Below are 72,089 nucleotides of genomic sequence, written 5' to 3' on the forward strand. Positions count from 1 at the left end.
TACATTCACTACGTTTACGTGCGATACGTCTTCCGAAATACGAAACCCGAATTTCGGTAACCGGTTTTCCGTTCTGTGTTTACATATTAAGGTCTCAAGCCGATTTGCAAGCCCAGTTAAATAAGGCGTCTCGAAAATAGCTGTTCCGGTTTCTGATTTAGTCATCACAATCGCTCCTTCTCTTTACTTAAATATTAGAAGTAGACAGCTTTATGCTCGGTCTAGTATTTCTGCTTCTTCTTCACTGCACACTAAGTCACTCCGTCATCATCAACCGAATATTTTCAAAACAAGACGTAACCTGTCAAACCAAGCGCGTTTCAAAAAAGGTTTGCTTTTAGATGCGAGCCCAAATCGATTATGGAAGTGGAAAACCAGCAGCTGGAAACTGATTTCCAGTATTGATTTTGGATTGTATACTTGACCAATCAGAAACGGTACCGTCAAATCGGTTTACGAATTTCACTTTTGGGAGCCCCACGTAAGCACAGTGATTGTAATATTCTGGCTCCTCTAGTTCACACTTCAGAAATTACGAGTAACAGCACTATATTTAAAAATTTGGAAGTTAGCTTTATGATTCTTGGAAATGTTATCCCTGCAGCAAGTGGCTTCGTTTGTAACATAAAACAAAGCGTATCGAGTTCAAAATGCGACGGGCGCATCGAACTTTAAAGATATGCAACATGTTTATTGAAAGTTATTTAGTTTATCTTAAGCTGCTGAGCGGCATATTTTTTATACTTTATCAGAAACGCTCATTGTCAATAGCTATGTTCTCAATTTTCGACGCCCTTTTATGAGTTTAGAAACAAAGTAGATAAATTATTCTACATAAACAGTGAAATAAATCAGAAATTTTCCAGAGTCTTCCACGTCTTCTTCGATTATAAAGGTGAAACATTTTTGTCCCAAGAATCATTGCTAAAAAAGTAAACTATATGCATAAATTAGTTAAATATGCCTTAACAACTTATATAGGCATTTATATGCACTTCTTCTTCTTCTTCTGTAGTGGTCAATCCAAGGATTGGTTTGCAACAGCTACAATGGCAGCTTGTCTCCATTCTGTACGTCTTTCAGCTTTTCTCTTCATTTCTTTATAGGTGTTACATCCCACATCTTTCACGATTTCATCCATGTACCTCAGTCGTGGTCTTCCTCTTGGTCTTTTTCCCTCGACATATCCCTCTATGATTGTGTTCAGGAGTCCTGTATGTCTTAATAGATGGCCTGTAAATTGCACTCTTCTTTTAACAGTGAAACTCCAGAAGCTTCTCTTCTCACCTGCTCTTTCCAGAACCACTTCGTTTGTGACCTTGTCGATCCATTTTATTTTGAGCATGCGTCTATAGCACCACATTTCAAAAGAATTTAGCTTCTGCTGTTCTTCTGTCCCAAGAGTCCATGTTTCACACCCATAGCATGCCACACTCCACACATATGATTTCAAAAATCTTTTCCTGGTTTCAAGGCTGACGCTCATAGATGTTAATATGTTTTTCTTCTTGTTAAAAGCAGCCTTTGCTTGAGCTATTCTACTTCTCACTTCTGCCTTGCTCCTTCCATCCCTGGTAATATTACTGCCCAGATAAGTAAATTTATCAACTTGTTCAAGCAGTTCATTGCCTACATGAACTTGGACTATCACTTTATATGCACTATCATGCAAATATTCAAAAATCCCGTCTCTAGTGACGAGACTACTGTTAATTTCCCTGTACGTTAGGTGGCTCATATAGGGCACTTTTTAAAACGTCTCACGGCGTAAGTGATTAAAATGCCAGAAAACAACTCGGAAGACTTTAACTTTAATGTCAACGGGGAAGAAAGCCTGCAGACTCACATAAAACGCCACAAGTTTTTGACCAAGTACTCCCTGGCTATTGTCAAGGGGAGTTACTGCTGATGGACTGCAGGACCTTCCTTATATTCTCTAGCTGCCGGCTGTGACGTCACTGATGCCTGCAGTATTGTCATATCACTGGTTGCGTTGACACCGTGTACGATCCGTCTGCATCACTCTCACCATCACTGGATCCTAGGTCATGCAGGGCTGTAGGCCACTCTACAGCACTAAAGCAAGAGCTGAACAATCTTCCACTTTGAATCCCAATTCGAGGACAGAGTTGTGTGCTTCTCGTGGCATAGGGTGGTGAATCAGCGAATTTTGTTTAATTTTATTATTCCACAGCATCATATGGTTGGATGTCCAGCTCCAAACTGCTCAAATAATAATAGCGGACATGGTCGCTGTAAATTTTATCGATTTCCTTCAGGTATAGGTCGGCATAAAATGTGTCTCGTAAATACAAGGCACAAAGATTGGATACCAAAATCGAGCAAATACCTGTGTAAAGCTTTTTTACTGTGTTTTAGAAACAGATAAGCTCACGGAGCGGTGGTAATGAAATTATATATGTAAGAAATGTGTATTTTAGTCTTGCTCCACATTATGTTTACGTAATACGACGTAACATTGTAAGTTTAAAGTAAGCTACTTTTCTTGATTTTATTTACAACAACTGTATAAAAATGCAAGTCATTCTGAGGACCTGTTAATTTTATAGAAAGAGTAAATTGGTAGTACTTTATCGCAACTAGATGGTAATAACAAAATATTTCCAATTATTACTACATGTCCAGTTTGAAGAAAGGCAGGTTGAGCAAAACTTGGCAGACAACAAGTAGAAACTAAAAACCAAATGCAATCCCAACTCTTTTTCGTGTGCCAAATCCTTCTCTTCCAGCTGATAGCCCAAAATATAGTATCTATAAGAGATCGGTAGGTTGGTGAATAAAATAGTTTAATTCATCTGTTACAACAAGTTCAGAATGTTCCAGATTAGCTTTTCAGACTGTTATCAAGTACAAGTTTTCCATCTTAAAGGTCCCCTTATTTGGAACGTAAGTGAATGCATGAAACCTCGAAATACTTGTCAAATCGTCTGCTTTAATTTGCTTGCTCTTAAAGTCAAATGTAAGCCGTACACGTAGTACGCTTTAATATTATCTGCGTAAGGAATGTATATTTGATGGCGTTAAGAGCGTATTAAAAAGTGTAAGTGTTAAGTAGAGTTTAAACGAGCCCCTTCAACGTGAGATTTAAAATGGCGGATTGCTCAGCTTGTACTATACAGTGGTCTAGGCCACCCCACCTTCGCAATTAAGAGTGATGTCACTGATTCTTATTTCAATGGCTTCTTTAATTAAACTGTCCCAGAAGCTGTTAGTCTGAACCACGATAGGGGCTCATACAAAGCAGATAGGCTTACATATGAAAATACGACGCACTCTTCCCAGAGTAAGTTAAAATGAATGGTATGAGTGAAGTACACATGGAAACACACTAATCTAGATTCAGTTCATTCCATAGTAAGTTTGTGTCAACCTTTCAAAGTCCGACAGAACAGACACGACACACATATACACTCCTGGAAATGGAAAAAAGAACACATTGACACCGGCGTGTCAGACCCACCATACTTGCTCCGGACACTGCGAGAGGGCTGTACAAGCAATGATCACACGCACGGCACAGCGGACACACCAGGAACCGTGGTGTTGGCCGTCGAATGGCGCTAGCTGCGCAGCATTTGTGCACCGCCGCCGTCAGTGTGAGCCAGTTTGCCGTGGCATATGGAGCTCCATCGCAGTCTTTAACACTGGTAGCATGCCGCGACAGCATGGACGTGAACCGTATGTGCAGTTGACGGACTTTGAGCGGGGGCGTATAGTGGGCATGCGGGAGGCCGGGTGGACGTACCGCCGAATTGCTCAACACGTGGGGCGTGAGGCCTCCACAGTACATCGATGTTGTCGCCAGTGGTCGGCGGAAAGTGCACGTGCCCGTCGACCTGGGACCGGACCGCAGCGACGCACGGATGCACGCCAAGACCGTAGGATCCTACGCAGTGCCGTAGGGGACCGCACCGCCATTTCCCAGCAAATTAGGGACACCATTGCTCCTGGGGTATCGGCGAGGACCATTCGCAACCGTCTCCATGAAGCTGGGCTACGGTCCCGCACACCATTAGGCCGTCTTCCGCTCACGCCCCAACATCGTGCAGCCCGCCTCCAGTGGTGTCGCGACAGGCGTGAATGGAGGGACGAATGGAGACGTGTCGTCTTCAGCGATCAGAGTCGCTTCTGCCTTGGTGCCAATGATGGTCGTATGCGTGTTTGGCGCCGTGCAGGTGAGCGCCACAATCAGGACTGCATACGACCGAGGCACACAGGGCCAACACCCGGCATCATGGTGTGGGGAGCGATCTCCTACACTGGCCGTACACCACTGGTGATCGTCGAGGGGACACTGAATAGTGCACGGTACATCCAAACCGTCATCGAACCCATCGTTCTTCCATTCCTAGACCGGCAAGGGAACTTGCTGTTCCAACAGGACAATGCACGTCCGCATGTATCCCGTGCCACCCAACGTGCTCTAGAAGGTGTAAGTCAACTACCCTGGCCAGCAAGATCTCCGGATCTGTCCCCCATTGAGCATGTTTGGGACTGGATGAAGCGTCGTCTCACGCTGTCTGCACGTCCAGCACGAACGCTGGTCCAACTGAGGCGCCAGGTGGAAATGGCATGGCAAGCCGTTCCACAGGACTACATGCAGCATCTCTACGATCGTCTCCATGGGAGAATAGCAGCCTGCATTGCTGCGAAAGGTGGATATACACTGTACTAGTGCCGACATTGTGCATGCTCTGTTGCCTGTGTCTATGTGCCTGTGGTTCTCTCAGTGTGATCATGTGATGTATCTGACCCCAGGAATGTGTCAATAAAGTTTCCCCTTCCTGGGACAATGAATTCACGGTGTTCTTATTTCAATTTCCAGGAGTGTAGTATGTCTGTAACCTTCACTGCTATGATATCCTTTTTGAGTGCGGATGTACAATACGGTCCTATCCTCTTGTAGGAACACTGGAATCGCTACACGCAAATGAGGTAACTGGACAGAAACGCTGTTTAGTAGTGGAATTTAGATCTGATTCAAATGGTTCAAATGGCTCTGAGCACTATGGGACTTAACGTCTGTGGTCATCAGTCCCCTAGAACTTAGAACTACTTAAACCTAACTAACCTAAGGACATCAAACACATCCATGCCCGAGGCAGGATTCGAACCTGCGACCGTAGCAGTCGCGCGGTTCCGGACTGCGCGCCTAGAACCGCTAGACCACCGCGGCCGGCTTTAGATCTGACTGCAAGCGTGCTCGGATAGCATGTGGTCAAGGTGACCGTTGGCGTTAAACAAGTTATCTGGGTTCGAGTTCCAGTCCATCACAAATTTTCAGCTTTCACTATTTAATTATTTCAGTTTTTCAGTGCCAAAATACAGCTGATAGTGGTACCTCCTTCGAAATATTGATATTTACAGACACTGTATTAAAAAGAATTAATCTATTCTGTTGGACATGTTCGACGGAACAACCACCACACATATACAGTATTTCTTGAAGCTAATCTGCCATGATATCCTCCGTGTGGATGCAAACTAGTGTCCGAAATTATTGTGGGAAGACAAGAAACACTGCTATTTAGTAGTGTGAGATAAGTTGAGAATTTGCGTCGGACGGAAAGTGCGCTCGGAGAGCCGAAGCGATTAAGGCGACTGCTCATATAAAGCGGGAAATCTGGGTTCAAGTTACGGTGCGGCACAAATTTTCAACCTTCGCCGCTTAATTATTTCAGTGCCCACATGAAGCTGACTTCGGTATCTCCGTTGAAATATTGATGTTTACGGCTAGTGTATCAAACACACTGGTGTCTGTAAGCTTGACCGCTATGATACGCTCAGTCCGTGTGCGTCCAAACCTCTTGCGGGAATACAGGAAACGATGCGAGAAAATGAGGTAAATATACAGGATGCCTACAGGATGCAATTACTACTGTGCGATAAGGTGAGGATTTAGGTTGCATGCAAAGTATGCGGATGGCCGAAGCAGTTAAAGCAACAGTTCACATAAAATGAGAAATTCAGGATCTAGTCCCAGACTGGCACACATTTTCAGAATTCAGCTGGCGTCAGTTCCTCTCAAGAAATATTGGTATTTGAGACAACTGTATCAAAAACTGTGGTGTCGGTTCTGTCGGACATGCCCATTAGAACAGACACCACAAATAAATATCTCTACTAAATTTATTAGATTTGAGAATTTCATAGCAAGATTTCTCCGATTACTATCAGATAGTATGAGGAACTCACCTGTGACGGTGACACCAAATACATGAGGCGGTTCAACACGCTACACACTGGCAATTGAGTCCTACTCTTTCACCTCCAAAGCGTTTTTAGCTGGCCAGCGAACGATCCAGAAAAACTATGAGCAGACCTTGTAAGTAGGCTGTTTAGGCTTTTATGTTGATAACGCCACGTAGTGCTCTGTATGAAAATAGCTAACTGTGCTGTGTGCTATCTGTGGCTGGTTGGAATCATTGTTGGAATATTCGCTTGTGTAGTGTTGGGCAGTTGGATGTGAACAGCGCGTAGCTTTACGCAATTGGAGGTGATGGATGTGGAGACAGAAATGTCAGAGCTTTGAGAGGTCACTATAACCAGAAAATCTGGACGTGTGTCTGCCAGAAAAAGGAAATTTGTAAACATGGATGTCATGAACTGATAGATATATATGTGATGATTTTTTAACATTATTAAGGTAAATACATTGTTTGCTCTATATCAAAATCTTTCATTTGCTAACTATGCCTATCAGTAGTTGGTGCCTTCAGTAGTTAGAATCTTTTATTTAGCCAGCTGTATTGGCGCTCGCTGTATTGCAGTAGTTCGAGTAACGAAGATTTTTTTGAGGTAAGTGATTCATAAAAGGTATAGGTTATTGCTAGTCAGGGCCATTCTTTTGTAGGGATTATAGGAAGTCAGACTGCGTTGCGCTAAATTGTGTGTCAGTTTAGTGAATAAGTAAAGAGAAAACTGTTTAAGTACGTTGAGTTTTGCTCAGCTGTTTAAAAATCAAATAAGGTGGAAGTTGCCAGCACAGTCATTCATAATTTTCCAAAGGGGACGTTGCAACCTGCAGCATATAGTGAACCTTCGGAACTCCTATCATTTTTTACCATGTGTAAACAGTTGAAATGAATGCCCCCAGAGCCAGTCTTAATATATTCGTTCGATTTCCGTTTGCAAGTGCTGATATTCATTACGAGTGCTTTACGATCCACCCCTATTTGGTAAAACAAGAAGCTATTACAAAACACGTAAATGTGAAGACAGTCACTATTGTTAATCTGCATGGAGAAAGGAAGCTAGGCTTTGATGTAGTCCAATGAACTCACTTTACACCAAATAGAAAGCATTACCATACGCCCATATAAGATGATCCAGACTGACAGGCAAGTATGTGAAATAGCGTTGTTCTTAGGTAAATCAGGTGGAGCACGATGTCAGAGAGATGTTATGCTGCTGCACCTGTGCTCAAGAGAAATCGCTGTCAATGGATTTCTTATTTGTTTGGAAAATATACTCCTGGAAATTGAAATAAGAACACCGTGAATTCATTGTCCCAGGAAGGGGAAACTTTATTGATACATTCCTGGGGTCAGATACATCACATGATCACACTGACAGAACCACAGGCACATAGACACAGGCAACAGAGCATGCACAATGTCGGCACTAGTACAGTGTATATCCACCTTTCGCAGCAATGCAGGCTGCTATTCTCCCATGGAGACGATCGTAGAGATGCTGGATGTAGTCCTGTGGAACGGCTTGCCATGCCATTTCCACCTGGCGCCTCAGTTGGACCAGCGTTCGTGCTGGACGTGCAGACCGCGTGAGACGACGCTTCATCCAGTCCCAAACATGCTCAATGGGGGACAGATCCGGAGATCTTGCTGGCCAGAGTAGTTGACTTACACCTTCTAGAGCACGTTGGGTGGCACGGGATACATGCGGACGTGCACTGTCCTATTGGAACAGCAAGTTCCCTTGCCGGTCTAGGAATGGTAGAACGATGGGTTCGATGACGGTTTGGATGTACCGTGCACTATTCAGTGTCCCCTCGACGATCACCAGTGGTGTACGGCCAGTGTAGCAGATCGCTCCCCACACCATGATGCCGGGTGTTGGCCCTGTGTGCCTCGGTCGTATGCAGTCCTGATTGTGGCGCTCACCTGCACGGCGCCAAACACGCATACGACCATCATTGGCACCAAGGCAGAAGCGACTCTGATCGCTGAAGACGACACGTCTCCATTCGTCCCTCCATTCACGCCTGTCGCGACACCACTGGAGGCGGGCTGCACGATGTTGGGGCGTGAGCGGAAGACGGCCTAACGGTGTGCGGGACCGTAGCCCAGCTTCATGGAGACGGTTGCGAATGGTCCTCGCCGATACCCCAGGAGCAACAGTGTCCCTAATTTGCTGGGAAGTGGCGGTGCGGTCCCCTACGGCACTGCGTAGGATCCTACGGTCTTGGCGTGCATCCGGTCCGGTCCCAGGTCGACGGGCACGTGCACCTTCCGCCGACCACTGGCGACAACATCGATGTACTGTGGAGACCTCACGCCCCACGTGTTGAGCAATTCGGCGGTACGTCCACCCGGCCTCCCGCATGCCCACTATACGCCCTCGCTCAAAGTCCGTCAACTGCACATACGATTCACGTCCACGCTGTCGCGGGATGCTACCAGTGTTAAAGACTGCGATGGAGCTCCGTATGCCACGGCAAACTGGCTGACACTGACGGCGGCGGTGCACAAATGCTGCGCAGCTAGCGCCATTCGACGGCCAACACCGCGGTTCCTGGTGTGTCCGCTGTGCCGTGCGTGTGATCATTGCTTGTACAGCCCTCTCGCAGTGTCCGGAGCAAGTATGGTGGGTCTGACACACCGGTGTCAATGTGTTCTTTTTTCAATTTCCAGGAGTGTAGATACTGAAATGTTACGTACTAGATCGACGTAAGAGAAAGACTAGGATTGAATTGCAAAGTAGTGTGAAATTCGTTGTGGCGTAGGAATTATCGGGAATTCTAAATACTAGGGTTTGTGTAGGTGTAAGTTCTCAAAAAAAAAAGTAATTCAATTTATTGGCAAGTACAAACAATCTAGACTGCATGCAGAATAAACAACTACCAGCTCTCAGACTGAAAAATAACACTTTTGAACTAATACAGATAGTGCAGTTTAATGAACTTGTCCGAACAGAAACAACCAATGTTACAAAAATGTATGAAAATAACTAACTGTGCTGTGTGCAGTCTATGGCTGGTTGGACTCATTGTTGGAATATTCGCTTGTGTAGTGCTGGGCAGTTGGATGTGAACAGCGCGTAGCGTTACGCAATTGGAGGTGATGGATGTGGAGACAGAAATGTGTATACTATTTACCAACAGTTTAGTACCTAATACAATAGACAGATTGTCAATAAACCACACCCTCTGAGATCATTCAGTTTATACACAAGGGTATGAATTAAAATCCGCAAAAAATAATGCACAGTGAAAGTGTACTAGACACTTAATACTAGATCTCATCCCAGAACCAAATTCCAAGAACGCCCTACCAGAGAAGACACACTGCTTTAATCAGACAAGACAGGCATAATTCACAATGAAACCCAGTAGCCAGCCGGTGTGGCCGTGCGGTTCTAGGCGCTTCAGTTTGGACCCGCGTGACCGTTACGGTCGCAGGCTCGAATCCTGCCTAGGGAATGGATGTGTGTGATGTCCTTAGGTTACTTAGGTTTAAGTAGTTCTAAGTTCTAGGGGACTGATGACCTCAGATGTTGAGTCCCATAGTGCTCAGAGCCATTTGAAACCCAATATCTGCACGCACTGCTGCACACAGAATATCAGAATGCTGAAGCAATGAAATCACCGCTGACTGCGCTGCATTCCTTGAATCCACGAAGCCTGTCACCGTCCGCTGCCAAACACTTGTAAGGCTAGGAAGCGGCACAGATTCCAGAATGACCTTTTTATTAATTGCTCCATTCAGCAACCGGCTTGTAATCATTACCTTGTCCCTTAGAGTCCAAAAGAATGGATGAAGTGTAAGGTGATGTGCCCCTGCCCCCCCCCCCCTAAGGATGCGATTGACCTTTTGTTGCAATATCTTTATCTTCGTTGGTGCGGAGGGGGGAAGGGGGGGGGGGGGGGAAGAAATCATCAGCTACACGAATCTACTACCGGATTTTGACCGTTACCCACAACTAATTAGGACAATTCCCTAAGATGTTCAGTAGCCGCCTGGTCTCTACTTCCCCCAAATAACACGAGTTCAGTGAATTGACATTGATAAGAGTACGGAAAGAACAAAAGGTTATCTATTTTGAAGGGCAAAACTTAAAGAAGGACCGCTGAATAAAGTCACAACCGAGAAATAAGGTGACAATCAAATTCTTTTCAACAATGAACTTAATAGGCTAAGAAAGCTTACAAATAGTTTTTCGTCGGACCTCCTACCAGTGGGAACCCCTGCCCGTTCTCCGCCAAACACCTCCGATAAACACGGCACAATGGAGGCATGCTACATAAACCATCATATTCAAAGTCCAACATAGTCCAACAAGGAAATGGCAGTCCCAGAATCTAAAAGGCAGCAAACAGATTCTTGACAGAGCTGAGCTCGTATGTATGGAAGGGAAGAATTGTTAAGAGCGAGAACGCGAGTACAGTAACCAGAAGGCTTACCAGGAATGGACTTGCCTCTTGGATGTCGCTAGATGGGGCATTTGCTCACGAAATGATCCACTCCTCCACAACCGAAGCAACCATGGTGACCTGAAGAATTATGGGTCGGATCACGGGTTTTATTAATTCAGAAATGAGGTGTGGATTCTAGCCGTTCGCGTCAGCCACATTGTTCGTCGGCGAACCTAAAAGCCTCCATGGAGGAAACCCGTTCGCTCAACTTAAGAAGGGCGGTGAGCTACCGTGGAAAAGTAATACACGAACCATCTTCCGGTCTCAATCCTGCAAAATATCTAAAACACTATCATGTTCCTCGAATCCCTTCTGTAAAGCGGCGACAGCTGTAAGAACGTGCTCTATATTCTCGTCCAATGTCTCGATAGGTGCTTGTACCCTTCAATAACGTTCACGCTCCAATTTATTCCGAATGTGAGGCCATAACTTCAGCTGTATTATGCGAACCCTCAAATACTCAAGGTACTGTGTATGTGTATGCCCGGACACCCACCGGCGTCGTGACAGCACAGATATCGCTTCACCGCCCCCCCCCTCCCCCGCCACCCCTCCCCCCAGCAGCGGAGCGGATCTACAAGTTTGTGTATATATTGTGCCGGGGAGTTAAGAACGATTCCCTGCCCTGTGGGTGGGGTATAAAATATCTCTGAATCACGTTGTGAATCTAATTGTGTGAACTAGCAGTTGAAAATTGATCTCGTTTTCAATTTCCAGAGATATTTCATACACTTTCACCACGCCGGATCCAAAGAGAGTGATTTTATTAATTACTCGGGAATAACATAGCAGTCGGGTTCCAGTCTATTTCTTCTAATTTTTGTTTCCCAAATAATTTGATTTAGTTACCTTCGTAGTCGATATGCCTTCGTTAAATCCCATTATCTGTTTGTAACAGATTGATCAGCTTTTCTCAATATCCCCTGAATATTCGCAGATACAATTGCCTATGTACTAGCTAATTTTTGGGATTTAGAAAACACGGAGAAAGTCTCGTATATATTCTGTTTTATTGACACAATTCGCTATTTAAATTAACGGCAGATGGTACTGGGGAATCAATGAAGAAGGTGTTGATCCTACTGTGTATCGTTTCGGTATAATAACAGTCACTCTGTACCACATTCCTTTGCGTTCCTATCACCTAAGATATGATTTCCCATGGAACTGTCCCTTACCATTAATGTCTGATAAATCATAAATATGTCTCTGGCTTTACAGTGTACTATCTTCTTAATTCTCAGGACACGATATTAATTATAAGTTCGAGTTCTTTCAGTGTCTGTTCTGGACAAATTTAGTCTTTTCACGGGCACTATATCCCAAGTCTCGTTTGTTAGCAGAATCGCCTTGACAACGATCGGCAAAGATATTAGTATGATATGGTCCAAATATTTTCTGTCGCAATAACTGAAAATGATCTATTATCCACCACGCCATTGTCTAATCCAGTTACCAAAATGATATTTAATTAGGCTTATAATCCTTAACTTCCGTCTACAACGGAAGGCTGCGAACATGCACCATTGAAAACCAAGACTCAAGAGAGCTAACGATGCTGCGCATTAGTTTATATATTATATTCAAAACAAAACGCATGCTCTGTTATGTCTTCCTTGGATTGCCGGCCTCTGTGGTCGAGCGGTTCTAGGCCCTTCAGTCCGGAACCACGCGGCTGCTACGGTCGCAGAATCCTGAGTGTGATGTCCTTAGGTTACTTAGGTTTACGAAGTTCTAAGTCTAGAGTACTGATGACCTCAGGTGTTCCCATAGTGCATGGAGCCATTTGAATCTTCCTTGGATTCCTTTTGTACTACTTTGCGTTACTCTGCTTCAAATACCTACTCTTTGTAAAATTTTAACTAACTATTGCTTCGAAATACAACTACCGTTTTTTGGTCTTGGGTCATTTCGTGTTACAGAATTTAATCTAATATTCGTTTCTGAATACACACTCTCTAAGGAGCGGTTACACCTGGCTCTGAGGTATTTCGAAAAACACACCTCTCAACAAACCTCGAATCAAGGAATATAATAACCGAAGTGTAACAGAACGTCAAATTTGTTAGGTGTCGGCATGGAATTCAAAAAGAACAATCAACCACATCTTCTCAACCTGGGGCAACTCATTAATGCATAGCTCCGAAATACATTGAAGCAAATGTGTAATCGGATTTGGTAACTTCGCAAACAAGTCAGAAACCGACCTAATAAAAATCAGAACGTTTATGTCCTTCTTAGCCTGAGCCTATCGAATTGCAGTGGAACTACCGGCTCCAAACCGCTCGCCTCCCAATCCATGTCCAGTATTCTTGCGATAACTGGTAACTCCTTCACCTGACCAAGCAATTGATTAACCGAATTTTCTTGTTCCCTACTAAGATGAACATGCTTCAAATCGGCTAAACGTTTGTCCCAATGAAAGAGCAGGGTCTGAAACCTACACATCTGTTTACGCGTAGGTTGAGCGACAAATATTGGACATAGGACAGCAGTAAGAATCGAACCAGAGCCAAAGGCTGAGCAATCTCGGGTGCTGCCATCTGCGCCGTGGGAACAACCGAGACTAACTGTATCTCACGCACCGCCTGACGGCCTGTTTGGCTCACTTCGACAATAATAATTCATGGAAGAGATAAGCCCATCATTTATTATTCGTCAAGTGAGTCACATTTATTAAACAATTTTCTTTTAATACTGTACGACACAATGTCACCAAATTGGTACCAGGCTAATGCAATGTTTGTGAAATAGAAACACAAGATTGAACGCGGTCTTTTAAGAGGCCTGACAAAATATGACGAAAAATTTTTGGAGGTCACAAGTAACAACGACTAGTGCAAATTTAGTAACAGATAAATTGCTTCAACCAATTTAAATGTCCCAGGCTAAGAGAATGTTTTTAATTACAGACTAAAATTTGAAGGTCAAAGATACGAACGACGAACATAAATTTAGTAAGAGGTAAGTTCTTCTAATAAATTCCGGGTATGCAGCCGGATCCCGTCGACATTCTGCCACGATATTTCGGCCCAGAGACGTCTGGCCATCATCAGGTGAGTACACAAGTACTGTAGTTGTGTACTCACCTGATGATGGCCGGACGTCTCTGGGCCGAAAAATCGTGGCAGAATGTCAACGGGATCCGGCTGCATACCCGGAAATTATTAGAAGAAGAAATACACCGGGAAAAATTTCAGAGCCGGCCGCGGTGGTCTAGCGGTTCTAGGCGCGCAGTCCGGAACCGCGCGACTGCTGCGGTCGCAGGTTCGAATCCTGCCTCGGGCATGGATGTGTGTGATGTCCTTAGGTTACTTAGGTTTAAGTAGTTCTAAGTTCTAAGGGACTGATGACCACAGATGTTAAGTCCCATAGTGCTCAGAGCCATTTGAACCATTTTTGAAAAATTTCAGAAGTCACAACAGGTAAATTGTTTACACCAACTTAAATGTCCGAAGCAAATTTTAATTGCACGTCAAAATGTTTGATTGTCAAATGTAACAAGGACTAGTACAATTGTAGTAAGATGTAAAATGTGTAAACAAATTTTAATGTGCAAGTTAACAGAATAGTTTTAAATTTTGGACCAAAATTTTACACGGTACTTTAAGGCAGCTGACACATTTAGAGCAAGATTTTTAAAAGGTCAAATATAAGAATGACTAGCTCAAATTTAGTAACGGGTAAAATGTTTACAAATAATTAGATGTCCAAGCTAAAAAAATTGATTTAAATTGCGAACCAAAATTTAACACGGTCTTGTAAGAAAGGTGCCATATTTAAGTGACACACGAGCCAGCAAATGGCCCCGCTGACTGAGAAAACCTTGATAAAGAAAGGGGACGGCACCAATAGGGATCCGAGCCAAAAGACAAAATTACGCGAACTCTGAAAAGATTTGAGCCCACATAGAACAGAGAAGTAAAAAGTTAACTTAAACAGCAGCCACAGTGTTGCAGAGGTGCTTCACAAAACGTAATGGCAGTGGTGACTCCCAAATGCTGTCCTGTAATATCGTGCCGCCGGGGCGATCACCCTTGTCAGGACGGGCCAAATGCTAGCAGTAACTGCAGAAACAGTAGGTGACCCATTAGGCAACATTAGGGCGCACGTAATATAATCGCCATATGGCAAGAAGATGCCTAGAAGCGTCAACGGTTGATTAGTACGCTCTTTATCTTTCGTTGCCCCTTTCACTTTCCCATCATTACTGTCCTAGATTTCTATTCCACTGGCACAGTCTCCTCTCTCTTTCACGTTCACTGTCTCTCTGCTATTCTCTTTCAGCTCAAAGAAGTGCAAGTAACTTCCTGGCAGATTAAAACTGTGTGCCCACACCGTCAGGTGGCTTGCGGAGTATGGATGTAGATGTAGATGTAGAAGATTATAATGTTAACTCCATTGCAAATTTCAGAAGAGATAGTGCATAGGTGGAAAGGGTACCCTCAAAACCTATATGAAAGGAAGACTTGTCTGATGACGTGATAGAAGAAAAAACTAGTTCATGTAGAGGAAATGAGGATCCAGTATTGGAATCAGAATTTAAAGGAGTTTTGGAAGACAAGATTAAATAAAGCAGAACAGATAGACAACATTCCCTTAGAATTTCTAAAATAATTGCAATAAAATGACTATTGATGTTGGTGTGCAAAATGGTTGAGTCTGGCGCTATACCATCTGACTTTCGGGAAAACATCATCCACACTATTCCAAAGAATGAAAGAGCTGATACGTGCGAGAATTATAGCACAATCAACATGACAGCTCATGCATCCAAGTTGCTGACAAGAATAATACACAGAAGCATGGAAAAGAGAATTGGGGATATGTTAATGACGATTAGTTGGCTTTAGGGAAAGTAAAGACTCCAGAGAGGCTGTTCTGACGTTGTGGTTGATTATAGAAGCAATAATAAATAAAAATAAAAAACTTTCATAGTATTTGTCAATCTAGAAAAAGCGTTCGACGATGTGAGATTGTATAATGTGTTAGAAATTCTGATAAAAATAGGGGCAAGCTGTACGAATGGACGGGTAATATGACAAATGTACAAGAGCCAAGAGGAAACAATAGGAGTGGAAGACCAACAACGAAGTGCTCGGATTAAAAAGGCTGTAAGAGAGGGATGTAGTCTTCCGCCTCTCCTGTTCAAGACTGGATTTAATACTGAAATTGAAAGGATATCAGTGACAAAATTCACTGATGCGAAGAAGAATAGGGATCTGCTGAACAGAACATACAGTCTAATGAGTACAGAATACGGACTGCGAGTAAAGCAAAGAAAGAAGAAAGTAATGAGAAATAGCAACAGTGAGAACAATGAAACTTAACTTCAGAATTGAGGTCACGAAGCAGACAAAGTTAAGGTATTCTGCTATCTAGGCAGCAAAATAACACATGATGGACGGAGCAAGGAGGACATAAAAAAGCAGACTAGTTCTGGCAAAAAGAACTTCAGCGGCCAAGAGAAGTCTACAAGTATCAAACATACGCCTTAATTTGAGGAAGTAATATCTGAGAATGTGCGTTTGGAGCACATAACTCTGTGGTAGTGAAATATAGACTATGGGAAAAATGGAAAAGAAGAGAATCGGAGCATCTGAGATGTGGTGCTACAAAAGAATGCTTAAAATTAGATGGACTGCTGAGGTAAGGAAGAAGGAGGTTCGTCAGAGAATCGGCGAGGAGAGGAATATGTGGAAATCGCTGGTAAGAAGAATAGGCAAGATGGTAAGAAACCTGTTGACATATCAAGGAGTAACTTTCACGGTACCAGAGGGAACTGTAAAAGGTAAAAACTGTAGAGGAAAACAGAGACTGGACTACATCAAACAGTAATTAAGGACGTAGGCTGCAAGTGCTGCTCTGAGATGAGTATCGCACAGGAGAAATATTCGTGGCGGTCTGCATCAAATCAGGCAGAAGACTGATGACTCAAAAAAAATATGATGCTCAACACAACTGCCACAACTGTCTCCCTTAGCTACTAACGTGTACATGTAGACCACTGCAGTGGCAGATGAAGCATCTAGTCCCTTCCAGGAACCTTATCTACAGTAGCAGCAGTCGTCCACCTGAGGTAGAGACTGTATGCAGACCACGTAGCACCTTCGCACCACTGGGTCACCTGCTGGGTGACTACTGTATCTACTGCTGGCGAATAACTCCATGGCAATCCCATGTTCAGCCCTTCGTTACAGGTTGCCCAGTCTACCGTTGCTTTACCGTAAATACTGGAAGTCTACGTCGTCACAGATCACGAACCAGCGTGTGTATTTGACGTCGGCCAGTCCAGATGTCACGGCTTAATCACTTGCCTTCCGGATGTGGCAGGCAGCGACCACGAGTTGTCAGTACTCAGGGTGCTGGAGGCTATGCCTGACATACTTTGACGAGTATTACCGCCGATACTAACTCTAGCTGTCTTCAGAGCCAGTAGTTGCTGACCTCGGTACTCAACGTGCATGCAGCCACTTTCATCGCTGAGGGTTGGGGACCTCGCGATTACCGCAAGCCGGCCGGTGTGGCCGTGCGGTTAAAGGCGCTTCAGTCTGGAACCGCGTGACCGCTACGGTCGCAGGTTCGAATCCTGTGTGTGATGTCCTTAGGTTAGTTAGGTTTAAGTAGTTCTAAGTTCTAGGGGACTGATGACCACAGATGTTAAGTCCCATAGTGCTTAGAGCCATTTGAACCATTTGATTACCGCAATCACGTCTCTGTATCAAAACGAATAAACGACTGTTGTAAACAGGGTATTTCAATAACGTTTCGCCGTGCAGTCACCACCACCACTACGTCCCACATCCAGGCAAGGTATGTGGCAACTTTGTCAGACCCACGAATGGCCGATCCGTCTGTCACTGTTGGAATCAGTTCCTGACCTCACCATTGCTACTGAAGAAGAAATAAAGTTATGAGTAAGTCAATTGCTAGAAGAATGGACAAGGCTCATACATGGAATCGATCACCAGTTATTTTATAAAAGGAGCTGTCATAGAGCAGATCAGTCATTTCAGTGACCAGGCAACTCGACACTACTGTAAGTAATGGTTTCCTCTTCTGATGTTCTAGATGTCAACCTTGAAAAAATTTAAAAATAAAAAAAAACAAAAACCTACTGCTGCATTCTGCAACTGTAATTTTGCCATTATTTCAGTCATTAACTTGCTATGGAAATGAGCAGCTAAAACTTGTCTATAAAACTCTGGCTTGAATGTATTTTAAAGTTCCATGATGGAGACTTAGTTTTTGACACACTATCAGACAAGCACAATTCAGAGAACATGAGAATATTCTTTTTTAAAAGAGAGCTCTTGCATTTATCTTGCAGGCATCACGTAGACGACATCTATCTTCCAAATATTTTTGAGGAAATTATGTACTGTGCTAACATAAGTTCAACTACGTTAATACTGGAAGTATTTGAAACTGTGTCGTATGGAATATATGCTAATAAATTCTAGGCAAGAGTGATGTATTGAAAGGTCAAGCAAACCTGAGATCAGCTCGTTAACTCTCGAATGTCGGGTTTTATTAGTGTTACTTTGAGGTAAAAGCAACAGATTATGACACATACACGCTGTCAGCTTCTGGTGTTAGAATACCATTTCAGCTCTGAATGAATATTTGTTTGTTTGCAACTACCACGACATTGCCTGCTAGGCATTGAAGTTTCCAATGGGTGACAGATAAGTTAGCATTATCAGCAGAAGGTGACAAACGCTCTGTACTGAAAAACAAAGTTTGTTACCCTGTCATGGATTTGCTGTAATGTTAGGCTGACTTTGAAAAGGAGTTGAAAGCGGGTCGTTGAAAGCATAGCATCCCTCCTATATTACCCACATGAATGTGTATTACTACTTTTCAGTGTACCGTTTCATCAAATTATCTTGTAATTTGCCCTGTGTGACAATATAAGGTACTCTCTGCCATGTGCACATCGCCGATTAAGATGTATCGCTACTTCCATGTGCATTTTGATGAAGAATATTGACAATTTTTTTGTGTTCTTTAAAGTGTAGTATAGTGATTCAATTATTCAAATTTATAAGTGCATTCTCAGCCATAAGTCAGATCGGCAACGTAATACAATAAATCTTTACTTATTTTGACAAATAATGCCGACAATTTTTTGAAGTATGGTATGATAATTGAAGTATGCTCATTGGCAGGTGTTGCATAACCTGTACCTTACATCAGGGCTTCCAAACTAAGTCATGCATACATTTTCAGTTATACATAATAATTAAGTTACACACACACACACAATATATATATATATATATATATATATATATATATATATATATATATATATATATATATATATATATATATATATACAGCAGCATCTCATTTTGACACAGCACATGTGTTTTGTCCTGGTATACAGTTAGAACAATTTAGATATGGAAACTTATTTGGGGCACTTAATTTGAAAGTCTGTAATCATATTTTTCACATCAAGTGTAATCTGCACAATAACGGCATTTTTCCAGTACATGATTCTTTACTTTAGCTAAAATGGCTTTTAAAGAACAATAATATAGAAATTGTAGACACGTTAAAAATATTGTCATAAACATTATGTTCCTTATGAAGTTTAGATAGTTTTGTCACGTTTATGAGAGTTGGAAACGTCCTGTCGTTGATCGAGCTGGTGTATTACTGACAGACACTTTAGACTCGGAAACATTTGATTTTAGTTTTACTGTGGCGTGCACCACATGTTGCACAAAGATCGAGACGTGCTTTTTGACAGGCGGGAAGTATGGAAAATAATGCTGGAAATTGAGTAATTAGTTTTAATGAAATTCTGTGCTGCGACTTCCTTTTTCATTTTGTTGATTAGTAAAACTACTGTGTTGTGATCGTCTGTTAATGGAGAAGAGGGACATGATGATATCATAAAAACAGATGAGGCTTTGGAAAGGAGCATGGCTTGTAAGTGGGTGTAAGGCCCGCGAGGAAATCATGCAGTCGATGTCAGTGACTATGTTCAATGTCAAATTTGTTATTGAATTACCTCTGCATTTCTACTCACATGGTATTTTTTTCTCTTGGTTATGATGCAAAGCCAGAACAATGATTCTTTCTTGAAATAACTAGCTGTATCTTTGTAGCAGCTTCGACAAATGATAGACGAAATGTTTCAGAACTACGTAACAGACATGTTTTGTAAATAGCCTCTAAGACTTTTTTCTATTATTATTACGTTGCTACTTGTTTCTTCCTTGTGGTAATTGTCTAACAGATCTGGGTACAATACACAACTACAGCACAGAATTCTTACTGAAAGAAAAGAAATAATGCTGTATTATAAGCAGTTAAAATATTAAGCACTTACTTTAAATGTTTTTCGTAGTAAATCCCATATGTCTAGTAGTATAGAACGTTAACCATAATAGTTCATCACTATGACTATATAACAAGTGAAAAAAAGATGTCCTGTAATATTCTGCCTCAAAATACATATATTTCACAGTGATAATGTACCTAGCACTTTGCTCGATATCGTCAAATTTGGAAATAGGGCTCGAAACACTGTTTACAAGCAAGACAGATAATCTTGAATTGTCAGTACACATAATAAGTAGGGTTACGACCTATACATTCAGTATGTTCACTTAATAACATTTTACAGTCTTCGTATTCTGAGAGTGATAGACAGACTATTATATCACAGTCAATTAAATATTGTGTGACGAAAAGGTATAAGTTATGAAATCTAAAAATCACTGAATCTAAAGAAATCTTTTAAGCTATAAAAACTGTTAACCACATGTCTTACAAGGTTTTAATTATAAATCTATGAAATTATTCTTTTATACAATAGACTTTAGTGGACTGTGTTATATGTCAGAAAATATTACCTTAAGAAAGGAGGTACCTAGAAAGTTGTCAGTTCTTTGGTACTGTGTACTGCTGGTGTTAGCATGCACATAGTCAAACAAAAAAGTAGAGACAGTCGTTTGCTTCAGGAACTGATAATCTTCGGACATGAATATGTGGTCAATATCTAGGACATTCATGTTCGTTGTCTTTGCCAGAGCACATTATATGTCATGCACAATGTGTAGATATATTCAATATAAAAAAAATCAATAAACGAGATAATTATTTAATAACATTAGCTACAATGGGCTTGTGGATTTATATTTTTGTTTTTCACGTAGTGTTGTACACATTAAAATACTAAAATGTATTTACTAGAAACAAATTATCTTGGTGTGATAACAGCACACACTGGTAAAATTCACACAACAAGAGTGATCCGATTTTTAGAAAGTCTATAGGGTAATTTTTATTCTGGAGATGGCTCCAAATCCGTCACTGGTTACCAATTTAAATAAGGCAGCATGTGACCAAGACTTTGACTTTCGTAATGCAATCCGAAGCGAATGTCACCGGGCAGTTCGTTACGTCCATACCGCAACTTTTCGTTAATTCGTACCGAAATTCGGATAGAGATATTCATGAGCGTTATATGTCTGTGAATCGTTTCAGTCGCGTCGCGTATGCGTTAACCGTTTCTGAGCATTGTTCCTAAGGTGAAATTGGGAAAATAATCCAATATTTGCTTATATGAAAGTGGGAAACTGCCTCAAAGCCAAACTCGAGATGGCCGCTGTAATATGGCCGTTGTACAAGACCAACTAGGTTTGATCCGGATGACGGACTGAAAATAAGTTTCTGTTATCTCAGTGTCTTACAAGCTAGCTAGCAACGTAAAGCTATTGTCTCCAAATATATAGTGAACCCCATTGTCATGTCATCAGAGAACATACATTTCTTACTTTAAAAAATTTAAAGTAATATTTCCTAAAACACATCACCAGTATACTATAAATTAAAAAATCAATTCTATAAAATATACTAAGACAACAGAACAACAAAATCATTTATATTAAACAATTAAATAAACATAAAACTAATATAATATATTTAATAATCAAGGCATCCTGATTTGCAGAGAAAAATTTTCATTGTGATTAAAATACTTTAGTAATCATCCTTCTTTAATTTCACACCATCCGTTCATTTCACATTTTTCTATTTTTTACTTTAATATTTCGAAACTCATTATCCTACTCATCGCATCATTGGTCTATTCTGATAGCTTATATTAGTGAGATTATGTTACGTTACCGATAACGGTGCCACTAAAACGGAGTTAGTACATTCGGTTTTCTGAAATCCCTTCACCAAAGAAGACGAAGTAAACATTCCAAAATTCGAATGAAGGACACCTGCAAACACTAATTTAGAAACTCGGTAACGATGTACCTTAAACCACTTGGTAAAAGCAACTCATCCAGTCCAGACTCTATACCAATTACAGTCCATTCAGAGCACGCTGTCTTATTAGCCCCGTACTTAATAGTCATACGCATACAATCGCTCGCTTTACGAAAGATCCGTCCAGGTCACACAAATACTCAAGAAATGAAATAAGAATAATCCCATGAACTACATACCCGTATCACTGACTTCGACTGCGACCGAGCGGTTCTAGGCGCTTCAGCCTTAAACCGCGCGCCTGCTACGGTCGCAGGTTCGAATCCTATCTCGGGTATAGTAGGTTAGTTAGGTTTAAGTCTAGGGGACTGATGACCTCAGATTTTAAGTCCCATAGTGCTTAGAGCCATTTGAACCATTTGATGATTTTGAAACATATTGTTGCGGAACTTTATAAACTACATAAAAAAAAACAAAAAAAAAACAATCGTTAACAATCATCACGGATCACACAGAAATAACTGATTCTTCTCAAGAAGGAACGAGTGCTATCGACAGGGGTTTTCAGCTTGATTCCCTATTTCTGTATTTCCTGAAGTCTTTTGATATCATTCCTAACAGGCGGGTTCTAATCAAATTGCTTGCACATGGAGTACCGTCTTAGTTGTGCGAGTGGACTCGTGATTTCCTGTCAGGAAGGTCCTATTTCGTAGTAACTGATGGAAAGCCATCGAGTAAAACACAACTGACATTTGGCTTTCTTCAAGGAAGTGTTATAGGCCCTCTGCTGTTTTTAATCTATATAAATGATTTAGGAGCCAGCCTGACCCGCCTTTTTAGATGGTTTGCAACTGATGCTATCATTTACCGTCTAGTAAGGTCATCAGAAGGTCAAAAACAATTGCAAAATGATTTAGACAAGATACGTGTATGGTGCGGAAAGTGACAATTCACCATAGATATCAGGAAGCGTAAGGTCATCCACGTAGATACTAAAACTAATTCGTTACGTTTCGGTTACATGATAAATCACAAAACTCCAAAAGTTGCCAGTTTGAACTAAATATCTGGAAATACAATTATGAACAACTTAAACTGGAAATATCACATCAGTAATGTTTATGGGAAGACAAATCAGAGACTGCGTTTTATGGGCAGAACATTTAAAAGATCCAACAGGTCTAGTAAAGAGACAGCCCACACTACGCGTGTCTGTCAGCTTCTGTAGCAGTGCTGCGGGGTGTGGGATTCTTATCAGGTAGTATTGTCGAAGGTCATCGATAAAGTTCAAATAGGCCAGCTCATTTTGAATTACAGCGAAAGAGGGGATATTTTGTAGAGGGGATATTTTGTCATGGATGTAATACGAGAGATGGGGTGGCCGTCATTAAAGCAAAGGCGTTTTTAGTTGCGACGAGATATCACGAAATTTCAATCTCCAACTCTCTCCTCCTATACAGGGAAGAATGATCGTTGTAATAAAATAAAAGGAATCAGACCTCACACGAAAAGATCTGAACAGTTGTTTTCCTCACGCACTGTTCGTGGATAGAACGCAAGAGAAATGGTTCAATGAACCCTCTACCAGGCTCTAAAGTGTAACTTCCCGAGTAGTCACTTAGATGTATATGTTTATGTAGTATTTCGTCAGTAGTACAGAATGGAGTGACAACTTTAGTGTAGCGTTTCGTTAACTGTGGACAGAACACACAGCTGCCATAGGCCTTACAAAAAAAAAGTGTTTCATCGCAGCAACTTACAACGAGCCGCGATACAGAATTATACACGTTTCACTTATGGAAGTAGCGTTTTCATAGCACCATTGGCCTTTGGCCTTCGTTACAGGCACGGGTATGATGACTTTATTAAGCGTCCGTAATTAAATGCTAATTTAGAAAATAAATTACCTTAGCTTTAGAATCTAATTTAATTAACAGCCCAAACAGCGTAATGACGTAGGCAAATATTTCCCCTGATGACGTTGTAATCGGGCCTCATCATGTAAAATACGATTAGTGAAAATTAGGGGGAGGAGTCTGCGCGCATCAAATGTGATGAGTTCCGTCCAGTAAATTTTCATGTAGACCGAATAGTGAGTTCTCATACACAGAAATCATAGCCAGTTAACAAACTAACAGGAAGGGCCACAGAGCGTTGATTCCCTTTACAAATTACGTCGAGCAACAACGATTACGACGGGGTACGTATAATATTTTTTAAAATTTAACTTAAAACGTAAATATTCAAAACTTTGCAGCTTCTCAGAAACCTGCAGCTTTGTTGTAAATACAACCCTAAATAATCCACCTTCTTCACGGTGTTGTAGCTTACACTGTCATAAATTTAGAGATAACCAGATACGAAAAAACTGGTGAGGTTCATGATATTACGCTGTGATATTTGAGAATAGATAAAAATGTTAAGTTCAGGAGTCATCTATCATATTCAATAACTATTACCCAAGGTATTGTAACGGCAAATAATACCAGAGGTAAGACATATTACGAAATATCTCATTACTTTAACCGCTCAAAAAAAAAGAAAAAAAAAAGGAAAAAACGCGCAAGTGACTCCTCTGTGTAAGAAAGGTAAAAGAAGTGACCCGCATAATTACAGATCAATATCCTTAACATCGGTTTGTTGTAGAATTCTAGAACACATTCTGATTCTAAATATATGAATGTCATTGAGAAAGAAACTCAGCTTGACCTTTCTTCACATGATATCCGACAAACTATTGATGAAGGGCAATAACCAGATTCTAATTTTCTAGATTTCCGGAAGGCGTTTGATATGGTGCCCCACTGCAGACTGTTGACGAAGGTCCGAGCAACACGGTTTATGTTCCCATACAAACTATGTGATCGAAAGTATCCGGACACCCCCAAAAACATATGTTTTTCATGTTAGGTACATTGTGCTGCCACCTTATGCCAGGTACTCCATATCAGCGACCTCAGTAGTCATTACACGTCGTGAGAGGGCAGAATGGGGCTCTCCGCGGAACTCATGGACTTCGAACGTGGTCAGGTGATTGGGTGTCATTTGAGTCATACGTCTGTACGCGAGATTTCCACAGTACTGAACTTCCCTTTGTCTACTGTTTCCGATGTGATAATGAAGTGGAAACGTGAAGGGATACGTACAGCACTAGAGCGTACAGGCCAACCTCATCTGTTGACTGACAGAGACCGCCGACAATTGAAGAGGGTCGTAATGTGTAATAGGCAGACATCTATCCAGATCATCACTCAGGAATTCCATACTGCAGCAGGATCCACTGCAAGTACTATGACAGTTAGGCGGGAGGTGAGCTAACTTGGATATCGCTTGTTGTAAGGAGCGTAAACATTGGACGATTGAACAGTCGAAAAAGTTTTGTGGAGTGACGAATCAAGGTACACAATGTGGCAATCCGGTGACAGGTTGTGCGTATGGCGAATGCCCGTTGAACGTCATCTGCCAGCGTGTGTAGTGCCAAAAGTAAAATTCGGAAGTGGTGGTGTTATGGTGTGGTCATGTTTTCATGGAGGGGGCTTACATCCCTTATTTATTTTGCGTAACACTATCACAGCAGAGGCCTACATTTATGTTTTAAGCACCTTCTTGCTTCCCACTGTCGAAGAGCAATTCGGGGATGGCGATTGCATCTTTGAAAACGATTAAGCACCTGTTCATATGTACGGCCTACATCTTGCTACATGCCTGTAGCAAGATGTATTAGACAGGTGAAATACATCAGACTTCAAGAAGAATATAATAATTCCAATCCCAAAGAAAGCAAGTGTTGAAAGATGTCAAAATTACCGAATTATCAGTTTAATAAGTCACGGTAGCAAAATACTAACACGAATTCTTTACAGACGAATGGAAAAACTTGTAGGAGCTGACCTCGGGGAAGATCAGTTCTGATTCCACAAAAATGTTGGAAGACGTGAGGCAATACTGATCTTACGACTTACCTTAGAAGATGGATTAAGGAGAGGCCACCCTGCGTTTCTAGCATTTCTAGACTTAGAGAAAACTTTTGACAATGTTGACTGGAATACTCTCTTTCAAACTCTGCAGGTGGCAGGGGTAAAATACAGGGAAAGAAAGGCTATTTACATTTGTTACAGGAACCAGATGGCAGTTATAAGAGTCAAGACGCATGAACGGAAGCAGTGGCTGGGAAAGGAGTGAGAAAGGGCTGTAGCCTATCCCCGATGTTATTCAATCTGTATATTGAGCAAGCAGTAAAGGAAACAAAAGACAAATTGGGAGAAGGAATTAAAATCCATGGATAAGAAATAAAAACTTTGAGTTTCACCGATGACATTGTAATTCTGTTAGAGACAGCAAAGGACGTGGAAGAGCAGTTGAACGGAAAGGACAGGGTCTTGAAAGAAGGATATAAGATGAACATCAACAAAAGCAAAACGAGGATAATGGAACATAGTCGAATTAAATCGGGTGATGCTGAGGGAATTAGGTTAGGAAATGAGACACTTAAAGTAGTAAAGGAGTTTTGCTATTTGAGGAGCCAAATAACTGCTTATGGTCGAAGTAGAGAGGATATGACACGTAGACTGGCAATGTCATGGAAAGCGTATCTGAAGAAGAGAAATTTGTTAACATCGAGTATAGATTTAAGGGTCAGGAAGTCGTTTCCGATAGTATTAGTATGGAGTGTAGAAATGTATGGAAGTGAAAGGTGGACGAAAAATAGTTTAGACAAGAAGAGAATATAAGCTACAGAAGCTACAGAAGAATGCTGAAGATTAGAAGGGTTGATCACGTAACTAATGAGGAGGAATTGAACAGAATTGCGGAGGAGAGAAATTTGTGGCACAACTTGACTAGAAGAAGGGATCGATTGGTAGGACATGTTCTGAGGCATCAAGGGATCACTAATTTAATACTGGATGGCAGCTTGGAGGGTAAAAACCGTAGAGAGAGACCAAGAGATGAATACACTAAGCAGATTCAGAAGGATGTAGGTTGCAATAGGTACTGGGAGATGAAGAAGCTTGCACAGGATAGAGTAGCATGGAGAGTTGCATCAAACCAGTTTCTGGACTGAAGACAACGACAACAACAACAACAGGTGAAAGGGTAAGACTAAATGAGTTTCTCTTTAGAATAGGTGAGGAAATGATAATAGTGACGAGAAGAAGGAACTGAACGATGGTATCCGTGTTAAGGCATTAGGCAATAACCTTCATTATAGTAGAAGAGCTATATATAGTACGAACGGTATGAGAAGATGCAGTTTTCAACACAGCTATGAAATACTTGAAGGCGCTAGCCGCTACACTGAGATAAAAAAAACCGTGACTGTCCATATGACGAAAATGAAACAAAACCAAAGCAAAATCGTTCCCACAGTATGACTGTAACAACTACAAAACTTTTCATATAGAGGGTGCAATGGGTGTAAGTGCAGATATCTCTACATGTAGTACCTTAATATGTGCACACATAAGTGTGTTGGTTGTTTTTCCCACAAACATGGCTATAACTGCATCATAGGTGGACGACATCTGTCAGTATAGACTAACCGTCTTCCATTCTCGTCTCCATACTTCAACACCTGATCATCATCTGCCCAGGGGAATATAAACGTTAATGGCTTGCTCTTGCCACATGTTTCTGGAAACACTAATCAATCTAAAAACATACTACTCCTAATAGCTACAATTATTTCTCAGCTAACGAAAGAAATACTGATGTAATTTTGTTCAGCACACTGCCTCAGTCACCAACATATATATCCTTTACACCCTGTATGTTTCATATAACACTTCAAATGCTACTTTTAGCCTCCAAATATGAGGCTTTGGTTTTTATCTTGTTAGTGACAAACGCTAAAAAACAACGATTTTTTGCCGTTAATCTCATATATCAAACTGATCAATAGACAGAATGATGGATGAGTTTCAAGCTATTACAGGTAGCCTTACAGGAAAAATTTGTTGTATGGTATGGCACAGATTTTAGGGTATACAAAAATAATTGAGGACGTTTGGTATCGATGTTACTCTCAGATGGAGATTTTGCCACGGCATTACCTTCCTCATGTAATGTGCATCTAGGCAAGGACTTTTTGTTATTCTGCTTGGGAGCTGATACAAAGGACCCTGAATTCAGCTCTTGACCAAGTAACTTAAATGTAAAGGGCTATTCAGTAAGAAGAAACAGATTTAAGACATTTATTGCTTGGAAACTACAAAAGATAGAAACACAACTGCAAAGTTTCCAGAAAGAGAAAAGATCAAATTTTTATGCATTCGGTGTGAGCACCATGCGTTACACCAAAAATATCAAAATAGTGGCTCATTTGCAGCCACACACGTAGCAGCTGGTCTCTCGTCATCGAATTCACAGTTTCATCTTCTGTTCCTCCTCTTACAATCCTACGCCCTGGATAGGCGTCATTCAGGTAACGTCAGAGGTGCTTTGAGAAATTCTCTGAGCACGTCCGACGTTATCTGAAGGACGTCATTCCAGGGCGTTGGATTGGAAGAGGAGTAGCTGAAGTTGAACTTCACTGCTGGTGGCCTGCCAGGTCTCCAGTCGTAACACCTTGTGACTTTCATCTGTGGGATTACGTAAATGAACACGTTTTTACCCCCCTATGACTGACACTCTTGAAAGTCTGGGACCTCGCAGTGTTGAAGCTATGAATTCGATAATGAGAGACCAGCTGCTTCATGTGTGGCAGGGAATCAGCCATCGTTTTCATATTTGTGGTGTAACGCATGGTGCTCACGCTGAAAGCATAAAAAACTGAATTTTTCTCTTTCCAGGAACGTTGGAATTGTGTTCCTATTTTTGGTAGTTTGAGAGCCATGAATGTTTCAAATCTGTTTCTTCTTTTTGAATAGCCTCGTATTTTGCGAGCTGGAAAATGCACTGTACATTTCAGATAATAGCAATCGATAACTACGATTATTCTTTCGTCTTCGAATTATTCGTTGTATTCTGTTTCATTTCAAACCGCACGCTAAGGGCACTTTGCGTGGCGCCCATTTACGTACTTAATGCATTCCGTAGCAAATCGACTTCCCTGGCGACCAAAATGCATGAATATGCCTAAAGATCATATTGCGTGCGTCACCTGTAATTCTACTCCCTTTACATTAGATATGACAACCAATTTTACTCCCAAATAGAGGTCGTTTTAGTCTGTTGAGAATTATTTTTGCCTTTGCACGACAATTTCAGTTCTCACGCTCGGTGATGACAGTAGCTAGTTGTATCGATTTGGCAATTCACAATTGTCAGTTTTATCCTGCAACTCAGATAGTAGCTCTTTGTTGTTAGAAAATTTCGTCAGTCGTCAACACACAGGCACAAAGCTATACTCAAAAACTCTCAAAAAGCGTGATCCGTTATGAGGTACAAATCGTCCGCAGTTGATGCTACATGTATTTTTACACGATACGATAAAAATACCGAAGGCATTATTAATATTCAATGAAATGTTAATGTCACAGTGAGAGAGTCGGAAGTGACCTCCATTAGCTTGCACACAAACGCCAAAATGTATGAAAGAACTTGAAATTACTATGTTCTTGTCGAGGCATGTACTGCGCTGATCATCTGCAGCAACTAAAAACTTTTAATCAGACTGCAATCGAAAACAAAAACTTGCTTTTCCTTACCAGTCTTTATCTGGTTGATCCATTCAGTCAACCGTAAATTTCGGATTATCACCGTCTTTGTCAAAGAACGAGACTCCTGTTATGTATTTGTGTACTTCCCAAATATTTATATAGCTAACTCATTTTATTGTTAATGAAGAACTTGTACAAATCTTTAAGGCCATTACCAGCTGTCATGACCATCATCAGATGGCAAACTTCTTTAACTACAGTAAAGTCTCCATCAGCTACATGCCGCCTCCTCCTGTAATTTGTTTGAATGGACGCCATTTCGTCTTGTTTTGGTCGTAATCTCGTTTCCGGACGGCGCACAATGAGGCAATTCGATTTCAAATCTGGACAGAATAGAAACAGGAAAAGGTGTGCGTTCCGACTTTATTCCCGAGTAATCTTGTATACATCGCACTGGTGGATATTAGCCCAGTGTTCCCGTGGCATCCAAGTAGATATGATACAGCTTTCATAATAAACTGTGAATCGGACGACGTCACATCTATGTAACCTGTTTGATACATGACAACAGCCCTGCCCAGTTGTCAGGATAAAGTAATATGAGCAGAAAGGCAAGGTATATTTATGACATTTCTTAACCTGTGTAGTGACAAATATCCACTTAAGACGGAACTAAAATTTTCCGGAGTACCTTCGTTCTGTTCGCGAAATTTTAAACTAATGCGCGCTTATCAAGAACTCTGAAAAATAAGCCTGTTTCTCGAAATCCGGGAGTCAGCCTCACTGGACTCAATGTGTTGTGCACTAATTCCCGATGCCGACACCAGTCGACGTCGTTTTGGTCCACGGCAATTCTATAATCGACGCTGTTCCGTTGTCGATTGGTCGTCTATCTGAAAATTTGTAGGAAGCTCGGAATAAAGATAACCGGTGATCCCGAGAAGATTTTGCACCCAAACATTCCCATGAGAAGACTAAGCTTGATGTATTCCATCGGCTACTGGCATCTTCGGGACCGCCCATCTCGAAGAAAAAGCTGAAGAAGATAAACTGATGCTACCTGAGGTAGACGATATACTTTCCGAACCATCTCCCAGTGCACAACTGAGTGATCCATCTGAAAACGACAATGACACAAGCGACGAATCTGACTACAGTTTCGATTGAAAAATGAAAATTTCGAATAAAACATTTCAGTACGGCAATTTCGACTTCTACTCCGTTATCAACAACCTCAAAATACATTATGCCCGACGTGTTACTCAAATACGCTAAATTTACAGCTTTTGATCCGGCCAGTTGGATCCGCCATTTTGAATTTTGTAATTATAATCAGCGACGCCAAGAATCTACAAAAACACACAGTTTTTAAGGATTTTGAGCTGTGGGGGCTAGTTTTATGTTTTTACATCTTTGCCTACTGCCGCGAACCGTCTGTGTCTAGTCGCCAGGTGGCGCTTCGGTCTCCTGTTTGTTGACTTTTTTCTTATTATTTCTTGGATTTGGTTGTTGACCACATGCGAAGGCAGCCAGACGCTGTCAGTGAGAAGGAGAGAGACAAAAGGCACGTGTGACATACGGTGACCTGTTCACAGAGCTTAGGGGAGGACGATTATCTAAGCGACCTGTTGTCGGTAGAGCTGTGTTGGTCTGCAATACTTGGACGTTATGTCGACACAGCCGGTTTACACACTGGGCTAAGGAGGCCGGTTTACCCTGCATTAAAGAGGCATAGTTGGTGATACTGGTGTAGGGTTGCTGTTCATTTTCTGGTGACGCCTGTTTTGCAGTTTTGGGGTAAGGTACTAATTGTATTGTATTGTATGTTGACCGGGGGCCTAGACACGAGGGAGTGGCTCCGTTCCCGCTGCAGCCGCAGTGATCCACAACCCCACGACGACTACCGCAGTCCACTTCACCCCTCCGCCACTCCATACCGAACCACTCTTTCAGGGTTACTGTGCGGTTCGCCCCCGGTGGACCACTCCAGGGACCTTTCACATCAGACGACTGTAGCCCATATGTTTGCGTGGTAGAGAAATGGTGGTGTACGCGTACGTGGACAACTTGTTTGCGCAGCAACTGCTGACATAGTGTAACTGAGGCGGAATAAGGGTAACCAGCCTGCATTCGCCGAAGCAGATGGAAAACCGCCTAAAAACTATTCAAAGGCGGCTCCCTCATCGGACCTCGACACAAGTCCCACGCATGGATTCGTGCCGGGGACCAGGCGCTCCTTCCCAATCCAGAAAGCTGTGCGTTAGACCGCACGGCTAACCGTGTGGGCGGGGGTACTAATTACTTGATTGACGTATGTGCTGCCGTGTTGCAGTTGCTCTCGGTACTTGGGTTGCCTTTGGTATTCCGTCCCTCTTTCTCAGGTATTAAATTTACTTTCTTGTGCCTCTGTTTGAAATTATCTGACTGGCATATTTGTTGTGTTTTAAAATTTTTCTTGATTGCAATTTGTTCAATGCCTGCATATCTTGTCATTCGCGTTTGAAAGTAATTGTGTCATATGTTCTAGGCCATCACGTGTATTAAATGACCACTAATGTAGAAATTGAGTCTTTCTTGTATTGGAAGTTGTTGCTTCCATTAGTGATGTAACGACTATAAAATAGCCTACGGGCACGGTAAGTAAACGCTAGCAGCCCAGTGAATCTTGGCTCATTTGGATAATTAAGTTACATAACTGTGGTAAGATTTTGCCCCTTTCACAAAAAATTTATATTTATTTTTCTAAATATTACTATCGTAGTTATTTCAGTGATAGCCCACAAGATTTGCGTGCTACCATATAAGGTGAGTACAAATTCTAGGGATTGATCAATGAGAGGATACGGAATTAAAAAAGATCTAATGAAATTATGTCCAGAAATGTATTGTTTTCATTCAATCATACTTTGTTGTAGAGACTGCGGTCAAATACGCGCTGTACCATGTAGCTACAGTTACAGTATGCATGATTTTCTCTTAGAGGGTGGTGCTGCCGGCTGGAGTGGCTGAGTGGTTTTAGGCGCTACAGTCTGGAGCCGAGCGACCGCTACGGTCGCAGGTCCGAATCCTGCCTCAGCCATGGATGTGTGTGATGTCCTTAGGTTAGTTAGGTTTAATTAGTTCTAAGTTCTAGGCGACCGATGACCTCTGAAGTTAAGTCGCATAGTGCTCAGAGCCATTTGAACCATTTGAGGGTGGTGCTGTTCCTCATACGCCATGCCCTGACACCCACTCCTGCCGTAGAAAGTGGTAATGTTGTGGCTGATTTACTTCTCTTGCTGGTTCACCTTGTAGAGGATGTGATACTGCGTTGTACGCAATGGTTTCGCAATCGAATCGAGAGCTTGCCGACATGGTGTTTATTTACGTTAAGTGTTTAGCCGTTTGTCTGAGACAAGGTCGTGTCAGGAAGCACGAAATGACAATCGACTTACCCGCAATGTTCGGGCACAAGACGTGGAAGAAAATGTGATTAACAGTGTCGTAGGCGACCGCCGTCTCGCTATCAGGCAGTTCGCCCGCCAATACAGAATAAGCCAGAAGACCGTGTGGAATATTTCCTAGGATATTGGTTATTATCCTTATCACTTACAGCGTGGCGCAGTGGTTACTAGTGACAGACTTTCCACATTGGGACCATTTCTGTCACTGATTTCTTCACCAGTCAGTCGCGATTCCAGAATTTGTGTCATCCATCCTATTCACAGTGGTATCTTCAACTTTCATAACAGTCATCTGTGGGATAGTATGCAGATCCCCCATGTTATATGTTATGGTGACAGCGAATCATCAGCTTCGGTGCAGCTGGATTGTGTGGGCCGGGGTAATTGGCAACCCGATTTTGAAACCAGTCTTCCTTCGACGTCGTCTAACAGATCGGAACTATCAGCGTTTCTTGCGGGTGACTTTGCCTCGCCTGCTAGAAGAAGTACCACTCATGATTCGAAGGGTTATGTGGTTCCAGCCCACTTCGCCGTTAACGCCCGGACGCATCTCAATTGTGTCTTCCTTGGTAGATAGATCGGACGAGGGTTGCATGGCCTGCTCGTTCACCAGATCTCAGCCCTTGCGATTTCTGGTTATGAGGCCATCTCAAAAGTATCGTGTATGTAGGTATCGGGCATGTGGAGACACTTCAGCAGCGTATTCAAGCTGCTTTTGACACTGTTCGGCTGCAGCTTGGCCGATGTGAACGTGTGAGACAGAACACGCTACGACCCGTACACGCATGAGTTGAGGCAAATGGAAACCATTTTCAACACAGACTGTAACTGCGGCTGCATGGTGGAACACATATTACACCGTAGTCTCTGTAACATGGTATGGCTGACTAAATGGTCTCTAACATGGAAACCATGCATTTCCGGACTTACGTTAATTATACCACTTTTGTTCCACGTCCTCTCGTCGATCAGTCCCTAAAGTTTGTACCCGGTGGAGAGAATCACCGAATATTTCACTGTAAGGTTAACTAGTTAATCCTCTTAGTAATTCTTATTGCAATATTCTTGTTGCAATACGTAAGATTTGGCTGGTGGTTGGGGTACGCTAACATTGAGTTGCTTGTCTTGGTCTGTGCATTATCACGTGTTTTATCATTATTATGCATGAATTATATGTCAGAGTGTTTGTTCTCGGCTTTCCGAGCTGTTCGGTAGCGTTTGGAGGGGATGTTATCTGTCAACATCATCGCGCAGAGTTTGTCTTGTCGGCGGTGTACTTGTGCGCGGGCGGCGCACCGCTTCTCATGTCGTCGTGGTCTCTGAGACGTTGCGGCCTCCTGGCTTTCCATTCCTCATAAGCTGAGTTTCTATCTCGTAGCAATCGGGCGTTAATTTTACCTGAAGTGCCCGTAATTCTAAACAATCTTACTCAGACATAGCCGGCCGTTCCTGCTCCTTCCATGTTTTCCCTCTCTGAAGTTTGATTTTAACATAATAGTTTGATACTGGTGTACTGATCAATTTTTTAAATTGTATTTTGTTATTTTTGCATGTCAGTGTGTTGATTATGGCCCAGGGACTTCTGTGATTAATCAAATACCGGATATCAGCATTTAGAAAATTCCTGTGCTCGTTGCATAAAGTATTGGTACTTAACGGGCCTCAGTTCGTCAGATACCAGACTCGTGAAATTTCATGTTACTACACTTCTTGTACGCTATATTCATTAATGTCAAACACCCCTATTGTCTAGCCAAATTTTGGAATTGCCCAGTGCTAAGCGAGTGTTTGAGTTATATTTGATTGTGCTACTTGCTTGTTAGTACTTCCTAAATTGGTACATCTTATTCGTTTAAATTAGCTTATTAATCATCATTTGGTTTAACAGAAGATATTTTGGAGTAACTGCCTGAATGCCTTTCCTTAATAATCTCATCTAATTTTCTGCTGAAATTTCAGCTGCTGTTAACATATTAAATCCGTTGCTGGAAGTAATTACTGTCACTCAGTAGTTACGCTTTCTTAATTACGTTCATTTCAAGTAGCTATTATCATTTGTATTTTATTTGCGTTTTTGGTATCTTTGCAAAAAAAAAAAAAAAAAAAAAGGCTCACAGCACTATCAGACTTAACATCTGAAGGCCATCAGTCCCCTAGAACTCAGAACTACTTAAACCTAAGGACATCACACACATCCATGCCCGAGACATGATACGAACCTGCGACCGTAGCGGTCGCGCGGTTCGAGACTGAAGCGCCTAGAGCCGCTCGGCCACTCTGCCCGGCCGTATCTTTGCAATAAAAGACTGTCGGGCTCTTGTGAAGTAACAAATGACTTGTGATAAATAGCCTGCACCTTTCCCATGCCCATTTAGTTACTCCTTTATCCTGGGGCGTAAAGTGATAATTCAAATTTTATAGTAGTTTTTCTGTTACGTCCATATTTTAAAGTGAGTTGTAGTGTAAGCAAAACACACATTGCATACAAACCACTATGATACAGAAAACTTCAGAACATTCCTCACATCAGTTGGGTTTCTCAGAAATTTACTTCGCACGTGATGGTTCTGCGAACATTGCGTTGGGCGGATCCGTTGATACCTGCAGAAATAACTTTAAAATAATAGTTACGAGAAGATCGCCAAAGGGATTGGAATACAATTACACCATTTTAGTCTGACCGAGATATTCCACAGATTAGTTAGAAGCCGAGTACATCGATGGAATTGTGAAGCAACAAAAAAGACTTTCCTGTTTGCCGCATCGACGGACTAGTGTGAAATTAGTGCGAGCTGTGGAGTGTGGAGAGGACCCGTGCCAGGCATCGAGGCGACGACCTCGGGCGTGAAGGGCTGCCCCGACAGCGGAACTCTCTGGTGAACTGCCAATTCAATGTAAATCGCGACCCGCCGCATACATAATGCAGCAGCTGCGGCTGCGGCCGCGGGGGTGTGAATCGGCGCCCCGCTCATAACGAAACGCGAGTGGGACAAAGCTTACCAGTAATCTGCCCGCCGTGATCACACGGGAAGGGGAAGACGCTCGCGCTCATTCATATACATGAAACCGCTATTCTGTCAGCTAGCGCGGCGTGCAGTAACGTACAGGTGTAGGATGGAAACTTAGAAGTACGATTAAAGGAGGGAAACAGTTACACTACTATATCGGAGTGGGAGACACGGTAAGATTCCAGCCGGATTACAACATTGGGAAGTAAACATTAAAAAACCAGATACTGAGCTATAAGACTTACTCAGATCCAGATATTCCGCCCCGATAGCTGAGTGGACAGCGCGGCAGTCTGTCACGCCATGGGGCCCGGGTTCGATTCTCGACTGTGTCGGAGATTTCCTCCGATCAGGGACTGGGTGTTGTAATGTCCTCATCGTCATCAGTGGTAGGCAACGGGAAACCACCACTGGTTCTAATGGCTCTGAGCACTATGGGACTTAACATCTGAGGTCGTCAGTCCCCTAGAACTTAGAACTACTTAAACCTAACTAACCTAAGGACATTACACACATCCATGCCCGAGGCAAGATTTGAACCTGCGACCGTAGCGGTCGCGCGGTTCCAGACTGTAGCGCCTAGAACCACTCGGCCACACCGGCCGGCAAACCACCACTGGAATCACTTCCCTAGACACTCGTGCGGTGGACCTCTCCGTCGTAAGGCAAGACACAAAAGTAAACTAAGATCCAGATATAGTCACCGATCACAATTTAGTAACGAAGAGAAGACTCAAGTCACAGTCTGATACATACAATAAAGACACTCTCTGGTGCAGAAGTTCGTACCGTTTGTCAGCTGGAGCGACACTAGCGCCCCAAGCGGTGTGAAAGGAGACTGTCACATGCGTCGCAAGGATAATGTTCAGTTATTTTCAACTTTATGAACTAAACAGTTGTTATATTTTTGTGTTAGGGTACCAAGAGACACGAAGTATCATTAAATACACGTGAAAAACAGCCGAACCACACTGATTCAAAGACTTAAGTTACAACATATTCATGAAGAAATTCTTTCGAGTACGTTTATTTGCAGCTTGGTCCGCCGGAAGCAAGAGAATGTAAACACATATTTCGTGCACGAGAAGAATATATTTCTGTTGTCATTATCATAGGCCCTTTCCTTGTAATCAACGACATATCGGGGCATCTAATGATTCGCCCAGTCTTACACTTCACTCGACTTTCTAATACAGGAATATTCGTATAAAATTTCTTTTGCTTTAAAAGCGAATGTGTTGAGAGCTTTTGCTGTTCGTGTCTCAGGTTCAGCAACAACTGTTGAATTGGTTTCTTATGTGTCGGGAAACCATTTTATTGTTTTTGACGATTTATTGTCGCGTCTGTTTCGTTTTTTCTTAAGATACAGGTGTGGTGGCTCATTTGGTGCGTTAAGCAATATAGGTATTAAGTTTCATGTATGTTTCCTGCGTTCCACATTTACTGACTTGGCCGAAAAATGAAGCGAAGAAAACTCTGCTTTGTTGGGTAGATATAAGACGTATTTCTGCAGCAGGCCTGCTCTTCTGAAGGTAACTAGCAATTTCTTTTTATGAGACGAAAACGACATTATTCAAAAAATATCTGTACATTACAAAAGAATCGTAAATAAACTGCCCTGCAATGTGCGGTTTCTACCTCCCAGGCTGATTTGGATATTAACAAAGACAAACGTAGTGTCATTTTAAGGGCACTACTGCCTATCGTAAAAGCTATGTTGCATATCAGTGTTCGCAATTATCCGATATCGTCTTTAGAAGAGTCGCTTGCTAGCCTCTTTGATCGCTTCTGTCGTTGTGGGTAACAAAAAAGGGTCACGACTGTTGTGCTAGACTGTGATATCGTGCAAGCAGAAAGCTTGGATAACAGAAGAAACACTTTAATGATCTGCGAAAGAAGGGAGTGCATAAAGTCTAAGGAAAAGACAACAACACAGCAAAATAAGTCATGTGAAAACGAAAGCCGGATCGGTAGCCGAGCGGTTCTAGGCGCTTCAGTCCGGAACCGCGCTACTGCTACGGTCGCAGGTTCGAATCCTGCCTCGAGCATGGATGTGTGTGATGTCCTTAGTTTAGTTAGGTTTAAGTAATTATAAGTTCTAGGGGACTGATGAACTCAGATGTTATGTCCCATAGTGCTCAGAGCCATTTGAATCATTTTTTTTCTTTTTAAACGAAACAGACAGAAAGCACAGGGTAGCTAACGCCAAATATCTGCAAGAAAAATGCGAAGGAATAGAAAAAAATGGTCGTCGCAGAAAGACTGATTCAGCAAATACAGGCTACTTATAATTAAACTTTCCCTATTTAACACGTTATAACAAGGAAACTATTTACCGTCCGAGTGCCGAACTTGGTAGCATGAATGCCAAGGGTATGAGGTGCACGATTTCAACCGTCCAGTTCCAACTGTGGTCACCAGGTGCCGTGATCGGTCATCGTGATTCATAGTCTCAAACACCTGACCAGTCGCAGTGCACATGTTGACATGTCAACATGAGCTTAGACAAAAGGAGCAGGGCATTATTGGTGAAGCACTATTATCAAAACAACAGTAATAACGCAGCTGTACTCGAAAATATGGCGGGCTGAAAGGATTACGGAAGGATCCTCTTTCTCCACCTACTGTGCGGAGTATAGTGGAACTGTTGGAATAAATTGGAGAACTGGGTATCGCTCCGGGAAGAGGCCGACGACCGGTTGCACCACAGGTGACTGATGAAATAGCTGTTGCTATGGCAGACAACGCTGCGCGCAATCCCCAATCGACAGGCAGTGCGTGCGCTGTGTCACGACACTTGAATCACCCGTGATCCACTGTACAGAAGGTGCTTCGAACCACTTTCAAACAATATCCGTACAAGATCCACGTCGTACAGCGGTTTGCACCACAGGGCGCACAACGACGCGTTGACTTCGCTCTTCACTTTCTCGCAAGGATTGAAGTTGGCGAGGGTTGGCTCTGGAACATCCTATGAACACACGAATTTCATTTTCCTCTGACGGGTAATGTGGACACACAGATTTGCCATGTGTGGGGACTTCAGCTCGAGTCACTGTGCATGAAACTCCTCCGTATGGTGAACGTGTCACTGTATACGGTAGCTTCACGCCTACAGTCGTCATTGGCCCATTCTTTTTAGAATATGTTGGCGCTCAAGGACAAAACACGTGCAGTGTGACTGGCCAGTGTTAGTGCGACATGCTTCGCCAGCTTCTCATACCCGCTCGACGGGAGAGAGACGCATTGAACTCAATAGTTTTCGTGCAAGCTGGAGCTCCACAGCACATCGCTCGTGAAGTCCACCTGCTTCTCTCCAACAAATTGGAAGCGATAGAATTGTCACCCGATCGTTTCCAAATGGTTTGCCGGCATGATCACCTAATCTCACTCCCTGTGGGTTCTGTTTGTTGAGCTATCTGAAGGACAGGGTATAGCGTGGGAACATTCATACATGTGCTGATCTGAAGCGCAGCATGTCAAGCGAGCATATTTACGGACATGCTTCGTTCTGCTGTGCTGCGCTGGGTGCTACACTCCTGGAAATGGAAAAAAGAACACATTGACGCCGGTGTGTCAGACCCACCATACTTGCTCCGGACACTGCGAGAGGGCTGTACAAGCAATGATCACACGCACGGCACAGCGGACACACCAGGAACCGCGGTGTTGGCCGTCGAATGGCGCTAGCTGCGCAGCATTTGTGCACCGCTGCCGTCAGTGTTAGCCAGTTTGCCTTGGCATACGGAGCTCCATCGCAGTCTTTAACACTGGTAACATGCCGCGACAGCGTGGACGTGAACCGTATGTGCAGTTGACGGACTTTGAGCGAGGGCGTATAGTGGGCATGCGGGAGGCCGGGTGGACGTACCGCCGAATTGCTCAATAAGTGGTGCGTGAGGTCTCCACAGTACATCGATGTTGTCGCCAGTGGTCGGCGGAAGGTGCACGTGCCCGTCGACCTGGGACCGGACCGCAGCGACGCACGGATGCACGCCAAGACCATAGGATCCTACGCAGTGCCGTAGGGGACCGCGCCGCCACTTCCCAGCAAATTAGGGACACTGTTGCTCCTGGGGTATCGGCGAGGACCATTCGCAACCGTCTCCATGAAGCTGGGCTACGGTCCCGCACACCGTTAGGCCGTCTTCCGCTCACGCCCCAACATCGTGCTGCCCGCCTCCAGTGGTGTCGCGACAGGCGTGAATGGAGGGACGAATGGAGACGTGTCGTCTTCAGCGATGAGAGTCGCTTCTGCCTTGGTGCCAATGATGGTCGTATGCGTGTTTGGCGCCGTGCAGGTGAGCGCCACAATCAGGACTGCATACGACCGAGGCACACAGGGCCAACACCCGGCATCATGGTGTGGGGAGCGATCTCCTACACTGGCCGTACACCACTGGTGATCGTCAAGGGGACACTGAATAGTGCACGGTACGTCCAAACCGTCATCGAACCCATCGTTCTACCATTCCTAGACCGGCAAGGGAACTTGCTGTTCCAACAGGACAATGCACGTCCGCATGTATCCCGTGCCACCCAACGTGCTCTAGAAGGTGTAAGTCAACTACCCTGGCCAGCAAGATCTCCGGATTTGTCCCCCATTGAGCATGTTTGGGACTGGATGAAGCGTCGTCTCACGCGGTCTGCACGTCCAGCACGAACGCTGGTCCAACTGAGGCGCCAGGTGGAAATGGCATGGCAAGCCGTTCCACAGGACTACATCCAGCATCTCTACGATCGTCTCCATGGGAGAATAGTAGCCTGCATTGCTGCGAAAGGTGGATATACACTGTACTAGTGCCGACATTGTGCATGCTCTGTTGCCTGTGTCTATGTGCCTGTGGTTCTGTCAGTGTGATCATGTGATGTATCTGACCCCAGGAATGTGTCAATAAAGTTTCCCCTTCCTGGGACAATGAATTCACGGTGTTCTTATTTCAATTTCCAGGAGTGTATATTGAGCCTCTTCTGTAGCAGTAATTGTACCGGTATGTAATGGTATGATGTACGAAGGCTGTTTAATAAAGAATGATTATAAATTTTTGACACTCATTTTACTCATTCTCACAATTTTGATGGTCTTTCTCAAAGTAGTCTTCCATGACAGCGATGCACTTGTCCCTATATTTCTGCCTGACTTCAAATACATGCTGGAAACCATTTTTTGAGAGGTCCTTCAAAATCGCCTCCGCAGCTTTCACCACTGCTTCTGATGATTGATAATGCGTCCGACGAAGACTTTTCTTCGTGTTAAGGAATAGAAAAAGTCACATTGGGCTAAATCCGGACTATAGGGAGGGTGACTGATGCACTTCACGTTGATTTTTGTAAGATATTCAGCAACAACATGGGCAGTATGTGGCCACGCCTTATCGTGGTGCAGCGTCCAACCTGCTTCACGGAAATTTGGTCTTTTCCTCCTGATATGGACTTGGAATGTGTTCAGGACATTCCTGTAGTATTGTCCAGTGACTGGTGTGTGTGCAGGTACAACATCCTGATAAGCTATTCTACGAATGTCAAAGAATGAGATGACCTTAACTTTCCCAGTGGAAGCATCCACTTGCGCTTCTTTGCGGGTTCGTGATGAAGGAGATTTCCACACTGAGCTTTGCTTTTTGCTCTCAGAATCAAAATGATGTAGCCAAGTTTCATCAGCAAAGATTACATCTGAATGAAACTCCGGATCTTCCTCTAACATCAACTTTAACTGCATGCAGACGTGCACGCGAATGTCCTTTTGTTCTGGAATCAATAGTCTTGGAACCCATCGTGCACAAACACAAAATGGCTCTGAGCACTATGGGGCTTAACATCTGTGGTCATCAATCCTCTAGAACTTAGAACTACTTGAACCTAACTAACCTAAGGACATCACACACATCCATGCCCGAGGCAGGATTCGAACCAGCGACCGTAGCAGTCCCGCGGTTCCGGACTGAGCGCCTAGAACCGCTAGACCACCGCGGCCGGCGCACAAACACATGTCATGTGTAATTTTTCTGTCACCAACATGTGGGTAGCACCCAATGAAATGTTCAGTATTTCAGAAAGTGGTCTTAAGGTAATTCGTCGATCCTCTCTCACAATGACAGCAGCAGTGTTGTTGTTTTCTTCCTTAAGAGCAGTAACTGGAGCACCAGGTCCACCTTCCTTTGAAATTGATTGTCTCCTCTCTTCAAACATTTGTACAGACCTCGGCTGAAGATTTGCTGAGACGAAAGCAGAATTTCAAAGCCCCATATTGTTCCTCGGGTGTTACCTCCATAGCAGCGGTAGGCGATACTGAACGTGTCTGACCTTGCCTGCCTCTCACAGGCGGGAACCAGGAGTCCCAACAAGGATACTACTACAACTTATTTGTTGCGCATTAAGATAATAGAATATCATAAGATTAAATTTTCGCGCGAGAAATTATAACCATAAAATTTATGATCATTTGAACAGTCCTCGTACCATAGCAGCACATTGAAATTGTTTCAATTCAATTGATTCTGCGTTATTTCCCTTCCCCATTACTGCTACCAAGTTTGATCTTCATACGGTAATTAGTTTCCGTGTTATAGTGTGTTAAATAGGGAAAGTTTAATTATTACCACCCGGTATAGAAGTAAAACCAACCTTCGTTAAACTATAACCGAAGGAGCCAACATTAAGAGTGTAAAAGGAATTTCTCTCTTAAGAGCTTAAGAGAGTGAGAGAGAGAGAGAGAGAGAGAGAGGGAGAGAGAGAGAAGAGAGAGGGAGAGGGGGGTAGGGGATAGAGAGAGAGAGATAAAGGGAGGGAGAGAGAGAGAGAGAGAGAGAGAGAGAGAGCATTTATGTGGAAATAGTACGCTATAGTTGAGGGCGAGAATATGTGAGATGAAGTGACACAATTAGAAATAGGAGTCGATGTAGAAGACAACGGGATCCTGGCTCAGCATCCCTCAGACTTTTGAGAGACTACCTATCAAATAAGACGAAGTGAACATTCCTTCGGAATTTCTAAAAGTGTTGGAGGGAAGTGGCAACGAAACGACTAATGAACTTAATTTGTAGAATAATGAGTCTAGAGGAATATGACAAAGGCAGATAAGTGTGAGAACAATCATAAAATGTGCTTACGAGTTCACTCATCCACTTTGCTGATAAGAAAAAATATGCTGAAGACTGGAAACTATAGCTGGGGCTATCTTAGGTGACTAGAAGTTTGGCTTTCAGAAAGGTACAGACAGCAGTGGCGCAGTGCTGGCATAGCACCTGATAATGCAAGTAAAACTTTAAATAAATCACTACACTTTCGCAGCATCTGCCAACCTGGGAAAAGTGACAACGTTAAACGGTGCCCTATCCTCAGGGAAAGAGATGTAAACTATAGGCGCAGACAGGTAGTAAACACGTGAAAGAACCAAAAGGTAAGAATAATAGTGGGCGATCAAGAACGAAGTGCTCATATCAGGAAGAGTATAAGTAAGGAATGCAGCCTTTCGCATTTACTTTTCAACCTGTACATCGAAGAAGGAATGAGAGATAGAAATGAAAGTTTCAGGCGTGGGGTTAAAATTTTGGATGAAAGGATATGAATGATAAGAGTCACTGAAGACATTGCTAACCTTGGTGAAAGTGGGGGAAACCTCATTACCTGATGAACAGAATGTACTCTATAGAGTAAGAGGGAACTGTAGAAATTAGAAAGTAACAAAGAGTAGCAGGAATGAGATTAGCGATAAAAATATCAAATCTGGGGTCAACGAAGTAAACGAAGCGAGGGAATCCTGGTACCTTGAAAGCAAAGTAAGAAATGACGTACGAAGAACGAGTACATAAAGAGTAGGCTACTAAAAAAACCATCGGCCTTAAATTTCGGAGAATTCACCTTTGGAGCATTACACTGTGTGGCAGTGAACCATAAATTGTGCAAAAACAGGGGAAAACGAAGTTCGAAGCGTCTGAGATACAAGGCTGTGGAAAATGTTGCACTGATGAGGAAACCCTCATCAGTTTCGGTGACAGAGGAAGATTGAGAAGGGGCTTATTTAAAGATCAAGAAATCACTTAAATGTGCTTTAGGTATCTGTAGAGGCTAAAAAATGACGGAGGCAGAGATTAGAATATATCAAAAAAATATTTGTGGGTTTGGGTTGATAGTGTTATTCCAAGACTAAGAGGGTGCCACAGGAAAGGAATTTATGGCCGACCACACAAACCATTCAGAAGACTGATTACCCAAAAGTCGATATAGAAGTGAACATGATTTTCCTCCCATACTTACACAGCTGATAAATTAAGCTAGCAGAATAACAGTTTATCACCACGACATTACAATAAATCCACAACTCAGCTCTTTTAGATATTTCTCTTCCTTTATTTACGTCTTCTTGTTGACAGTGTCCATCTCGGACGTCATATACCTAACTGATAATGTGTTTCTAGTTTTCTTACAATTATTTTATCCACTTATTTGCTATTTAACTGATATAGGATTTTTGTGCCTAAATCTAACCATCGGTTCCTGAAGACTCTCAAGCTGACGTGTTCAGGCAGATCTTCCCAACATCACAACCTGTGCTCGAATGCGGTGTGAGCCACTTGTCTTGCCAGTTTTATTGTCCCCACCTCCAATTTCTTCGCAATGTTTGGTAGCAGAATTGTCTTAAAGACCACTACTGTATCCTCTGTCGACTGAGCCATCACCCTCATATTCACCCTGAGAGTTCCCGCAGCTTCGACCTGCTAAAGATACTTTTTCTGGAGCTCGGATGAAAACAATCTGCAGCAACACAGAAATACTACAGGTTTCTGAATACAACTGTATCCTGCTTCCATCGCAGCCTTAATAGTCTGGATCTCGGTCTCGTCCGAGCCAGATCCATCGGTCACATTCAAACTCTCTGTCTTCGGCCAACACTACATGGGACGAGGCCTCCACCAAAGTCAGCACGCTTCACAGGTACGACCTTCCGAATTCTGGGACACCTTTTCCCTTCAACAGCACTTCTTCTTTGTGATGGCTACACCATCTATTCTCTCAGGGAAAGAAGGGGGTACTGTATCCCTGGCGGCATACCCACCAAACTTACAGTTGTTTACCATGGATTGCAAGATGTCTGGTCCAATAACTACACTTCCTCTGCAGCTGAGATGAGATCGGTCCACAGCAACACGCAATTTCTGTGGATTATTTGAAACTCTGCCTCCAGCGGCCTCATGGTACTCTGCATGGCAGCCTCACCGCCAGATGCACAGACGCCACTGGAAGCAGTGTTGCCAGGTCGCCACGACTTACGTTCTGTTTGTCTCATGGTATCCGTCCATCAGAGAAGTATTTATTATTCACTAATGGGCGGATAGGTACGGAACCTTTATCTGCCTTTAGTTGTGCACGCAATTTAGTACTAGGGCTTTTACAATACATGTTCTATTCTCATAACTGGTTAGTATACTGTTTCAGTTTTTGATGGCTCTTTGACTCTTTTTGTCCCTGCTGCAAATTTATTGGTTGAGTTATGAGAAAATTCAGTGATATTGCCAGATCAAAGGCGGCCATGACTTAATTTATGCGTTGTAGTTTAAAATGACAATCTATCTACTTTTACTGTTATAGTATTACAAGTCAATAATTTTTGGTTTATGTTTTCAATAGTATTGTGTTCTGTATTTGAATAATTTCTGTATGTTTTCCTATTATTAAGTTCTTTGTCCAAAGAACCTGCTATATTAATTGTAATTGTATGTATAAATACTCGAACATATTTGATATGCAGGAAACTCAGTACATTACTCATAAAAATATATACTTTTACAGAATGCACAAAGCAATTTAGCGATGGACGCAGAAGACAAACAGATTCCACTGACTGATAAATTTATCTCATTTTGTATCACAAACCGATACACGAATGTACTAGTGCAAGAAACTATACAGATTATAATATAGTATCTCTTACAATATAGAAAAAAATCAATTATTGAAAAGCATGGAATCATAAATCTCCTGGAATTTACACTATCTCAAAATTACTTTGAATTCAACAAAAAAATTTATAGCTAAGTGGCTATGGGGAATAATGTACCTGGCACGATAGCAGATATTTCCCTGCCCCAGAAGAAAAATTCTTTAACTGCTTCCTGTTTCGATTATAATCATATACTATTATAGATATGTGGATGACACTCTTATGTTAATTAATGGAAATCATACAGACATTCAAGATATTCACCAAGCCCTAAATTATATTTTTATTCTCGATTCACCAAATGTTTCATCTCTTTCAGCAAACTCATTGTGACAAAGCTTTCTGCCATTATCAATACTTTTTATTGCTTATAACTTCTTTGAAATGTTCACAGCTGGGATTGTTACCTATGTAGAAATTTTATTATCTTGCAAAGTTAGATTTCGGCTGTAAACAACCATCTTCAGCGCATTTTCATTAGAGTTCAACATTTCGCGGCAATTCATATCACCGTATGTTATTACAGGTACACTGCAGGCCACCGTAAATGCAACACCCTGAAGGAAGCATCCGAATCAAGTGAAATTTACACCATGGGATTGCAGCGATGAGATATGCAACTGATTAGAATTTCAGCGCAGACGCACATCACGCGCGCCTGTGGCGCCACCTCATAGCGTCATTTAAGGCTTGGCGATTTCGACGAGTGTACGTTCGGCACGTGTGTTTACCTTGTGGTTGTTTCACAAGACGATCAGTTATGCCTCGTAGACAACAGCGAACATCGTTTGATCAAGTATCCGAGTTCGACAGAGGAAGGATAGTGGCTTACCGAGATTGTGGATTATCATACAGAGAAATCGCTAGTCGTGTTGGACGAAACCAAACAACTGTAATGCGGATATGTGACCGTTGGATGCAGGAGGGTACGACGGACCGACGTGGTCGATCGCATTCACCTCGGTGCACCACTGCACGTGCTGATAGGCAAATTGTGCGCATGGCAGTGACGGATCGCTCAGTGACATCCCGAACCATAGCACAGCACATTGCGTCTGCAACGCATCATCCAGTGTCTGCGCGTACCATTCGACGCCGTTTACAGCAGAGTGGTCTGTCCGCAAGACGTCCATTGCTTCGTCTACCATTGACACAGAATCACAGACGTCTCCGTCGCCAATGGTGTGTTGACAGACGGATGTGGACGGCAGAATGGAATGACGTTGTCTTTACTGACGAGGCACGCTTCTGTCTGCAGCACCACGATGGTCGGATTCGAGTGTGGAGACACCGTGGAGAGAGGATGCTGGACAGCTGCATTATGCACCGCCACACTGGTCTTGCACCGGGTATTATGGTATGGGGCGGTATTGGATATTACTCTCGCACGCCTCTAGTACGCATTGCCGGTAATTTAAATAGCCGGCGCTACATATACGAGGTGCTGTAGCCAGTTGTCCTTCCTTACCTTCAGGGCTCGGCCACAGCCATATTTCAACAGAATAATGCGCGACCACACGTGGCACGCATTGTCCAAAGGTTCTTCGTCAATAACCTGATTGAAGTGCTTCCCTGGCCGGCTCACTCTCCGGATCTTTCGCCGATAGAAAACATGTGGTCCATGGTTGCTCAACGAGTGACCCAGATTACATCCCCAGCTGCCACACCAGATGATCTTTGGAAACGTGTGGAAGTTGCTTGGGCTGCTGTACCCCAGGAACACATCCAACGTCTTTTTGACTCAATGCCGAGTCGTGTGGCAGCGGTGATCTCCAACAATGGCGGCTACTCTGGCTACTGATTCTGGCAGGAAGCACATGTCACAGACGTCTGTAAACGTAATCATTTGATACTTGGTCAACATGTTATCTACAAAATAAATTTTGTTGTGCTACCTCTTGTCTTTCTTGGTGTTGCATTTACGGTGGCCAGCAGTGTATATAGGGCTATATACCTTTCAGAATACATGGTGACATGAACTGCCTCGAGTCTGTTGAGTTGTAACGAAAATGCTCTGGAGATGGCTATTTATAAACGAAACTTAGGTTTGCAATCATAATAAAAACTAACGGGATTGCGACTGGCTACTGTGTGCCTCTCCTTCCTTTCGACATATGGTCGCTGTGCACAACGGTCCCTGGGCGAATCACAATGGTTGAAACATTTTTTTGTGGTTCTGCAGAGCTGAAACCGCCCTACACATGCCTCTGCTAACCTCCATCATATGTGGATAAATGTGCCGATATGAACCGTCGTAGTGAAGCTACGATGAACATGACAGCTGTGTTCATTGGTGCCAAAAACAGATAAGCGAGTGGAAAATTTTTCTTCACTACGTGCATAAATATACGTGTGCTAATGTGTGACGGTGGAATTCGTCAACCATGACTTCCGCTGCAACAGCTGAGGTGAGACCACAACACTGCCGCTGCTGCTACTGTAGTAAAGCCACATGAAAGTAAAGTCTGTGGCGCAATACCTTGACCAGTCTATTGGCCTGACTGCATGTACAGGACAATCCTGCTACGTCACGACACTAGGAGCCTTTCACCCTCGCGGAAAATCCCCGGTACTTATTTGATAGCAGACTGAGTGGAGCTGTGGCCACCCTGGAGGGAGTCGAACGAGGAAGAATTCTCGCGCCTACGTACGATTTAACCCGAGACGTGCAGTCCCGGACTCTAACGCTCGAGTAGTTCACCCACTTGACCACCACGGTCACACCAAGGTCATATCCATCTGTAACAGTCTTACCACTCTGGCAGATTCAGTTCAAAACCGTGAATATTTATCTATGTAGTTTTAAAACTGTTAATTTTTGTGGAAGTACACTGTTGATTTCCTTTTGCTATTGTTCGTTTACTTAACAAGAAACACAAAATCATTGTGTTTTCGGTGCAGTTCGTCCATTCCTGCTGGAGTTACTTTAAATTATTATTCTGTTTAGCGACGAAATTAATGCTGCTGAGAGTGTCTCCACAGCAACATTAATGAAACGGTCACGCAGTCGGGGAGGACGGATCACAATTGAAAGATCTTATCACAATATCTACAAAACTTCAGCTGTGTTTCAGACATATTCCACATAACCAGCTCGATTTAATCTGTGCAACTTCAGTTACTAGTACCACGTTGTACGACAGTGGCCGGGGCGCAAATATTTGGAAGTGCGATGACAATTGTTTTTCTACAATACAATTATTTCCGTGTCTAATCTTGTGGAATATGGTTGCTGACGCAGAAGCGAGGGTAAATCTACATCTACATGGTTACTCTGCAATTCACACTTAAGTGTGAACCATTTTCGAACCGTGGGAAAAAGGAACACCTAAACCTTTCCGTTCTAGCACTGATTTCTCTTGTTTTATTATGATGATCATTTCTCCCTACGTAGGTGTGTGTCAACCAATTATTTTCGCATTCGGAAGAGGAAAGTTGGTGGTTGAAATTTCGTAAATAGAGCTCGCCACAAACAAAACCGCCTTTGTTTCAGTGACTGCCTCCCCAACGTGCGTATCATATCAGTGACAGTCTCACACCTGTTGCACAATAATAAGAAACGCGCTGTCCTTCTTTGCACTTTTTCGATGTCCACCGTCAATCCTACCTGGTAAGGATCCATACCGCTCAGCAATATTCCAGCAGAGGACTGACAAGTGTAATGTAGGCAGTCTCTTTAGTGGGTTTGTCGCATCTTCTAAATGTCCTGCCAACAAAGCGCAGTCACTGTTTCGCCTTTCCCACAATATTACCTATGTGGTCTTTCCAGTTTAAGTTGCTCGTAATTTTAATTCCTAGGTGTTTAGTTGAATTGACAGCCCTTAGATTTGTGCGATTTATCGTATACCCAAAATGTATCGGATTTCTTTTAGTACCCATGTGGATGACCTCGCACTTTTCTTTGTTTAGTGTCAATTGCCACTTTTCGCACAGTACAGATATTCTCTCTAGATCATTTTGTAATGGAAATTGATCATCTGATGATTTTCCTAGACGGTAAATTACAGCGTCATCTGCAAACAATCTAAGGAGCTGCTCAGATTATCACCTACGTCATTTATGTAAATCAGGAACTGCAGAGGGCCTATGACACTACCTTTCGGAACGCCAGATATCACTTCTGTTCTACTCGATGATTTACCGTCTATCACTACGAACTGTGATCTTTCTGAGAGGAAGTCACGAATCCAGTCACACATCTCAGACGATACTCCATATGTAAGTAATTTGATTAATAGTCGCTTGTGAGGAACGGTATCAAAATCCTTCTGGAAATCTAGGAATATGCAATCGATCTTAGATCCCTTTTCGGCAGTACTCATTACCTCATGGCAATAAAGAGCTAGCTGTGTTGCACTAGAACGATATTTTATGAATCCGTGTTGGTTATTTATCAATAAGTCATTTTTTTCAAGGTGATTTATACTCTTAGAGGAACTTGAGTGGTGTACCATCTGGACCGGAAGACTTGAGTTGTTCCGCAACACGTAAGATATCTACTTTTATGTTACTCATGCTAACAGCTGTTCTGGTTTGGAATTCTGGAATATTTACTTCGTCTTCTTTCGTGAAGGAATTATACCATTATACCGTTTCATTTGCGCTTTCAAGGGACTAATTCAGCTGCGTTGTGAATATGTTATCTTGTTAAACCTTCGTCGTGAGTGCAGCTATGTAAAGCGAAATTTCCGATAGAGTGTGTATTTTAGTTTGTATTATCCAGTGGGGGATACATATGAGGGCACGCGGGGCGCCCCCCTCCCCCCCCCCCCACCAATCCCCGCTCAACTTTTTTATGTCATAATATGGCATTGTCTTGTATATGTGTAGAATCAGTTTAAATAAAACTTTATTAAACTTGGCGTGTTACTTGATTATTTTTTATTACGGTAAAAGTAAAGATTGCTGACGATATTTTTAGCGCCCCCTACTTGAGGTTTTTCTGTATCCGACACTGGTGTGGTCGCATTATTGTCATCTTCTGTGGATTGTTGGAAATTCATTTCGTTTTCCAGTCTTCAAGCCGTATTCAGCCCTACTGCCGTTATCTCACGATGTTACTATCTGCATTACTATGTTTAACAAACGAACGCGCTAGTAAGAATGGATCTTATCTAATGGATATTATCATATCAAGTATTGTAATTCTAAACTTCCCATATAAATAATATTTTTTTTCCAACTTTGTATGTAAGGTACCTGAGACGTCCATGCTGTCATTAACTGGCTGCTCTGTAACTGTATAATATATGTAAAACTATTCTATTATAAATCACATCGTTGTCATGGTCTTCAGCTCGGAAAGTGGTTTGATGGAAAACACCAATCCAGTCTATCCTCTGCCAGACTATATATCTTAGAATATCGACTTCAGCCAACATCCATTTCAAACTGTTTACTGTAATCAAGCCTTATTCTCCATTTACGATTTTATTACTCACATTTACCTTCATTATCAAACTGACGACTCTTTGATGCCTATACATACGTAATATCAAACGATATGTTCGTAAAGTTGAACCATATATCTCTTTTTCCCTTTTTCGTGCCGGCCGTCGTGACCGAACGGTTCTACGCGCTTGAGTACGGAACCGCGTTGCTGCTGCGGTCGCAGATTCGAATCCTGCCCCGGGCATGGATGTGTGTGATGTCCTTAGGTTAGTTAGGTTTAAGTAGTTCTAAGTCTAGGCACCTGGAGACCTCAGATGTTAAGTCCCATACTGCTTAGCACCATTTGAACCTTTTTTCGGTTGAATACCTCCTTACTCGTGGTAAGGGATCTTCGACACTAATCAAAACTTCCTCATTCCCGGGTTTGAATCCCACCCTCCACTTCTGAATTCTCGAATAAAAATCATCAGCAACGGCGACCGAAGACTTCCGGAGTAAGAAGTCACCCTCATTCTGCCAGAGGCCATGTCAAAGAGGGCGGGGTAGCGGACAGAGGATCAAGGCACTCTCTTCCCATTGGAGTGGGAAACTGCCCCTAATGGGTGAAAGAACCAGCAATGATTAACGGCATCCGAATTCTTTGAAAAAATATGTGTTTCCACAAGATATATGGCCTGTAATTTAAAAGTGTCACGATGATCTGTCCACTGGAAAAGATTTCATACTAGTCCCCATTTGGATGTCCAGTAGCGGACTGTCAAAGGGGGGGGGGGGGGCGGGCGACGATGAGAAAAATTGAGTAACCATCGAAAAGATAACGCTCTACCAGTCGGAGCGTGGAATATCAGAAGTTCGACGTGGTAGGGATAATGCGGGTAGATGAAGTGAAATGGAAGAAGATAAGGATTTCCAGATTTTCGCTCTGCAGAAGAGTGTGCGCTGATATGAAACTTCCTGGCAGATTAAAACTGTGTGCCGGACCGAGACTCGAACTCGGGACCTTTACCTTTCGCGGGAGAGCATCTGTAAAGTTTGGAAAGTAGGAGATTAGGTACTGGCAGAAGTGAAGCTATGAGGACGGGGCTTGAATCGTGCTTGGGTAGCTCAGTTGGTTGAGCACTTGCCCGCGAAGGGCAAAGGTCTCGAGCTCGAGTCTCGGTCCGGATCACAGTTTTAATCTGCTACGAAGTTTCAAGAGAAGGATTTCTCGTTGGATGAGTATAGGGCAACATCAAGAGTAGCAGAAAATGACGTATCGGGGGTAGGATTAGTGGCGTCTAGGAAGGCAGTGTAGAGTGTGAAGAGTTCCGTGAAAGGATCGTTCTCATCAGAATTGACAGCAGACCAACACCGACAACGGTGGTTTAGGTGTACATGCCGACATCGCAAGCTGCCGCGAATCAGAGTGGGAGAACAACAGGTGGCACACGTCAGTTTACGGGAAAGAGTCAGTGATCAGAATGCGTAACAGAGGCGGCGCAATTTATAGGAGAGCCTCGCCACTGGACGTCTCAGAACAAGAGGCGCTCGGGCAGGCGGACCGACAAATGGGAGACGAGGCACGGCATCAGGGGCAGGCTGGCGAGATGGCGGGCCCAGTGACCGAGTGCGCTTATATGGCGCGCGCGCGCGTGGGGACGCCGGCGGCCGGCCGGTCCCAGAGCTCGGCGACGGCCGCGGACGGGCCTTTGTGTTTCTTGTCGCGGTGAGGGGGAAGCTCACTGCCACACAGACTGGAACCCGTCCCAGCGCGGCGCGCCGCAGCGCCTTATATGTCCACTTTGCATTCCCAGATGCAGCCAGCGACGGCGGCGTCTCACGCTGCTGCGAAACGGCAGCCGGTAGTGATGTGTAACGTCTAGCGTTGGCGTAGGCGGATCATCGGCTGTACTCCTCAATCAGGTGAAACAAAGTCCTCATTTGTGAAATGTACACTACTGGCCATTAAAATTGCTACACCTAGAAGAAATGCAGATGATAAACGGGTATTCATTGGACAAATATATTATACTGGAACTGACATGTGATTACGTTTACACGCAATTTGGGTGCATAGATCCTGAGGAATCAGTGCCCAGAACAAACACCTCTGGCCGCAATAACGGCCTTGATACGCCTGGGAATTGAGTCAAACTGACCTTGGATGGCGTGTACAGGTACAGCTGCCCATGCAGCTTCAACACCATACCTCAGTTCATCAAGAGTAGTGACTGGCATATTGCGACGAGTCAGTTGTTCGGCCACCGTTGACCAGACGTTTTCAGTTGGTGAGAGCTCTGGAGCATGTGCTGGCCAGGGCAGCAGTCGAACATTTTCTATATCCAGAAATGCCCGTACAGGACCTGCAACATGCGGTCGTGCATTATCCTGCTGAAATGTAAGGTTTCGCAGGGATCGAATGAAAGGTTGAGCCACGGGTCGTAACACATCTGAAATGTAACGTCCACTGTCCAAAGTGCCACCAGTGTGAACAAGAAGCGACCGAGACGTGTAGACAATGGCACTCAATACCCTCACGCCAGGTGATACGCCAGTATGGCGATGACGGATACATGCTTCCAGTGTGCGTTCACCGCGATGTCGCCAAACACGGATGCGGCCATCATGATGCTGTAAACAGAACCTGGATTCATCCGAAAAAATGACGTTTTGCCATTCGTACACCTAGGTTCGTCGACGAGTACACCATTGCAGACGCTCCTGTCTGTGATGCAGCGTCAAGGGTAACTGCAGTCATGGTCTCCGAGCTGATAGTCCATGCTGCTGCAAACGACGTCGAACTGTTCGTGCAGATGGTTGTTGTCTTGCAAACGTCCCCATCTGTTGATTCAGGGATCGAGACGTGGCTGGACGATCCGTTACAGTCATGCGGATGAGATGCCTGTCATCTCGACTGCTAGTGATAAGAGGCCTTTAGGATCCAGCACGGCGTTCCATATTACCCTCCTGAACCCACCAATTCCGTATTCTGCTAACAGTCATTGGATCTCGACCAACGCGAGCAGCAATGTCGCCATACGATCAACCGTAATCGCGATAGGCTACAATCCGACCTTTATCAAAGTCGGAAACGTGATGGTACGCATTTCTCCTCCTTAAACGAGGCATCACAACAACGTTTCACCAGGCAACGCCGGTCAACTGCTGTTTGTGTATGAGAAACCGGTTGGAAACTTTCCCTATGTCAGCACGTTGTAGGTGTCGCCACCGGCGCCAACCTTGTGTGAATGCTCTGAAAAGCTAATCATTTGCATATCACAGCATCCTCTTCCTGTCGGTTAAATTTCGCGTCCTTAACACGTCATCTTTTTGGTGTAGCAATTTTAATGGGCAGTAGTGTATAAGGTAATGTTGTTATCGGGGACACTAGAGATTGCTTACTGGGTTTACTTTTGATTAGCTGATTATAAAAACTGTGGATCATCTGCACAGTATGTGTGAAAAAAATAGGTAAAACATTAGGATCTGGATATATTTGTATTGAGTTGTCGCAGGCCTGTCCAAACGTACATCACGAATCTATTTAATGTTGGTCTCAGTGGAGGGGAAATCAATGTTGAGTTTAAAGAGGGGTTGATTGCAAACACATTTCACCCTGAGCGTGTCAAATCAAACGCCTTTCAGTTGTCTAATTTTCAAATTGTTATCTTATTGGGCTACCAGTTTCGGTGATATATTACGCCATCTTCTGGCCCCCTGACCGACATGGAAAGTTTCCAACCTCGGTTCCGGGCAAAACAGAGCCAGCATCTAAAGACTGGTATCTATAGATTTTTGCTAGATACAGCGATCCTTTCAAACATCAGATCATGTTTCATATATTTCAATAATTGTCGCCCTTCAAGTACTGAATACAGGGTACTCACAATCTTAATTAGTATTTATTGATATCATAACAGCTGTAGAAAATGAAAACATAACAATAACCTGTTTTAAAATCAATATCTCATTAGCAAATCAGCTTCAAATTAGAGTTTATGTATTAATTAATGAAAAAACTCTAAATCATATCTTTCACTACAAACGCTCATAACCAACTGAACGAAAGCTACTGAGAAGCACAAGTGCGCAGTATGGAAAATTCCTGTATCCTCGTACCCCACAACACCGATTGAGGCTTAAGAACGGAAGCTAGGATTACATCGTAGGTTATCGAGACACCACAGTTCTCAGTTCGATGCTGAGACTGCATCGGTATGCATGCGACAGCACGCGCTACCCGCATGTTCCAATATGCTCCGCATTTTATTTGTTTTTTGTTTTTTTCGGGTTTCGTACCTCGGTTTCTCAACATGATAAGTAGAATCAAGTGCTTTGGCAGTACTTCCTCCAGCTCAGGCAAAGGAAGCAAATTAGCTGTTTTTTGCATCAGGTGTGGTCTACGGTGTACCTTCACGTAGCTTATAAAGTAACTTAGCAACGATAAAAATACTATAAGGTGTCTCCGTTATCATCAGAAGAGTTCTGATAACCCTATCTTGTAGTACTAAAAACATGCAAAATTTTTGTGCACATGAACTCCGGTCTGAGGTGTAAAATCAGTTTTGCTTCATTTAAATTTCACATAAGTAAAATATCAAAATTCTAATGTCCCATGTCAGCCACACGCCCTCCTGTAGACGGGGGAAGAAAGCAACCAGCAGTGGAGTGCTACTATCGGAGCAAAAAAAAAAAAAAAAAGTCCGAATATATTCTTGTTTATTTAGAAGAGACTGACTGAAACCTGGGGTACCAGCTGCTTCATTTTACCTTCGTCAGCAGCTGTAAAAATTCTCTCAAAAATTTTGGCATATGAAGATATTTGCTTTCATTTTATGCTGAGAGAGAAGGAGATAGTAGTGATGGGAAAGAGGCTGAAAAGCATTAAATGCTGGAAGATAAAAGTCTGGTTGTGGTATAGAAAGAGCGAAGCAAACAATGACAGAGTGAGGTAGAGACACAGAGACAGCTAAGTATAATTAACAGTGACAGAACAGTGGTAAGGAAACGGTGAAGGGATCAGTGGAAGTGGAAGAGGAGTACAGAGAAACAAAGTGGAAGTGACTGAGGTCCAGAGTATGACAACAACGATGATGAAGTGAGAGGTAGTGAGAGTGGGAAGTAACGGCAACAGTTTGAAGGAATGAATGAGACAGCAGCAGTAAGAGAGAGCAAGAGGGAGACACTGACTGTGAGGTGAGACAGTAGTAGCAGGACAGACCGAAGGAGACTGTTACTGTGAGACAGGAGACAGTGACAAAGAGACAAAAGGAGATAATGGTAATTGGATGGGCTGAATGAGTCAGTGAGAATGGGCAAGGGGGAGTGAATAAGTATGAGCGACTTTCACTGATTGACTAGTGGGTGTGACTAGACTACAGTTAGTGGAACTTGTAAGAGTTATGGAGCTCAAATCATTTCCAGTCCAAAGTTTTTGGGAAATTTTTTAAAGGTTCTGAAGAAGGTAGAATGAGGCAGCTAGTACCATACTTTCTCTCAAAGTGTTTTAAAGCAGGAGCATATTCACCTTGGTTGTTCTCCGATAGGTGCATTTTTTTCCGTTGGTGGTAAGACCCTTCAAACTAGAACTGAGAGAGACTGAGGAAGTAGAAGAACAGAGTCACGTTTTGGCAGACAGTTCTTGTATTGATAGTATTTGCAACGTTGAACAAATGACTGACAAGACAATAGCGGATAACGTGCAGACACACAAGGTTTTTATAGACTTGTACCACTTTCTAGGACGCTTGAAGCAATGAATAACTATAACATTTATAAATTTTATTTACAAGTCTTTACATAGCTGTATTCAGACAATACGTTGTCTTAAATTTGGGAAGTTATTGTCACAGAAATTTAAGGCTAACAAAGGATGCAGCTTAGTGCCTACCCTCTTTAAAATGGTTTTGTACTACACACTGAGAAACTGGAGAAACAAGTGCAAAAACATGAGACTTAGAATAGGCGATGACACCATGTTCTCCATAAATTTCGCCCACTATCTTGTCACTTTCGCTGGGGAAGAAGAGGATGCAAATTACCTGTTAAGAAAGCTTAAAGAACTTTATGAGCAGTGGGGGTAGGAAAACAAACTTCACAAAAACTGAAACTTGGTTTTCGGAGATATAGGAAGCGTTCTTATTATAAGTGGTGGATCTACAGCAATATACAGTCGATCATATATTTAGGAACCATTATCTCGACAACGTTGGAAACAACAAGGGGATAAAGAAAGTTATACTCCATTATTTGGAATAAAAATTGGTCATAAAATTGAAGAGGACACAAATCACTACAGTTGGGAGCATTTTTCTGCGTGGCACTGAACAGTGGAACGTCTCCAGAGTCAATGAGAAGAAATTAAAGCCAATGGAAGTGAAATTTTGGAGACAAAGTTCCGAAGTGACAGGATAAGACAAATAAGATACAAAGTGCTACGAGGACAGAATGGAGTTATCAAGGACAATGTAGACACAACTAAAAACAAACGCCTAATACGACGTGGACGTTTTAGAAGAATGTCAGAGTAAAGATAGCCCTCTAAAATTGTGACTGGACGCCTCCATGACGCAGAAAAAGAGGAAGACCCCGGCAGCATTCGAAAAATAGAGTGAGGCGTACGATACTGTGGAGAGCCATGCAAGGAGAGAACTGTCAAGATAGAACGTGATGTAAATTTATATGCGAGAAACGTGTAGAAAACTCCCAGAAGGAAGAAAGACGTCTGATGTGTGCAGTGGGAAGTCTCTCTCTGATGTAACTCTCTGTCATGTAACTCTCCACGTTAATCCACTCAAAGCGACCTGCTTCTTGTCTGTGTAGGCACAGCAACCTACAGCCATTGGAACCTGCATACTGCAGTTATGATCTCCCTCTACAATTACCATCCCCTCCTCCCCCACTACTCCCCACTTACCTCCAGTACCACCACATGATGACTCATTGATATTTCAGGATGCGTAATACGAGGGTTGTCCAGAAAGTGAGTTCCGAACAGTCGCGAAATGAACACTACAGTGAAAACCAGATGAAATTTTGCACAGATGAGTCGGGTAGTGTCTCTAGTCTGACCGTCAATCGCATCAAGGCGCTCTTTTCAGTTGTGAGCGCACTTTGAGCGAGCAAAGGTGCCTGGAACAACGATGTTTTCCCACCAAGTAAGAGGGCCCACTGAGAGGCTTCGCCTTCATGAATGCAGCCCACCTAACACAACTGCCACGCACTTCCTTCTTCTTGGCAGATCTCAGCTCACTCTGCACAGGCAGTGAAGATGCTCCTGCATCCTTTTCGATGGGAAGTGTTCGGTTACTCACAACACAGCCCTAATTGGCTCGTCCTGAGTATCATCTCTGGTCACATGAAAAGCTGGATAGAAAGACAACACTTGGGTGCAGGCTACGCTCTATAGACCAGCGTAGAGTATTATCGCAAAGCACAGACGGCTGCCTTCTATGATGATGGTGTTGGAAATTTGGTGTAACGCTCCGACAAATATCTACGTTAGAACGGCGACTATGTACAGAGGTATCTGAAAAGTGTAGCTAACTCTTGCAAATAAAATTTTTCTGATTTTCACTGTGGCTTCCATTTACCGACCTGTCGGAACTTACTTTCTGGACAACCTTCGTCTCAACCACTTCTGCCTTTTTTGCTAGGTTCTGCTGCAAATTCCTCTTTCCTCCAGTTATATTCATTGCCTCCTCGTTAGTCAGGAGCATAACGTATATCAGACATTCTACATGTTACCCACAAAGTTCTTTTTCTTGCCCCGAAGTCAGTATGGTGAACAGTTTTTGATGTTTCTGAGTAAAAGTCATCGAATAATTTTTAAATAAACACACCACCATTTGACAGTTTTGTTGTTTATTTAATTACGACCCAGGTTTCAGACTCTTATGTCATTTTCAAGCGATTAGGTTTATGTCATTGACATATATTGCAGGACATCAAGCTCAAAATTGTGGGGAGCAATTTTTTTTTAATTTATGGCCAATTTTGAGTTTGATGTCGTGCAATACCTGTTAATAACATAAACTCAATCACTTCAAAACGGCATAAAATGCAGTGCCTGGATCGTAATTAAATATACAACCATACACTCGATGGCGGTGAGTTCACTTAAGAGTTAGTACGGTGGTCTACCTGTTTTTGGTCTATAGATAACACTTTGAATGTCATTGTGTTAAGTTTGTGAGGGGATTTGGAAAATTGTAGCACCTATTTTCGCGCTCTCTGCATTCGCGATTAAAGCTAATGCTCCCCCTAAAACCTCTTATGTCATCACTTTGACTTTCTTGTTACCATCCATTATTTCTTTTGAAAGGAGAAGCAAGTGTGCATTAAATAAGGCTTATTTATTTTAGGAACCAAATTTGAAATCGTCATGAACGTAATGACCTCTCTATCAGAAAAAAAAATGTGTTCACAGGTACCAATTCTCACTTTAATGAAATTTGCCAATTTAAATGGAATTTCATTAAAGAATAAAAGTAAATAATCAGTTACCTTTTTTAAATTTTTTGCTTTTAGTTAATTTGCCTTTCTGTCTGTACGAATGAACTTTGTTGTAGAACCTCTCATTTACGAGTGGTAATAAAAAATTCATTTACACGGAACTAAGTACATTTAAAATTACGTGAACTCATATTAACTGATTAAGAATATTTAGTTGAGAATTAAATCCTTTACATAATTCGGCCTTGGCACACATTTTCCAAATGCAGTGGTTTTTTTTATATTATTTACTGAATTCTTTCCCGGCGTTAGCTATGGAACACAAGACTGTCTCTATTAGCAGAAAACGGTTAAATATTGCCAAGCCGACGTTTAATTATCACTGATAAAACACACATCCCTATACATTTAAGTTATTTGAAAGAACCAAAATTGTTAAATTTCAACATTAACTATCCGCCTATGGATGCACAAATGTGTAACTATTTTTAAAATCCGTCAGTCTCAGGATCGCTGCAAAAGAAGAACATTTTCTTAATTCACTGCTAATTTTTTATCTGTTCCCGATTTACGGGTTTGGTTAATTTTTCTTAGCGGAACAACCTTTTTAAATGTGCCGCCGCTGCAAATCGTTCGGTCGCGGCACAGCCCAGCAACACCGCTAAAAATGCTGAAAATTACTAGTTTGTAATTTCTGCTCTAATGGCGGCTAAATCTCGATACAGACAAAAGAAGTCTACCCATTCATAAAACGCTTCGTCACAGCTTCCTATCGCTTTCAGCTCTAAAGGAGGATGACCAAAGAATACTCAGTACGTGGTGCTTTTATACTACTGCTGACTATTAACATCTCTTTGTAATCATATAACATTATTTTCGTCTGTGGCTGAATTTTACATTTTTGTTATCGCAGATATTGACACATTTCGCAATTATATTGTGAATATAGAAATATTACCATCCTAAATACAGAAAGAATGTTACTACAGAAAATATTACAATAATAATGAATGTCCTTTACACAAAATTCAATAATATTTTTTGTTAAATAATTACAGTATTTACAAATTGCTTTATAGCGGCGTATATGGTACAATTAAATTTTAGTTCATTAATAGTGTGAGTTTGCCAGGGAACGTTACATTGCCCCCTGGCAGCATTTGGCAAAGAGTTTCTATACTTTGACACAATGGTGCCAGTAACACTCTTTACAATTCTGTATTTTTTCATGGAATGGTTCTTTTAATTAGTCTCAGGGTTATATATGTTCATGGCTCCCCCATTTGGGCGAAGGCAGACAGGAAACCTGGGCAAAACTGTGCCGGAGCCTAGCCATCCCAGTTGGTTCATGATTAATCTTGTCTCTTTAACAGTCATTCTTTTGAATTGATATAGCAGTTTGTCATCAATGGTTACATAATATCACAGTCACATACAGTTCAACTAAAGTTTTTGTGTGTGATTAACAACTCGTTATTATCAATTTTTGCGATGTACTGCAAGGTCACTTGTCCTAGGATATATCACTTAGTTTTTTGAGATCACTTAGCACAACGTCACTTTTTATAATGTTCCCACTATCTACGTGTTACAAATCCATCTCCTACACTTGTTAGTGTTCATTTTCTCTTATCAGTTTACGGATATACATAATAAATGTTCAATGTTTATCAAAAATGGAGTCATTGACATGTTATGCAGTTTGTGTAAATATTTTGGAATATGTCAATAATGCTGTGGTTGGTGAGCAGTGCAGAGTGATTGTTGAGCGGCGCTCGGCGCGGCGCGTTGGCTCCGTGTAGGTCACCGCCCCCGGTGTTGACAGCTACGGCGCGGAGAGGCGTGTGGCTGTCTGGTCTGCTACGGGCTGCTGCGGCCGCTACATGGCTGAAGTAGCCGGATGCGCGTTGTATATCAGCTCGCCCGTGTGACATCTTCTTGTAGTGCTCCAGCAAACATGCAACAAGTTCACAAACAGTGTACTATCCTCATGGGCATTTTTCCTGCTGTGGGAAAAAACGCACACAGTTATTGGCAGTTATTATTCAGTAAGCTTTCACTAGTCTGGTTTGCACAATGTTTCGTTGTCATAGTAACACGTTTTATGGGGACTCAATATTTTTTCACCATGTCATGACTTGTCATTAGTCACACAAAAGTTTTCACCTTAGGACAAAATGTATCTCTGTAGTCAATGCGATTTCCTAGCGTCCCTTGACACACAAAAAGTTATAGTTTGACACTAACTTGGTCCACCGTCCGTTATCGGCTCACTGCTCGTGTCGTGCTAGTTCCTTATTCACTTGCACACACGGCGATGATACAGTTTCTTATTGTTTGTTCAAAACAACTTCGTGACGTATTGCTGCAGGTTTAACAGTCACTGTCTGTCTCTGCCACACAATACTGCACTTTTGTTTAAGTTTTTTCATTTACAATGTCCGTTGTGCAATTTTTTTTAAACAGCACATTCGTAACTTCTTTGCTCGCTCTTTACCAAGGTGTGTGACATTTGCGTACATGGTAACAAATATTAAAATTTCGTATTAGGTTGCCCAAAAATCATCTATATTTGTTCAAGTAGATTTTATTTGTGCATTCCAGCCGGATTTAGGCATATTGTTCAATAACTCCTTTGAAATTATGTCCCACTTTACTTGCAAGGTCCTACGTAACTACAGTGTAGTCTCTGTAGGCTAAAATTGACTTGGACTGTATCAGGCTAGCTCTTTTTTTACTGATCGAATCTGCACATGCTTCAATTGAAGCTTCTTTCTGCGTAACTTTGCGTTACTTAAATTTGCAATAAGTTTGCCTCCCATGGTGCCCTCGGGTCACTACTGGGTGCATTATTCTCTTTGATAATACTGGTTTGAGAATAAAGTTCTCAGGGTCTCATATTACTGATATTATTCTGGGATCGAATCTGTCAATCTGACAGCTACACATATATACATACATACATATATATAGTAGAAAAGATTGTACCAAGAAATATTTCAAGTTTGACACACATATAGAATATTATGCAGTACACAAACTAATCACTACTAAAATGTTCCTCCTGACTGATCTCTGTCACAATTTAACACTATAAATAATTGCACTAATCAGGTTATCTCTGCAGACATTTAGAGCATGTTTAAGCTAACACTAATTAAAAGAAGACATAACACAAATATTCATAAATAAAACAGAAAATCAATCATATTCTTATAACTAAATACTTCTACACTAGTACATTATCTCTACAGATCACACATCATTAATGATCATTCCTTTTCAAAATAATGGTGTACCTTTTTTACACATAACACATAGGACTATTAGTCATTTACTGTAGGAATATGTTTACATCCTTACGCCTATACAGTCCCCGTACTCTCCCTGAGTGGGGATCTGCTAAGAGATAGCTACTATTTCCTTCTTGGACCAAGGAATGGAGTATGAGGCTCGACAGTAGGTTTTGTGAGGTTTCACCTCGATATTGTACTGATATCCCTTAACAATTCCTGGTCGTTCTGAAAATACATCTGCATAATTAGATAATAACTGTACCAAATCCTGCTGTTGCATTGAATTCAAATTTTCGGACTGTGATACTTTGTTCACAAGTGCGTCCACATTTGCTTTTAATTGATCACTTTGTACGTCTGGATAATAGAGATTTTGTCCTAAACAATGATTGTCTAAATGTAGTATCCACTGATTCCTACATTTTATGTTAATAGCATTACAATTAGGCACAGGTACCTCTTCAGATCTGAGCATGGACAATTCTATCCTCCTACCCGCGTTTATCAAACTTAATTTTCCCCGAGAAAGGTCGATTATTGCGTCCCTTTCTCTCAAAAAATCTACCCTCAAAATGCAGGCTACCTTTAAACCCTTTACTACCAGGAATGAGCACGCTATGGCTTCTCCCCCTATATACATCTCTACCCGCACTTGGAGTTTAATTATTTGTCGCTGTGCACTGATGGCTCCAGAGACTTTACAATTGTTCACAGGAAAAGTCAGCATACGCTTTTCTTTCCCCAGTACTCTGAATAAGTCCATACTCATGACACTGACAGTAGCACCTGTATCTACGATTGCTTGCACATCAATATTGTTAATTTTGATCTCTATTATCGCTTGTACTTTGTCTTTGTGCTCCTTTATGCACGTGGATGGTTCAGTTATTAATTCATGTCCCATCTGTACCCCGTCATTATACCTAAGGATACAGACTCCCGATGTTTTGTTCTGTGTCGGGCTGCTCTCACTCCAAACCTCAGCCGACGATGGAGAGCGTATCTCGGCTGAATCTAGCTTGTTGGATTATTGCTGGTGGATGGGTGTGGCTGCTCTGTGTCGCTGACCACCACTATGTGTAAGTTGTGTTGCGTCGGCCGCCACGGTTGCGCAATTGGCGCATTTTGTGGTGGCGGTCGGTTATTGTCATATCTTTCACTGTTTTGCCGGTCCGGACTGGGCCTCTGGTTCTGTGGCCAAGTTCGGTTTGCATCGTTATAGGTATTAGTGTTCCATGGCCCCCTGGCATTTTTCCATCTACTATTGCTTGGTGGGCCTGTTTCATATCGGTCATCAGACCTCCTTTTCCGGTCATTATTCACCGGCGGACTATCGCCGTTCCGGTCTCTACCTCTATTCCCGTTTTGTACATAATCTTGTCTCCTATTGTTACCTCCGCCGTTTCCATTATTTAGTGGAGGCGTGTCATTTGGACCATTTCTGTAACCGTTTCCGTTACTTCTAGCCTCTTCAGAGGCTGCCTTAACATCCTCCTGAATCAGGTCAATTGAGTCCAGAACAGACAAGAAATGTTCTATGTCGTTCTCCGGCACGTGTATAAGTTTTTCCTTTACGTGTATCGGCAAGTGTGATTTCAAAAGTCTGATCAAATCCCGGGATGAAATCTGCTCGTCCCAGTAACGGGTCTTATTAATGTACTTCTCAAAATATTTTCGCAAATTGCCTAATCGTGGAGAATACGGCTCTGGATTATATACCTCTTTCCGTATCTCTCCTGAATACATGTTGACCAATATTTGGCCAAGAATGCCTTTTCAAATTGCTCATATGTGTCGCAACTGTCAGCTGCTTCGGTTGCCCATAATGCAGCATCTCCTTGTATGTAAGACATAACGAACTGTATTTTCTGTGTATGACTCCAAACGCTAGGCAAAATGTTTCTAAATCCCTTGATAAACACTACAGGGTGAACAGATTTCTTCTCCGTTGTAAAGATCTGAAACTGTCGGTTTCTAATCAGGCTTTCTTCAATCACTATTTTGGAGTGACATTTATTTGTTTCGCTAATATTGGTAGCCTGTTCTGTCTCGCAGTCGCAATTTTTTACTGCTGTATTTATATGCCTATCATTGTTGGACCTGGCTGGCGTGACACACGCCTGTGCGTCGCCGTGCAGCAAGCTGGTTTCCAGCTCTGCAAGACGACGGTTGACATTCCGCTGGCACAGCGGAATGTCAGTGTGTACCGCCTTTTTTAGGTCCTGCACTTCCACATTGGAGCCTACTCTTTGGCTTCAATCGCGGCGTGCACCTTCTCATCTATTCTATTTATAAATTCGTTTTCAATTTTGTGCACTTGTTCGGACATTTTGTGCTCAATTACTTGACTTGTGTCAATTTCTAATTGTTCCATCCTGTTAGCCAGTACACTAATTTCACCCACGATACTGGCGTTAACCACCTGGATATTATCTACTCTGTCGCTCAGTTCTTGCACCGCTTTGGGTATGGTTTCGTAGTTTTGTCTCAAACTAACAATTTCACTTTGCATAGTTTCCAAAGATTGCATTAACTGCAAGTCTCTCTCATTCAAGCGTTGATCACGCTCTGCTTGTTTAGCATCACGTTCTCTATCGCGTTCTGCTTGTTTAGCATCACGTTCTTTATCGCGTTCTGCTTGTTTACGTACAAATTCAGCTTGGAAATTGAGCATGCGCTCGAACATAACTCTTAATGATTGCACTTCTGACACCTCACCACTCTCCGGTCCGTGTCTAGTGCTTGTGGGTGGCACAGTATTTCTACTATCAACTGAATCACTGGCTGGCAGTGGCAACATTTCTTGCCCTTCTGCCCCCAGATTCTCACATGGTACTTCCTGAATTACGCTACTAACATTACTTTGTGCCCCACTTTCTAACTCGGTATCACTACTTGCTACCTGTTGTTCATTATCCATGTTGATATCTTTCTGACTACGCAATATAACCATAGTCAACAAAAGAAACAAAATCTGAACTAAATATCCTAACACTCAGGTTTCACTGAAGTAATCACACAAGAAATGATCATTTGTTGAAACACACTTATTATATACTACAATGACTAACTACTCAAATGTCCTGTTATTTTTAAAAAAAGAACACTAACAACAAGCACACCACTAATGATCCGAGAACACTGCACTGAGGCTGCTTTACTACCCACAGGACAACTACACTGTAGCTTTACCTTTTGGTGATCTATCTTGGGTGCAGCTGCCCCCTGGTATTGTGGTAGGTAATTAATTTTTCGATATAATGAGCTCTCTTCTTCAGCTTGCGTCTGGGTATATAGTGTTCTCATGCAAAAAATCATATACAGGTATTACCACATAATATTGGTTAGGCAATACATACAATACATGAAAAAAAATTATTGGTTGTTCTCCAACAAAGTTCGACTACAATAATTCCCTAGTTGTCTCATGGGTATTTTGTGGCCACTGCATATTCGAGCCCCACGTTGGGCGCCAATTTAATGAAATTTGCCAATTTAAATGGAATTTCATTAAAGAATAAAAGTAAATAATCAGTTACCTTTTTTAATTTTTTTGCTTTTAGTTAATTTGCCTTTCTGTCTGTACGAATGAACTTTGTTGTAGAACCTCTCATTTACGTGTGGTAATAAAAAATTCATTTACACGGAACTAAGTACATTTAAAATTACGTTAACTCATATTAACTGATTAAGAATATTTAGTTGAGAATTAAATCCTTTACATAATTCGGCCTTGGCACACATTTTCTAAATGCAGTGGGTTTTTTTTTATATTATTTACTGAATTCTTTCCCGGCGTTAGCTATGGAACACAAGACTGTCTCTATTAGCAGAAAACGGTTAAATATTGCCAAGCCGACGTTTAATTATCACTGATAAAACACACATCCCTATACATTTAAGTTATTTGAAAGAACCAAAATTGTTAAATTTCAACATTAACTATCCGCCTATGAATGCACAAATGTGTAACTATTTTTAAAATCCGTCAGTCTCAGGATCGCTGCAAAAGAAGAACATTTTCTTAATTCACTGCTAATTTTTTATCTGTTCCCGATTTACGGGTTTGGTTAATTTTTCTTAGCGGAACAACCTTTTTAAATGTGCCGCCGCTGCAAATCGTTCGGTCGCGGCACAGCCCAGCAACACCGCTAAAAATGCTGAAAATTACTAGTTTGTAATTTCTGCTCTAATGGCGGCTAAATCTCGATACAGACAAAAGAAGTCTACCCATTCATAAAACGCTTCGTCACAGCTTCCTATCGCTTTCAGCTCTAAAGGAGGATGACCAAAGAATACTCAGTACGTGGTGCTTTTATACTACTGCTGACTATTAACATCTCTTTGTAATCATATAACATTATTTTCGTCTGTGGCTGAATTATACATTTTTGTTATCGCAGATATTGACACATTTCGCAATTATATTATGAATATAGAAATATTACCATCCTAAATACAGAAAGAATATTACTACAGAAAATATTACAATAATAATGAATGTCCTTTACACAAAATTCAATAATATTTTTTGTTAAATAATTACAGTATTTACAAATTGCTTTATAGCGGCGTATATGGTACAATTAAATTTTAGTTTATTAATAGTGTGAGTTTGCCAGGGAACGTTACATCACATAAACCACAATGTGTAGATGCTGAGTCGCAAATAGGCACAACAAAAAGATTATCAGACAAAGCTTTCGGCCAAACAGGCCTTCATTAGAATACACACACACACACACACACACACACACACACACACACACACTTACGCAAAAGCAACTCACGTACATTATCACAGTCTCTGGCTACCAAAGCGAGACTCTGTTCTGGATTTTCCATTGTTTGACAATTAATTACAGGATGGGAGACGTGATCCTATGTAAAAATACTAATCACCCTTACTTTCAACGAAATTAATTAAAGAAGAAACACGTAGGCCCTGTTAGAAACCACGTATTTTTTCTCGTTAAATTATTGACTACTTCCGTACCACCCATAATTTCATAAACAGTACTACACAGTTTTAATGACGAAAAAACGAGCTTTTTAAGCATATATAATTCATTTTATATTACTTAGAAATTACTCCAGATATCTGAAAAACTAATTCTTTGAATATGGTCAAACGTAGCACTTAGAAGAACAGCGAAAAATGGAAGGAAACAGATTACTGCTGGAATGCGTTACTAGCGCCGTCGAAGTGTTTCCAACTTCCCAGTTTCGCACAAACTTTTACATGTACGATTAGCCAGCTTTATTTAAAGCGTGATATTTTTGATATACCTGCCTCATTCGCAGCCGTATTGAAACAACAAGCGGTAAAATACTATATTTAAAACAAAGTTAAATTGAAAGCAGCTGATTAGCTGCAGTAATCAAGAATACACATTTAAACCACTCTATCCAACTGAGGCTATGGCTGGAAACCACCGAAACAGGTCGTGGATATTGATTATAATGTGACTGACGCAGATAACAGTTTTAATTTGTCTTACACGATGTATCGTAATAACGTGGAGTGTGCCAATTTACATGCCATTTAACAAAATTTGCACGTAAATACGGACGGATGCTGGCCATTTACAGTTGTGTTTATTGACTCAAGCTAATTATGGAACATATTTCATGCCCGCGTATGAAGCGAGCTTTTGGAAGCTAATAAACTCCTCTGTGTCAGTAAATGTGGTTTCCGCAAGCACGGAGCGCACGCCTTTTTGCTGTACATTCGCCTGCTTAAATTTCTTGCCAGCCTTCACTTGATTAACTCTTCCTCTACAGATTTTCTCCCGTCATTCCTAGTGTTTTCCAATTCGCATCTCACCGTTATTCGCTAAAGTATCTCCAGATTTGAATGCTTTTCGCGTTGTCTTGTTGTCATAGGTTTATAATACACTGTTTGTAGACTTTACTTTTCAGAAAGACTCAAAGATCAATTGTGAAAAACTGAATACACAATAGGCTGTTTTTACAGTTCTGTTTTTTTATTTATTTATTTTGTCACCCACCCTGACGTTGTCTTACACTATCCTAAATCTCAGCAAACGGTATTATGCCTGACCTGATAATTCGTTGTACTTAAAATCTTATTACTACTGCTTTTAATTACTGTTTTCAAATTAGATTTATTAAGACTCGTTCTGTTCATTGTTACATTTTAACTCCACTAGTGGAAAGTACGTAACACCTGCGATTGCAGGAGTAGGAGTAAACGTAACTGCGGTGCATGAACAGAAGGTGTAAGTATTGACTTTCTGGCATTCAATGGAATGTTTTTACCCTACAAAACTAGTGGTAATGTGTTCAAAGTCCTGGATTTGGCAGTGGAACGCAAGCTTGTAGTCTGAAAACTCTATAGTGCCTTGCTGAAATAAGATTTGCATTCTCAATCTCCCAAGCTGTGAAGTGAGGGGCATAATCCGGTTCTTTTCATACAGAGAGAAACGCGTCGTTCCAGATTTTGACCAAGTCAGACATGTTTATTGGGAAGATATAATGAATCATACTATTGTGTTCAATTCGTATCGTGAGTGTAGAACGAATGCTCACAGGGGGTGGGCGTCACTCAGTCATGACAGATGAGACGGTAAATAAGATCGAAAAAACGATTCCTGGCAACCTCCCACTTACGCTGGAAGAGATGAACGCAATGTTTCCAGATATCTGCAGATGTCTTCCGCATGAAATCATTACTGAAACTGTGTGCGAGCTGTGTACCTAAACTGATTACAGAACAATGGACTTGCATCTCGAGGGAATTTCTCAGGCGCCCATTTCACTTTTTATTTACTTGATGACTAGTTTTGGGTCGGGAGCCATTTTCAGATCATCCAGATAGTGAAAATTGTATTTCCCAAAATGCAAGATTATTATCGGAAATATAATTTTGACTATCTGGATGATTTGAAAACGTGTCGCGACCAGAAACTAATCATCTTGTCAATAAAAGATGAAATTTGAATGTTTAGCTGTTTTTCCGTTGTACTGATTAACACTGCAATTTCTCTAGCATGCTGGGAGTTCGAAATTTCTTAACTGTAGTGTGAGTGGCGAAGAATAATGGGTGCCCCACTAAACGCAGAGGCGAAGAGGCAATCAATGCAGCGACATTTCCTCACCAACAACGGAAGAATTAAAAACCAATGTTTCGGTGAAAAAAAAAAAAATTGGCCTCTGACGTTTGTGACTCCTTACTGAATTTATTCTGCAGGGTGAAACAATTAATGCGACGTGTCTCTATGAAACACTACAAGTATTTGCAGGGGGAGATACACAATAAAAGAAGGTTCATGACGATGACGGCATTGCCGCAGTGGATACACCGGTACCCGTGAAATCACCGAAGTTAATCGCTTTCGGGCGTGGCCGGCACTTGGATGGTTGACCACCCAGCCGCGATGCGCTGTTACCATTTTTCGGGGTGCACTCAGCCTCGTGATACCAACTGAGAAGCTACTCGACCGAATAGTAGCGGCTCCGGTCGAAGAAAACCATCGTAACGACCGGGAGAGCGGTGTGCAGACTCACGCCCCTCCTATCCGCATCCCCAACTGAGGATGACACGGCAGTCGGATGGTCCCGATAACCCCTTTGTGGCCTGACGACGGAGTTCAATGTTGATGAAGAGAGTGTGCTTGCTCTGTGAAAATGCATGTCTCGCACAGCCAACGCCACAAAGCAATTCTTAGACACATTCATTTGCGATATCATCAACCAATTCTTTCACAGCCCTGACCTGATACCCTCATATATTCATCTTTTAACCTACCTCAGCACAAAATACACTGAGAACGAAAGTGACTACTTCGATAAATAGTGTTTGATGTACATCTGTGGGTTCGTAAAATTTTCCTAAATACCCTGGCGTCCAAAATTAAAGCAACAAACCGGAATTTGGCAAGGTTGTGTTTGTTTTGCCAGAAAACTGTTCTTTTTTTTCCAACTTGACGGAACGACACGGCCTGCAGTGAGTGATGTCATCGATCTCATGTCGAGGCAATAATGCCCATTCTTCCTGCAGCGCTGGTAGCAAGTCTAGGAGAGTGGTTGGTGGATGGTGACGTGATGCATCCCGTGTCCTGGTGATCCCAGACTTGCTCTGTGGGATCCAAATCGAGAGAGCGAGCAGGCCATTCCGTGCACACAATATTTTCCGTTCCCAGAAAAATATGAACTAGCCGTACTCTATGAGGTTGAGCATCATCATCCAGAAGTCCTGGCCCACAACACCTCGCAACAACCACACATGAGGCAGTTAAACCTTGCCGATGCAGCCATGAAATTTCATGAAGAGGTGTTCGAGAGGTTAACACAGTTCCTGCCCACACCATTTGGGATCATCCTCGGTAACAGTCTCTTTCCATAATGGTTGGGTCCCGAAATCGTGTTCCTTGTTCCCTCCAAATGCGAATCCGTCGAGAACCACTCTCCAGACCAAACCTGGACTCATCTGTGGAGAGAACATTGGCCCATTGTTCCACCTTCCTTGGCATGTTGGCGCCTCCACACCAGACGTTCTCTTCAGTGAAGACACGCCAGAGATACACATACAGCAGTTCTCCGACAACAAAGGCAACTCTGCCGAAGCCTTCTGTACTCCATTTGTCTCGATACAACACGTCCAGAGGATGCTGCGAGTTTAGATGCCAGTTGCTGTGCAGTTCTATGGCAGTATGTCGTGCCCTTAGTGCCAAATAACGGTTCCCTCTTTCCGATGTCACATCTAGTAAACCCCGCCCTGGTCTTACGGATACAGATTAAAAACCGTCGCCACATCCGAAAAATAACAGAAAGATTAAGCCATCGGGCCAAATCAGTCTGCGACAGTCCTCCTTCCATTCTTCCCAGGCCCTCCACTGCAGAGGGTCCGGTAGGCGTCTTCTCTGTGCCATACTGCACCACCTGTGACTGTGTACACAACGATTGTGTCTGTATGACTACCCGGAAACGCTATCCTTTTTAATATGTGACATGACGTCATCGTTGGCGTGGTTGTCTGTTGATCAGACTGCCATATTCTGTGCAGTGCACGACCGTACGAACATATATTGACAGTTCGTGTGAT

This window comes from Schistocerca piceifrons, chromosome 6 (genome assembly GCF_021461385.2).
Source record: "Schistocerca piceifrons isolate TAMUIC-IGC-003096 chromosome 6, iqSchPice1.1, whole genome shotgun sequence".
Classification (NCBI taxonomy): domain Eukaryota; kingdom Metazoa; phylum Arthropoda; class Insecta; order Orthoptera; family Acrididae; genus Schistocerca; species Schistocerca piceifrons.